Source organism: Anabrus simplex, chromosome 2, assembly GCF_040414725.1.
Source record: "Anabrus simplex isolate iqAnaSimp1 chromosome 2, ASM4041472v1, whole genome shotgun sequence".
Classification (NCBI taxonomy): domain Eukaryota; kingdom Metazoa; phylum Arthropoda; class Insecta; order Orthoptera; family Tettigoniidae; genus Anabrus; species Anabrus simplex.
The window spans coordinates 1119634233-1119706321 of record NC_090266.1 but is presented as its reverse complement, the minus strand read 5'-3'; the positions used below and the strand labels follow the sequence as shown (position 1 = coordinate 1119706321).

The 72089-nt window shown below is 41.3% G+C and overlaps 1 protein-coding gene and 1 long non-coding RNA gene across 2 annotated transcripts; both read right to left on the bottom strand.

Moving 5' to 3' along the window:
- Positions 1-4382: 4382 nt before the first annotated feature.
- Positions 4383-19756, bottom strand: LOC136863330 (uncharacterized). Its single transcript, XR_010859201.2, has 2 exons — positions 18792-19756; positions 4383-4644 (listed from the first exon to the last, which is right to left on the bottom strand). It is a non-coding gene; the product is annotated as an uncharacterized lncRNA (long non-coding RNA).
- An 8540-nt stretch (positions 19757-28296) lies between these two features.
- LOC136864735 (adhesive plaque matrix protein-like) lies at positions 28297-60031 on the bottom strand. Its single transcript, XM_068226400.1, has 3 exons — positions 59973-60031; positions 38936-41940; positions 28297-28414 (listed from the first exon to the last, which is right to left on the bottom strand). The coding sequence occupies exon 2, from the start codon at positions 41926-41928 to the stop codon at positions 38953-38955; it is 2976 nt and encodes a 991-aa protein (XP_068082501.1). The 5' UTR covers positions 41929-41940; positions 59973-60031; the 3' UTR covers positions 28297-28414; positions 38936-38952.
- Between the last annotated feature and the right edge of the window lie 12058 nt (positions 60032-72089).

The window sequence follows — 72089 nt, the reverse complement described above, 5'->3', positions numbered from 1 at the left end:
GTCCGTTGTCCATCGTCCGTCACTCGAGCCCCGAGGAGGGCTGCCTTGTAGGTCTTAACCCATCCTGCTGAAGTGGGAGATCGCTGGTTCAAGACGTTCCATGATGCTCCTGGAATAATCCATAGCGTTGGGGTTTGACCACTGAAATGACACTGTTTACACTTTCTTTTACAAAACTTCCTCCACTCGCGTTACAGGCAAATTTTTCCCTTTTATTGGTATGATTGCGATCTTTTGCGGAATGAAAGTTGCATATTTATTAATTTGATGCCGGACGCAGCTATACTACCTCAGTCCGACAAAGAAAGTACAGAAATCACGGTTCCGTCACTGCAATAGTTTATTAAACTGAATTAACGTGACATTGGGTTCCTATATTTATTTCAAAACCCTGTCTCGTACGTCTGTTTCTCTGTACTTCTACAATTACGCCGTCATTCAGCACGATAACTTGGTACTTGTTTTCTGTTTATATCATATTACACGGAATTTCGTGCTACCTTTTTTTATATGTCTACCTTCACAAAATTCAAATTATTCCTCACACACCACGGACTCTCTTTACCACGGGAGATGAATTGAAGAATTGTTTTCTCCGTCCGAGATTCGGCACATCACGGCGTCACAGTTTCGCGATGCGAACATACGACGTAATTCACGTAATTTTGTGGCGCGTTGCGAACAATCTGTAATTCATACAGCACTATCGCTCCGTTAAGTTCTCTACCGACAATTCGTATGAGAAATTATACATATTTGCACTCCCGTTTATATCAACATTTCTATACAAAGAAAAGGCAAGCCCGACCACAAATCGGCCGTGTGGTCACCTCGTAGACTCCTCAAAGACTGGCCTCCACCCTCATATGTGCAGGCAAATATAAAGGCTCTCTAGGGTGGGGAATGCTTCGGAGACATCTTCCTCCTACACATTTTAGTTTTCCAGATCCACAAGGCTTACGAATCCCAGCGGTGCGGCAATTTGTGTGGCCAACTACTCCGAAATACACGCTGTTATGCGGAACTCGGGATGATCGGTGGATTTGTCGTAATTAATTCCAATACAATCGGGGTGGGGGTAGTATTCGCTAAGAGTATTTGGCGACCCTGTAGGCGTGGGGACGCCGAGGAAATTACGTAACCATTTGAAGATGCATATTCGTAGGTGAGATTATTCTACCTTGATTTTTAATTTTTCCATTCATCCAATAATCCTCTTATTACTCTGCCGTATGTTTTCTGGTTAGTTTAGCCTTTATTGAGCAGAAAATACCCCTGAAATCGCCCCATCGCTTTGGCATCGCCGGACGTTGGCTTTTGTTTTCAATATGGAGTCAGCAAAATTGTATTCTTCTTCCCCTTTTTCCATGATACGCGCGCAGTTCGGGAGTTTTTCTAAGCCACCCCCTGGGAGATCTAGGCGCCTCTCTGTCGCGAAGTGTTATGCAATATGACGCTACTGCCAGCATCCAAACAAAGGAATCTACAAGCCTACTAATTCCTTAAATATATGATTCTGAATAATTATTCATGTGACTATACGGTCACAATACATACATACATACATACATATATACACACTACTTCATTATAGAATGCTATGCCTTTCAGCGTTAAGTCTGCAAACCTGTGTAAACTTACTAAATGCCACCATAATCCTCTACTTGTAATGATATTAATAATAATGTTATTTTGCTTACCGGGCAAGCTGGCCGTTAGATGTGAGCTTGTGAGTTAGTGAGTTCGAACCCCATTGTCGGCAGCCCTCAAGATGCTTTCCCATGGTTTCCCATTTTCACACCAGGCACTCTTACGACTTTCGGAGACACCGAGGTGCCAGAATTTAGTCCCGCAGGAGTTCTTTTACGTATCAGAGAATCTACCGACCCGAGGCTGACGCATTTGAGCACCTTGAAATACAACCGGACTGAGCCAGGATCGAACCTGCCAAGCTACATTTGTAACTAGGTTTGTAGCCTCGTTTATTTCCATACCTGTTATCTTTAAATCATTAGAAACTGAGCCTAACCATCGTTGCCTTGTCTCTCTCTACTTCTCTTACCCTCCATAACAGAGTCTATTACTATCCTAGGTAAACCATCTTCCTTCCTCCACTTGCTTCACATGACTCCACCACTGAAACCGGTTAATGCGAACAACTTCATCAATCGAGTTTATTTCTAACTTAGCCTTTGTCTCCTCATTCCGACTATCGATCTGCCATTGTTCCCACCTGTTTGTACCAGCGATCAATTTCGCTAATTTCATGTCAGTTACTTATAACGTATGGATAGGATATCCTGAGTCCATCCAGCTTTCACTCCCGTAAAGCAAATTTGGTATGTAAACGGACCAATGAAAAGATAGTTTCGTGACTACCTTTCCTAAAGAATACTGTTGATCACAACTGCGAACTCAGTGAATTAGCTTTCCTGTACCTTGATTCATTTTCACTTACTATACTATCATCCTGGGAGAATACACATCAGAGGCGGCTCGTACTGAATTATATTGGTGGTTAGCATGTAACTGTTAGGTCGATCTGCGTATCATTAAATATTAAATTAGGGTTCTCTCCTTTCGTTAGGACTTGGAATGTAGAATTTCTAGGCATTCTATGGACTTAGTGTAAAATCCCTCTCGGGTACTATCTAAAATGAAAGGACGCACGAGTGTGCATCTTCGTTTCCCTTATTCACTTTGTTTTTTGGCGACTTGGTTTCCTTATTCTAATTGTCTCTACCTTGTTTTCAGACATGCACTTTCCTTCCTAGTAACCAAGTAGCATGGCTTATCTTTTGTGTCACCGGACCTTATGCTCTATTAAGTTTTATTGACAAGACTTGTACTGGGGGTGCTTGAGTGGGTTCAGCCTCCCTTTCATTTTGTTCTTGGCCTTTCCATTAACGTGCATTTTCCCTTTCTTGGCCACGTAGTATGAGCATCGGCTGCTGTGTTCTGCATCTGTCAATCCGTTATTTCGCGTAGCTCTCCTATGAAATAAGGGTAGCAAGTGTAAAAAAAAAATTCAGCTTTAAAGGTAGCATGAGGTGTTCTGGCGTAAATTCATTAATCTAATGTGAATTTGAGGTCCATTAAGGCATTGCAAACGGTAAATTGTAAATTGCTGTTGAGGATTCGAGGACCATATGATATGTAACTTCGAATTCTGAGGGCTCAATTCCCCTCTTGGTAACTTTGTCCTGGAAGATCCTGCTTCTTCCTTTTCGAACAAAGTAATGTTCTATATTCCCTCTGCTGGGGGACTTCATTTTTCAAGGCTAGTTCCTCTCTAATCCCATTTATGCCAAAGACTTGTATTTTTATAAGACCTATTGTTCTGGTTTCGACTGTAAGTCTTGTACGAAAATGGGAGTACTTTCTCCCCTGTTGTGAATTAGCTAAGTTCCTAAGCTTGTCTATTATTTATTCGGTTGTTAAATCTCTATTTTTTTGTTGTTGTCTGAAGATATGCAAGGGAAAGAAGAGAAAAGAAAAGAAATGGAAGAAAAAATAGTTTCTGATAATTGGCTATATTTTTCGAAATTCAGTCTTTGGTTCATGCTTTATCCAGCCACTTATCCCCCATGCTTCTATCCCTCTCTGATCCACTGAAAGCTTCGTCACAATAATAATAATAACAATAATAATAATAATAATGATAATAATAATAATAATAATAATAATAATAATAATAATAATAATAATAATAATAATAATAATAATAATAATAATAATAATAATAATTTGCCGAAGTAGTATTATAGTGTAGTTTTTGTCATCTAGATGCTGCCTGATGACACGTAACACGATAAAAATGCTATAAAGCTTGGAGCTTCACGTTCATCAGAAGAAACCATCATCATCATCATCATCTGTTTACCCTCCAGGGTCGGTTTTTCCCTCGGACTTAGCGAGGGATCCCACCTCTACCGCCTCAAGGGCAGTGTCCTGGAGCTTCAGACTCTTGGTCGGGGTCTACAACTGGGGAGTATGACCAGTACCTCGCGCAGGCGGCCTCACCTGCTATGCTGAACAGGGGCCTTGTCGAGGGATGGGAAGATTGGAAGGGATAGGCAAGGAAGAGGGAAGGAAGCGGCCGTGGCCTTAAGTTAGGTACCATCCCAGCATTCGCCTGGAGGAGAAGTGGGGAAACCACGGAAAACCACTTCTAGGATGGCTGAGGTGGGAATCGAACCCACCTCTACTCAGTTGACCTCCCGAGGCTGAGTGGACCCCGTTCCAGCCCTCGTACCACTTTTCAAATTTCGTGGCAGAGCCGGAAATCGAACCCGGGCCTCCGGGGGTGGCAGATAATCACGCTAACCATTACACCACAGAGGCGGACAGAAACCATGATAATGCAAATAATAATGATTAGGTATTAATTAATAATATTTATTAAATTCAAGTTTATGTTCAAGATATAACGATTTAAATATACATAGTACAACAACCCTTCAGCAACATGGTTAAAATTAGGCTACTAAAAATGTAAGAAAATTGAACTCTCTTCTTCTTTGTCTAAAATGTTCATCGTTCTTGTTGTTCCCAAAATCTTCAGCGGGAACTCAATTTCTTGCCACTGTAATGTGATGTAACGAACAGGTAATTCGTCGTGCCGCATTGCACCGGACAGCCGGTCTGAAACCAAACAATCATGTCACAAGAAATACACAGAGGAACGTATAAATAGTTATTTATTACCATGTCTGATTATGCTGGATTGATATAAGTCAAGTCGTTGATATCTCTTGCCAGTACCTTGAACAGAATACAGATACAAATGGTTATCAGTTTACGTAAAATAAAAGTATACTTTGAAAGGTTTTAAGGTTTGTCTGTTTGGTTTTCAATAACCGGAATCTTTGTCAGATGTGAATTTTGTTTTCAAAATTCTTTACTTTACAAAACTTGTTTGAAAACAATGCTAGCAGTTATAATGTAATTATCGTTTTCTTTTTGGCCGTATGTGTCTTTAACACAAACATAAATATCACTGAATCTGCGAACTCGTGAAAAATCTACGTGATAAAACAGGTTCTGGTAAATAAAATCCTGCCCTTTGAAACGTCTGACTTTGTCATTTATTAATGGTCAAAGTGAAGGATACTTTTATTGAGAACTGTTTCCTTATCATTTGGAAAGGCACGGTTGGATCAGAAGTTGTTACGTTAATGCGGGGTATAAGCACAGTTTTATCGGAGTGAATGAATTTAGCAGTGATGATGTTCTCGCCTAAGTCAGTTACCACTATTCCCACACCATTAATTAATCCCTGATTTGTGTTAAGATTTTTAAATAACATAATAATAGCATTTTCTTTAAAAGCAATTTATGAGATGATAAACTGAACGGATTTAAGGAGTTCATGATTTCCATGGGGTACTATTGAACGTTGTTTATTTCTTTATGTTGGACAGAATCAGAACTCTCCAGGTAACAAATTGGAAATTACATATTCATTAATTGTTGTATAATTATCATTTTTGGACAGGAAATCTCCGTTGACTAGAGCTGCGAAACATTATATTCATTGATTTCTGTATCAATGAATATGGTGGTAATAATACTATCGTATTTACAATAACTATGTTTCGGAATTTTGATCGTTTCATTGTAGTAATGTTACCCAATTTAATAACCGTTCAGTGAAAACGGGATCATGGTTTGTCCTCATATTTTGAGTCAAATTATGAATTCTAACATGAGAACATAAGGGTGATTCTTTAACTGTATTTTCAACGATGGCTGTTCTACTGGCATGTCTTTTTTGCTAGGGGCTTTACGTCGCACCGACACAGATAGGTCTTATGGCGACGATGGGATGGGAAAGGCCTAGGAGTTGGAAGGAAGCGGCCGTGGCCTTAATTAAGGTACAGCCCTAGCATTTACCTGGTGTGAAAATGGGAAACCACGGAAAACCATTTTCAGGGCTGCCGATAGTGGGATTCGAACCTACTATCTCCCGGATGCAAGCTCACAGCCGCGCGCCTCTACGCGCACGGCCATCTCGCCCGGTACTGGCATGTCTAACAACGGGTAACACCTGACGGAAATCTCCAACAAACAGAATTATTTTGCCTCCATAAGTGAGATTATTATTCATGATGTCCTTTAAAAGTCGATTGACAACGCTTAGGGCGTTTTTGGAGCCAATGAAATCTCGTCCCAAATGATGAGGTCTGAGTCACGAAGAAGTTGTGCACCCTTGCTGTGGGGGCGAATCGATGAGACCGATGTATTCAAGATGGGTACAGGTAGTTTGAAAATCGAATCTGATGTGCACCCCCCTGGTAGGAGATTGGCGGCAATACCTGTCCATGCAACTGATAAAAGAAACTAGTTTTCATCTCGTAAAATATGGCACAATGTTTGGTAGAGAAATGTTTTATCTGAGACCCCCGGTCTGTCAAGTCTGTCAATGAAGTAACAATTGGGAATTTTATGTCTTACTGAATGAAACTTTGTCTCAGCTATTACCTTCTGTTCTACGTTTAGCTTTTCATAAGCTGTCTTACCGTTCCTACGTTCTTCTCCTACGTTGTAAACTTTTGTTGTATGTTGTGCGATGATCACAAGATTTGCCATGATATTTAAGTAGTTCTCCAATTCTTGCAGTGTGAGGTTGTAGGCTTCAGGTAGGGTGTGCTGTCTCTGAAAATCTTCTGAAAGTTCGTCCTGAAATGTTTTCCACAACTCAGGTATATTGGCAGGAGAACAGAATATGCAGATGATAGCGAAAAGCAATCTCAATTGCGTTATCATTTTTAGTCTGGCAGCCTCCTGCAGGCATTCTTGCCATTCGGCATCGTTAGTGATAAGCGACATGTTTCTGCAGCTTGTTAAATGAGTTGCACAGTATTCCATCAATTGTGCGTAGATCGTCAAACGACTGTGGTCTTTTTACGTGCAGAAGTAGTACTCGGAGGTACATCTCGGCCAGACTGACAGTATAGATCCGTCCAAAGTATTTGTGTGTTTTTTGAAGAATGTTCTATTGTCCTTTAGACCACACATAATATAGTGGGATATCGCTGTAAAGGTACTTGCGGGCGGTAATATTCTGATTGCACAATTCAAAAAATGCCATGAGTTTGGAGTCCCTATGAATGTTACCATTAGCTTCGTATCCGGCCTTAATGTACACCATTTGTTCTTCCGGTAAGTGGACAGGGAGTCGCTCGACTGTATGTGATCGTTGGAAAGGTTGGCGTTCGTGAAATAGCCATATAGCCTCTGGTGGGCTCACATAGTGACAGTTCAAATAAATGTTCAGTTTGTCAACGGTGAGTTGTTTTTGACCTTCAGAAACTGTACGCTGCGCAGTCATGTCTTTTATGCACGTATTTGTACAAATATTTAACAGATTTGATTGAAGAACAATGATTGAGATTGATATGACAACGGGATTTTCTACTAAGAAATATACAGCATGGTACAGTCCACCGAACTGTCATTGTAACACCGTTATCGCGTAGTAGAGTAGCCATTAACATTTATTTTAGTTCCCTCTTGAAAAACGTTTGGATAATTTTAATACATTTTTGTTCTTGCATGCATGGACTGTTTGGAGTGTTAGTACCGCAAGACCATGTACCATGCATTCCTGAATAAGTTCAAGAAGTTGAGGGACTGTTTCTTTATCTGGAATTTCTGCACAAATTGAAATGCACCAGTTCTTTTAAAACAGATGACAAAATCAACATTGCCTGGTGGTGTTCCGTCAACAGTGACAAAAGCAGCAGCCACCTCATTGACTGTAGGTGCACTAGAGCTTCGAGGATGAAACGCATTGCTAATAGTGAATTGTCATTTAAAATCAGATATAGTGTCAGCTACATCTTTTATGTGTTAAAACAACTATGTATAAGGATTATGTATATCAAGAATTACTTGCAATGTAACCATTATTTCTTTACAACAGATTCTATTGGCTTCATCCTCTATACGATATTGAAATGCAGTATCAAAATCTATAGTGAAGAGGCCAGCTTACGTTGGTGCAATCCCTGCAGGAGAATGAAGACTTCCTACACCTGCCCATGTAATTTAAAAAATAATGGAGCTATGCCAGGAATTTCAACTGAATTAATCTGAACTGAAGCAAATGCCAGAGCATTGTTAAATTGTGTAATATTTTCTAGGTAGTTCTTAGTATAGTCATCATTCTGCTCTATGAGGTTTTGAAGCTCTGCACGACGTTTAATGGGCTCTAAATTAACCTTTCCCTTGTGGCAACACATGGTAGCTGAATTGTCACTGAACTCCCTTGCAAACAACCTTGCAAACGAATATATGCACTTTTTTATCAATATCACCAACACTGTGTGTTGGCACTTTGTCTTTTGGGTAAAGATGAGCAGAACAATATGTTTTCGGAAGTTTATACAGTTGCCCTCTTTCACTGTTGTTTTGATGGCGGTGAAGTTAGTAACTTGTTGAAACAAAGTTGTTATCTTGCACTAACTATTGTCGTTGAGCTTTGAATCTGTCTTTTCTGTGATTGCGCTGAGCTTCTTTACCTTTCTGAAGTCGAAATTGACTTTATTCGTCACTTATGGAATTTCTTCTGCTCCAATCTGTGACACGTTCCAATGGTGTGGAACGCCCACTGGTTGGAAGTCCGGTTAAACAGATTGTCAACAGATGGTACCTTCTACATTCTTTATGAAAATAAGGCTTTCAAAATAATGAATTTTACGAACAAATTATTTTTAAACTATTTGTTTATTATTCATCATTAGCGGGGAACGTAATCTTCAAAATGATGGCTGAATCATTAATTTTTAAAATGTATTAAGGAATATATGGCGTAGTGACAAAAAACCTTTGGGAAATAATACGCAGTTCAAGAAATGAGGGGAACATGTTTTTGAACGTATGCCATGCTCCACAAAACAATACCTCACACCCAGGTACATTACCAACTAAACCTTAATTATTTACCGTTGAAGTATACAAAAGAACATCGATGGATTCGCGTTCATTTTCAGAACACAAACGGAAATGTCCAAATAGGGGCGAAAACAAAGTGATAACAGTCCTTCAGAGTGGATTTTTATCACAGTCGGAGAGCTTCAGCATGGTGTATGTCCTCCACGAGCGTTTATCACAGCTTGGCACCTACGTGGCATGCTCCGTATAAGTCGACGCAGGTGACGTTGCGGCATCAGGTCCCATTCTTTAATGAGAGCCTGCTCGAGGTCTTGGAGAGTCTGTGATGGAACAGGACGCCCACGATCAATTCTGTCAAGCCTATCCCACATATGCTCGATGGGATTATTTTTTTTTTTTGCTAGGGGCTTTACGTCGCACCGACACAGATAGGTCTAATGGCGACGATGGGATAGGAAAGGCCTAGGAGTTGGAAGGAAGCGGCCGTGGCCTTAATTAAGGTACAGCCCCAGCATTTGCCTGGTGTGAAAATGGGAAACCACGGAAAACCATTTTCAGGGCTGCCGATAGTGGGATTCGAACCTACTATCTCCCGGATGCAAGCTCACAGCCGCGCGCCTCTACTCGCCCGGTGCTCGATGGGATTAAGGTCGGGACTCACTGCTGGCCATTCCATCTCTTGAATGTCCAGTTTTCGCAAGATAGCTCTGATGATGCGCGCTACGTGAGCCCTGGCATTGTCGTGCATGAGTACGAATTCAGGGCCAACACCGTATGCAACAACCAACACTTTATGTAGCAGTATCTGCTCGACGTGTCCCGCAGCGGTAAGATTGCCACGGACGACGCCAAGGTCCGTACGGCCATCAATACTGATGCCACCTGACAGGTCTTCATCCTCCGACCTACTGTCCTATGCGTCATCCAGCTTTCAGATTCAGGTTACTCATGCAAACACGTCTTCGCATCAAGTGTTGATGTTACAACGGCTTTCCCCCACAGTGACAACTCCATTAAATGAATGTTCCTAATCAGATGAAAACATACCTACCGAGCTCCACAGCTGCAGCCGCTTAAGTGCGGGCAGTATCCAGTTTTCGGGAGATAGTGGGTTCAAGCCCCACTGTCGGCAGCCCTGAAGATGGTTTTCCGTGGTTTCCCATTTTCATACCAGGCAAATGCTGGGGTCGTACCTTAATTAAGGCCATGACCACTTTCCTTCCTACTCCTAGCCCCTTCCTGTCCCCTCGTCGCCAGAAGACACATCCGAGTCGGTGCGATGCAAAGCAACTTGTAAAAAAAAACCGTATCTATACACACAATTATCAATGATCAGCATTTAGAGCTGTCGCCCAGGTGGCAGATTCCCTATCAATTGTTTTCCTAGTCTTTTCTTAAATTACTTCAAAAAACTTGGACATTTCACGGTATTCAAGGTTTTCTTATTCAACATCTGTTTAGTTAAATTAATGCTTCAGTCAGCTCGCTTACTCACTGTCCCCGTACACCGGTGATCTCGTGATTCGATGATCGAAGCCTTATGCAATGATGCGACGTACGAACTGAGAGAAAACTGAGAGGTTCTTCCCAATATAAAACAGATCAGCTTGAGTGGTCATGAGCATGACTCATAGCCATAGGGTAGGCTAAAGAGCTGAGTTGAATTACGTCGAATGCCAACTACATTATAATAAATTAAGATTCATTAAAGATATAATAGTATACCTACATACTAAAAACCAAAGTCTTCTCCGTACAGGCCACGAAGGCCTTTGGAGGGTTGGAAGGTAAAAGTTTCCAAAGTACTCATTTTTGGTGTAAGCTGAGTGAACCCCGGGGCCATATGCACCTCCGGAAGTGGAAATCCTATTTCTTAAATTTTGCGACTTCCTGACGGGGATTCGAACCCACGTCCTTCCGGGTAAACAGAGCATGCCTTTACCGCCTCGGCCAGGGAGCCCCTTACCTACTTGCAGGCTACTTCGGAATTATGTTTTGACTGCCATTTTAACACTGCAAAAAAATCCAGTCCGCCTCTGTGGTGTAATGGTTAGTGTGATTAGCTGCCACTCCCGGAGGCCCGAGTTTAATTCCCGGCTCTGCCACGAAATATGAAAACTAGCACGAGGGCTGGAACGGGGTCCACTCAGCCTCGGGAGGTCAAATGAGTAGAGAAGGGTTCGATTCCCTCCTCAACCATCCTCGAAGTGGTTTTCCGTGGTTTCCCACTTCTCCTCCAGACAAATGTCGGGATGGTACCTAACTTAAGGCCACAGCCGCTTCCTTCCCTCTTCCTTGTCCGTCCCGACCAATCTTCCCATCCTCCCGCAAGGCCCCTGTTCACCATTTGTATCCCCCGACCAATGTCTCACGCTCCAGGACACTGCCTTTGAGGCGGTAGAGTTGGGATACCTCGCTGAGTCCGAGGGAAGAACCAACCCTGGAGGGTAACCAGATTAAGAAGAAGAAGAAGAAATAACTCCAACTATTATTTAAACCTCCCTGTAACAAAAGGACAGTGAATGCAAGTGCGCATTATTTTCAAAGGAGCTGGGAGCGAGACTCCGTTATAGCGTACGATTCCTTCAGTGAGCCATGAACCCATGACCCTGTATATGTCTTCCGCAGCGTAAATTCGGCTCCCCGCCAATGTCCTGTGTTCCGACAACGAACCGTGTGTGTGATATGTCTCACTGATCCGTGAGTGTACCAATCAGCAGCACTGTCTGCTGCAAGCCAGATGAAATCGTGTGCCGTGAGCTCGCCGTTACTGCGATTCGACAATCGGACAATCGAATGAATCGGTACACTGCAGTCAACACTACACACTTCAGCATTTCTTCCCCACCGTCCGATCAGTTGATCTCGCCTTCACAACCAAAGTTGACGGAAGACGGAAAGTAGACAAACGTGAGAGCCTCCGGTGAATTGTTTTGAGTTCAATGATTGCCATCAACGAAGAACTGCTCTTTGAAGTCGTAAAAAAGCATCCTGCTCTGTACAGACAGAATGAAGGAATGCCAGGTGGTAATTTTTCCAGGTATATTTTATATAAAAAATATTTCTACCGTTGTATGCTATTGTGTCCGCCTCTGTGGTGTAGTGGTTAGCGTGATTAGCTGCCACCCCCGGAGGCCCGGGTTCGATTCCCGGCTCTGCCACGAAATTTGAAAAGTGGTACGAGGGCTGGAACGGGGTCCACTCAGCCTCGGGAGGTCAACTGAGTAGAGGTGGGTTCGATTCCCACCTCAGCCATCCTGGAAGTGGTTTTCCGTGGTTTCCCACTTCTCCTCCAGGCGAATGCCGGGATGGTACCTAACTTAAGGCCACGGCCGCTTCCTTCCCTCCTCCTTGCCTATCCCTTCCAATCTTCCCATCCCTCCACAAGGCCCCTGTTCAGCATAGCAGGTGAGGTCGCCTGGGCGAGGTACTGGTCATACTCCCCAGTTGTATCCCCCGACCAAGAGTCTGAAGCTCCAGGACACTGCCCTTGAGGCGGTAGAGGTGGGATCCCTCGCTAAGTCCGAGGGAAAAACCGAACCTGGAGGGTAAACAGATGATGATGATGATGATGTATGCTATTGTACTAAATACTACTAAGGCAGAGTGTTTTCTTTACAACTGGCTTTATATCGCACCGACACAGATAAGTCTTACGGCGACGATGGGAGAGGAAAGGGCTAGGAGTGGGAAGGAAGCGCCCGTGGCCTTAATTAAGGTACAGCCCCTGCATTTGCCTGGTATGGAAATGGGAAATCACGCAAAACCATCTTCAGTGCTGTCGAAAGTGGTGTTCGAACCCACGATCTCCCGGATGCAAGCCATACATAAGTACTAAACTTCTAGGATGTATCGTGCATGTTGACTTCGTAGCCGAACCGGTTTAGGGGATGGAGTACAAGGCGTATGAGTATCTGTAGCGCAGTGCTTCGAATGCAGATTATGGTAATTTTTTTCAACGAAAGTGGTGCTCCATTTTAGCTGGTATACAATAATATTCAATATTTTTTCCTTCTTCTTCTTCTTCTTCTTAATCTGTTTACCCTCCAGGGTCGGTTTTTCCCTCGGACTCAGCGAGGGATCCCACCTCTACCGCCTCTAGGGCAGTGTCCTGGAGCTTCAGACTTTGAGTCGGGGGATACAACTGGGGAGAATTGCCAGTACCTCGCCCAGGCGGCCTCACTTGCTATGCTGAACAGGGGCCTTGTGGAGGGATGGGAAGATTGGATGGGACAGGCAAGGAAGCGGGAAGGAAGCGGCCGTGGCCGTAAGTTAGGTACCATCCCGGCATTTGCCTGGAGGAGAAGAGGGAAACCACGGAAAACCACTTCCAGGATGGCTGAGGTGGGAATCGAACCCACCTCTACTCAGTTGAACTCCCGAGGCTGAGTGGACCCCGTTCCAGCCCTCGTGGCAGAGCCGGGAATCGAACCCGGACCTCCGGGGGTGGCAGCTAATCACGCTAACCACTACACCACAGAGGCGGACAATATCTGTTCCTATAGGTTTTATATGGTGCGCTCTTACATGGCGTCTTTCCCTTACGGATGGGTGGGGGAAGGACTGGGAAGGAAATCAGCTTTGGTCTTTTACTAAGGTACCGTCCCGGCATTTGCTTGGTGGTGAAAATGGGAAACCAAGGAAAACCATTTTCAGGACGGCCAGCATGGGATTCAAATTCACAATCTCCCCAGCCCAACACACATAAATAATAATCAACACCAACGAGGTCACATCACAGCACTTATTGACTTCCTCACGATGTATTCCTATGAAAAGTACGTTGAGTTGACCGCTAATTTATGGAGAAAGTACGGTCGAATTAATATATATGCCACGTGCTCCGCGATGGTAAGAAGTTAAATGAACACTGTAAAACATTATTGAAGACTTGACACGGATATCACATTTCGATCACGAAAGGCCATACTTAAGTAATAAACCTTTAGCAAGCGTCTTGTACGTTGTATCTGTGGTTGAGTCGGATAGGGGCCGGTGACACAAGTTGTCAGAATACCGATATTGCAGTGGTTCGATTCCGACCTTATGTGTGTTTTTCGTATTTTTGACCGACAGGTAGTGCCCCAGTTTAACGGACACACAATGTTTATACACACTTGACGAGGTCACATCACAGCACGTATTTATTCACGCACGATGTATTCCAGTGACGAGTACGTTGATATGTTGCTCATTTATGGGGAAACAAAGCAGAACGCAGTGCAGTCGCAACGTCTCCATCACAAGCGTTTTTCTGATAGAAGACTACCGACTACCAATACGTTTCGAAACCTTGTGATTGAAGGTTGCGGTCGACTGAAACGCTCGGAAGGGTAACTTCTGTTAGAGATGCTCCTATAACGTCTGCTCCAAATGAAGAGGCTGTTTTGGACGAGTACTCGGACACTGCCATTCATCAGTCATGCGTATACTGCATAACAATACATTTCACCCATACCATTTGCAGTTACACCAGCAGCTGCACGGACGTGATTTCGATGCGCCATGGGGGTTCGGTTTTTCACATAAATAATTCACAAATTAAATTAATGAAACTTTTATGACTCATTTTAGGACATTATTAAAGCGAAATGCCGCCTCTGTGGTGTAGTGGTTAGCGTAATTAGCTGCCACCCCCGGAGGTCCGGGTTCGATTCCCGGCTCTGCCACGAAAATTTGAAAAGTGGTACGAGGGCAGGAACGGGGTCCACTCAGCCTCGGGAGGTCAACTGAGTAGAGGTGGGTTCGATTCCCACCTCACCCATCCTCGAAGTGGTTTTCCGTGGTTTCCCACTTCTCCTCCAGGCGACTGCCGGGATGGTACCTAACTTAAGGCCACGGCCGTTTCCTTCCCTCATCCTTGTCTATCCCTTCCAATCTTCCCCTTCCTCCACAAGGCCCCTGTTCAGCATAGCAGGTGAGGCCGCCTGGGCGAGGTACTGGTCATTCTCCCCAGTTATATCCCCTGACAAAGAGTCTAAAGCTCCAGGACACTGCCCTCGAGGCGGTAGAGGTGGGATCCCTCGCTGAGTCCGAGGGAAAAAGCCGAACCTGGAGGGTAAACAGATGATGATGATGATTAAAGCGAAATTCAAGCGATGAGAGAAACCATATTTCGAGAAATAACGCAAGAATGCCCTTTCGTTTCGCGAAATCGTGCATAAATTAATTCGAAAGGTCATGTCTAATAATAGTAGGCCTCCTGATATGAAAGATAAGAAAAGACGCTGTTGTTTTGAATTCCAGTTCGTATTTCAGATAATAATGATTCCGAAGAAGCAATGTGATCAATCACATTTTTGGTAAGGAGATAGGAAATTCCACCACACTTCGAGCAGTCCGAAAAGTGAACAAACATTTTGACGAAATGTGACAGGAAGAGCAGCTATGTCAGAGAGAGTTTCTGAGTATCACTGCGTTCAGTGGGTATTTGGACACAGCTTCAGCTCGACTAAAAATAGTTTTGAGGGAATGAATAATAAATATTTGTTCAAAATTATTTCACCAAAGATTCCAAATTCTGCTTCGGACAAAAAGATTCATAAAGCAGGAGGAGCTTTACAAATTAGTGTGAGGAAGATTTATCCTTTGAACTCTCAGACCAGGTAGTAGGTTTCAGAAGCGGTCTGAGAAAATAAATCGCCTTGATAACCTCTGTAGATAGCTGCAAGTACCCCAGATGGCGTTTTCACCTGTCTGCCTGTTTATTCCGTCGAACGATTATTTTTGAAATTGGAACTTATAAAGAACTATCTACGAAATCCAAGACAGGCACAGTGAAGCATCGAAAGAGAAACGGATAGATCCACTGATGTCAGTGAAATCACGTCATATGACCTACTTTCATTACACTATAATGTGAGAAGAATCAAATTTTAAACATAATTTATAAAATCAAAACATAGAAGCGTGTATTTGTCTACAGTAAGTTTTTATTTAATCTCTGCAAAGTATTTCACTATGAAAACAAAATCTAATAATTTATTTGTTTTGTAATCTTACACGCCGAGCTCGATAGCTGCAGTCGCTTAAGTGCGGCCAGTATCCAGTATTCGGGAGATAGTATGTTCGAACCCCACTGTCGGCAGCCCTGAAGATGGTTTTCCGTGGTTTCCCATTTTCACACCAGGCTGTACCTTAATTAAGGCCACGGCCGCTTTCTTCCCACTCCTAGCCCTTCCCTGTCCCATCGTCGCCATAAGACCTATCTGTGTCGGTGCGATGTAAAGCAACTAGAAAAAAAATGTAATCTTACAGTAAGTATTTTGCATATATTAAAGGGATATATACTGCATTAAAGTTATGATTGTATCTGCTGTAGTGTCCGACTCGTTGGCTGAATGGTCAGCGTACTGGCCTTCGGTACAGAGGGTCCCGGGTTCGATTCCCGGCCGGGTCGGGGATTTTAACCTTAATTGGTTAATTCCAGTGGATCGGGGGCTGGGTGTTTGTGCTGTCCCCAACATCCCTGCAACTCACACACCACACACAATACTATCCTCCACTACAATAACACGCAGTTACCTACACATGGCAGATGCCGCCCACCCTCATCGGAGGGTCTGCCTTACAAGGGCTGCACTCGGCTAGAAATAGCCACACGATAAAAAAAATCTGCTGTAGTTAAATGTATCTATCCCATGACATTGCTTTGGGGAATGCTTGGCATTCTTGTCCATTTCCGGTACCTCTCGTGTCAGGCAGCACCTTATTATAGCCTTCAGTCCACGATTAAAATTATCGAGCGAGTTCGCTGCACGGAACGGATCACGTAGCTCTCCTCTTACATCCAGGAAATGTTGGATTCGAACTCCGCCATCCGCAGCCTAGACGATTATTTTCAGTGGCTTCTAATTTTTACACCAAGCGAATGCTAAGTTTGTACGTTAATTTCGTATCCTATCTCAGTCAGTGCGACGTTAGAACATCACCACAAAATGAACTAGCCTGGAATGGAATCCAGGACATCTTCTTACGAGGAAGACAATAAACTTACGCCATGAGGTTGCATCAACTGACAAGAAATGCACATAAGTGACTGTTAAAATGGATACGAATACGTTCTAGTTGTTCTCTCGCAGGTACTTGAATGAATGTTGAAAACACGTTATCCACAGTAAGTAATTCCATTTGCAACGTCAGTTCATAAGAGACGTTTCAAGACTGATTTCCCAAGTCAAGTCAAGATTTGTCCAATGGGCCCAGAAGAAAAAAATCATTCTCCTAATACAGAAGGTCGTTCGGGATCTCTGGTGACGAGTTTGAAGGCCGCTGGCGGCGCTGTTATCAACTTGAGCACGTCGAAACGGGGAGTGATGATTCATGTCAGTACTGAGAACGTGTGTGTAGAAATGAAATGTCGTATGGCTTTTAGTGCCGAGATATCCCAGGACGGGTTCGGCTCGCCAGGTGCAGGTCTTTCTATTTGACCCCCGTAGGCGACCTGCGCGTCGTGATGAGGATGAAATAATGATGAAGACAACACATACACCCAGCCCCCGTGCCATTGGAATTAACCAATTAAGAGTAAAATCCCCGACCCGGCCGGAAATCGAACCCGGGACCCTCTGAACCGAAGGCCAGTACGCTGACCGTTCCGCCATCGAGTCGGACGTGTGTACAGAGTTTCGTGACATTAGCTGCAAGGATGCCGAAGCGGATTGACCCTTACTTGGAGGATTACATTAACAGCCCTTCCCGATGCTAAATATAATTATTCTGCAATCCAAGCAATGTGCAAGAAGCGTGATTTCTTGAATATCATAGAATGGGATCAGTACTGTATTGAATAAAAAAGTCAAAGGCCGACTGGGCGTAATTCCAGAGGGGTAAAAACAGACAAATCCACGACCAGCCACCAGTCGTACACTAGAAGTGAGGAAAGTGAAGGCCCCTGTCTCAGGTTTGTAACCCACTCAGCGAAGGACTATCGCAATGAGAAAAGCGGCATAAGCGCCGCGTTCACAAGCTGTTGCTCGTCACATTTCGAAACGTCGCACTAACGCAATAGAGCTGAATGAGGGCGATCCGGCAGGGGACAGATGGAAAAATATGGTGACATTAGACGAAGCATGTGTGTACCTTAGTGACTGTAACCAACCACGCTCGATTTACTACCACTCTAGAGACAAAACAAATTATCAAACATGGTATAATGAATGCCAGGAAAGTTTTCTAAGGGGTTTCATGTTGGCCGCTGGATACTGCTACAGTGGCATGTTAACCATTCGCCGTGTCACTGATAATGTGAAGGTGTACTCCACATACTATGAGCAAGAGGTTTTAACACCCATTTAAACACAGATATCGCAGCAAAAAATCAGGTATGGTGTACATCAAGATAAAGCATCCAGCCAACACCTCTCGTTCGACTCGTCTGTTCTTTTGAGAGAATGGAAATGGAAACTGGTGAAGGCACGTGATGGGTCATCCGTGGACTTCTGTGCATTTGGACCCCTAAAATGGGCCTTAGGAAATAGACATCCACGCACTATCAATGGCCTCTGGAAAGCCTGTTAGGAGGAATGGGATAAGATAGACATGCTAGCTTTGCGAAAAGTCTGCTGCAATGGAAATTACATTGTCGGGCTATAGCTAGAAAATCTTGCTTTCCAATTGAGCATGATCCTTAATTACCCTTCAAACATCGTCCCCAGAGATCCCGAACGACCTTCTGTAAGCTTCGTTTTTTTCAGAATCTAACCCAAATGAAGTGTAACAAGAAAATGTGTAGTTTATGTGACGGTCAGTAGACGTGATCGTAGCCACAGAACCTACAGTTTAATGTGAAACTAGACCCACAGGGACATGGCCATTCATTTAAAAAAAACCATAAGAATTCGAACTCACTCCGCCTTTGTGAAATATTTACAGTTATTGTCAGTTTTACTCACCATTAGGAATTCAAAATACATCCTTCCATAGATCTCTGTATTCAAGGCTGTTTTCATGTTTCAAATAATGCCTGTGCATAGGTCTGTGAAGGATTCTCTTTAGGGATCGCTGGGAACATCTCGGGAATCTGTGTCTCTTTCCTGGAGACAGAGGTAAAGAGTCCGAGGAGTGCAGACACAGACATAACACAAGCATCACAGCACACAATACGATACACGCTTTGAAGCACCGATCCATGTCCACAACCAGCATTACCAAGCAAGTTTCATCTAATTATGTATTCTTTCAGAAAAACTGAATGAGTTCGAAAGACAAATATCTGAACCAAATACTGTTCTGCACGACGTAAGTTACTGAAATACTGAATAACACATATTTGTTGATCCGATCAAAAAATGAACTGCTGAATAATAAAATGTCATCGGAACTACAAGTAACAAATATATATGTTTCTAGTCTAAATACTGAACCACGGAATAACAAATACAGTATCACTGAATTAAGAAATAGTAACCATCTGCTTATTGGACCAAAAACTTAACTACCGAGTAAGAAATGTCTGTTTGTCTAGACCAAACAGTGAACTACCCAATAACAAATGTCCGTTTATCTAGATCAAACACTGAACTTCCGGATAACAGATACGTTTATGTGGACCAACACTGAAGTATGGAATAATAAGTCTCTGTTATTTAGTCTAAATTCTGCGTTTCGGAATAGCAAATAATTCATATCTACTCCAAACAATTTATATCATATACAAATATTTTTAAACTGCGGAATATTAAATATATATTTTTCTGCTCCAAACCCTTCGAAGTAGAATATCAGCTATATATGTATCAGCTCCAATCACTACGAATGGCACATTCCGAACGAGCCCTCCGGTATTTTTAGTCCGTACACACTGAATCACGGAATCGAAATAGTCCAAACATTTTTTAAGCACCGGAACTTAAATAAACGTCTGTGTTACTGACTCTCAAGTAGCTATTTATCTAATCCTACTGCCCCCTTCTCTTCTCCTCGCCTACCATCTTCATATTCTTTACGTAAGCGGTGACAATGCCATACCTTATCCCAAACCTTGCACATTCATTAATATGCTGATCCATGATACATGCTTTGAAGACGGTATTACGTCAGACTAAAGTCACATAACAAGCATCGTTCAGCATAAGTTCACCTATTGGCGTCAATCGTTCCATACGCAATGGGAACTCTACATAGTCTGAATGACAGGATTATTACAGAATTAGTTCTAATGTAATAAGCGATGTAACCATAGAAGTTGATTCAGTAGTTAAACATCTCCTTACGTCTGTCTCATTTAGGACGTGAAATACACATATATTTCATCCCTTTAATTGCTATTTTGAAATAACAACTTACTCAACACCTTACACTTCGGAGTAATTCCAGAACAATCAGCTACTAAAGTGGCAAACTAATTCAATAACCAACACCACACTTATGACTGCTATGAAATAAGGAAATAAGGATCTTGAATTACAGAATTATTAATTAAGTCATAGGAGGCGGGTACTGGCGAATACTAGTGTGGATCAAGGTTTGATACATTACAATTTGGTGGTTACATTACTCTTGTAAAAGACAATGTGTACGTAACAAACATAAGGAAATGTTCGAGGAATCTGTGGAGTGTTTGAAGAAGAAAAAACTTTCCTTGAATGAAATCAAAGTAAAAGAAATTTATTCATTTATTTATTTATTTATTTATTTATTTATTTATTTATTTATTTATTTATTTATTTCCTTAATTGTAGGGTTGCCACTAGGACAAAATATACTTCATTTTTCAATACACTGCTTAACAGGATATAATAAATACAATGTAATAAATCATATGAGCATTGAATATGAAATGTAATTTACATACAGTGCAAAAAGGAGTTAAGAACCAATTTAGGATTTGTTCCTCGGGCTCCCACCATTTTCTTGCTAGTTGCTTTACGTTGCACCGACACAGATAGGTCTTATAGTGACGATGGGATAGGAAAGGCCTAGGAGTTGGAAGGAGGCGGCCGTGGCCTTAATTAAGTTACAGCCCCAGCATTTGCCTGGTGTGAAAATGAGGAAACCACGGAGACCATCTTCAGGGCTGCCGAGAGATGGGATTCGAACCCACTATCTCCCGGATGCGAGCTCACAGCCGCGTGACCATGACCGCACGGCCAACTCGCCCGGTGTTCCCACCATCAAGCCTGTGACTGATATATTTTGCAGTCCATATTTTTCTTTATAACACGAGACCGTAGAGTCATAAATACTCTTCTTCTCTAAATCCACTTCTTCCGGTTGACCAGAATGCGATTCCAATCGCACAATTGGGTCAATGTTCATCAATGAAGGTCAACAGTAATATTTCGGTGAAACTGCTGGAAATTTATTTGTGTCGTCAATATGCATCATAAACATAAATTGGCAAAAATGTCTTACGGGTAATCCCAAATAGATAAATTAAGGATTTTTCTCTTTAAATCAAGAAAAAGCTCTGATTTTAATGTTAAAGTTTGTATAACCTCAGAAACGTTTTTTGAACTGTAATAATTTAAAGTTAACAGGTTTTGCAAATGGAAGTCAGATTTGGCAGGTTTTTCATCTGCCTCGACGGCCATCTTGATCACGTTCTGATTTTCAAAATCTGACGAATTTGACTTACAAAACTCGCCAGAAAATTTTGTGAGGACCGACTTTCTTCTTTTTTGAACTCATTTTAAGTGTTATAAAATGCAAGAGACTGCAATATTACAATATTTTTGGAACGAGTAACTAGGGAGTGCTAGCCAAATGAAATAAGTTAAAATAAATAATCACAAAATATTTAACATCAAGTAGTGTTTGTCCACGTTGAAATCAACCCTTCTTACAGTATAATTATATGCACACATTAAACAATTTAGCCCCTGCTTCAGCTGAACTCTGAAGAAATTAGAAAGTTGTAGGAAACAATAAAGTAAAAGTCTAGTAAAATAACTAACAAATGAACTCTTTTCATGGTACAGTTATCATGATGACTTAAATTTAACTAAAAAATCGTACTTTCAGAATAGAATAGAGAAATGCCAATCAATGTTTTTCGGAACTCAAAACTTTTACGATCATGACGAACAAAAATGTTAACTGAAAACCTTAGTAAAGAATTCGAAAAAAAGAAAGCAACCAGAAGTAGTTAAAAACTGAGAAAGTAATGAATTCAAGAACTTTCATTACAGTCATAGTCGAATGTTCATTTTGAAAACGTACTGACAATGTTAAGCGTCTATCAAATCAAACTCCTCTCCATCCTAGTTATCTTCATTGCCATGTGGCCAGTTCTGTTCCTTGAAAAATTCCAAAAATACCTTGAATTATTCGGCTTCTCCCAGTTGTTTATGCAGTGTTTTTTGGATAATAATTCGAGGTCATTCAGTTTTGGCTTTTCGGGATGATGCCCTTGGAGGATTGAATTAGAGAGAAGTTTCTTCTAAGCAGACTTCCCTATTTTGTTCAAGATCTTCGGCTGTCCGGATTGGAAATTATAAAGAATTCTACTTGAACGAGGCAAAGAGTCTTATTGTTCTTCGCTATCGTAAGTCTCTTAGCTTTCCGATATCCACTGGAAATGCCACTGTCCGATTTTCTCCAATGTACTGTCTTACCAGTGTTTACAGTCTTACAGTTCCTGTCTTAGAATTATAACATTTTAGCTTGTTCTTTAATTATATTAATGCAGGTATCAGGATGCTTCACGTGGTGTTAAGGCTGTTTTGAAACGATCAAATTTAGCGGGTTTTGCATATACATCCTAACGAGCGCGCATGCTGCTGACGGTATATAATTTAGTAGGTTTTGCAAATTCATGTTTTCAGCTGGTTTTGCATCTGCGACCATCTCAGTTTTAGCAGGTTTTGTAAGCTGTCCTAACATTCTTTGGCCCATTTCAAGCTATTTTATAAGGGGTTGTAAATGGAAAATTCCACATTCATGTAGAGGGCGCTGTGAGCTTTACTTTGGTAACTCCAGTAACTCCAATTCAAAAAAATATATATATATCGTTTAGCAGGATTTGCTAGAGGGCGACTCATTTAGATAGTACATTTAACTGGTGCACTGTCACTGGAAAGAATGCCACTTCCCTCAGTTTCCATTATTCATTCTGTACTTGACGTTAAATAAAATATTTCTAATCACTCAGTAAAGGAGAAAGTGCATTCGTACAGCACAAGAAAGGCACACCTCGTGTTAGATTAAACTACCACAAACGTGTAACAAGCGTCCCGTAGAGTACGAATAGTTTTTAAGGATAGTATAAGACTTGCTAAGAGAGCGAACAGTATGTACTATATATACTAGGTGGCCCGCGTGCGCTGTACTTTCTGTATACTAACGCCCCCATGCAATAGTGATGCACGGGATGCCTACTAACTGATTTTCACAGGGGTACTACTGCCACCAGGCCGTTTACGTCAGAATATGAAGAGATAAGAACTGGACGGTCGCTCGCAGCATGTCCTTCAGCGCTCCCAGTCTAATGCAACCCGTTGCATTAATAAGCCTCGTTTTCGACCGCATAGTATTAAGCTGGTGTGTGATACAGCAGAACTACAGTACATTTGCTGTCTGCATATCGGCAATGGCTACTGTGAGCAAAGACGAATTTACATATATAATTTTCATCTATGGAGAATCTGGTCGGAATGCAGCCGAAGCTCGCAGAAGGTATGCACAGGAGTTTCCAAATAGAAGTCCGTCTTCTATATACTGTACGTACTACGCCGAAGAGCTGCAATTAAGATTGTTCAAGGCACACACCAGCAGGTCTGTGACAATGCCGACGTTGTGCAGAATGTACTGCAATACATGGAACCCAATCCTTCACATGGTAGCTGAACTTAACCTAACTGTGATAATAACATTAATTATAATAATACAAACCATCATTGTCACAAAGTACAAATGTTTAATGTTACTTAGGGAAAGAATAATTGCGAATGACCTAAGAGTATCCCGAACGTCAATACAAAGGATCCTAAAAGAGAGAAAATGGTACCCATATAAGTCTCATCCACACCAGCAACTCTATGGAGACGGTTTTGATCGCGGAGAAACATATTGCCCAAGAATGGCCGCGGCATTACAGCAAGATTCACATTTTATCCGGAATATCCTGTGGAGGGATGAATGTTACTTACCGAATGATTCCATCGTTAATACTCATAATCTCCATTATTGGGCTCCAGAACCCCCCCCCCCACTGTGTTTGAGCACAGTATATGCAACTCCAGTGGGAGTGGGGGGGGGGGTGTTAATGTGTGGTGTGGTATTCTGGGAAACAACGGCACTGGGCCTGTTTCCATAGCCTCTAGGGTCACCGGTAGACGTTATCTGAAATTTTTAGAGACCGACATGTCTCTAGAAATCCTTCTAGAAGATATTTAACTGCAGCTAATACTGCAACATTGGTTCCAGCTTGATGGTGCACCACCTCACTACTAACGAGCAGTTAGGGAACATCCTGATGCTCGATATCCTGAATGGTAGATAGGTCGTGTTGGACCCTGGCAGAGCCACTACGATCTCCTGATCTCACCATTCTGGACTTTTTTCTCTGGGGAAAATCAAATCGAAAGTGTACGAAACTGAGCCAGAAAATGCTGAGCTGGGCTGATTGGCTCAGACGGTTGAGGCGCTGGCCTTCTGACTCCAACTTGGCAGGTTCGATCCTGGCTTAATCTGGTGGTATTTGAAGGTGCTCAAATACGTCAGCCTCGTGTCGGTAGATTTACTGGCACGTAGAAGAACTTCTTTGGGAAAATATTCCGGCACCTCGGCGTCTCCGAGAACCTAAAAAGTATTTAGCGGTACGTAAAGCCAATAACATTATTATTATTATTATTATTATTATTATTATTATTATTATTATTATTATTATTATCAAAATGCTGAACAATTACAACAACGAATTCGTGAGGCCTGTGCTGCAGTGACACCTGAAATGTTGAGACGTGTCCATGCAGACACTACGAGAAATGTTCAGCACTGCCTTCACCATCAGGGATATGTTTTTGAGCATATCAATTATGAAATGAAATGGCGTATGGCTTTTAGTGCCGGGAGTATCCGAAGACAAGTTCGACTCGCCAGATGCAGGTCTTTTGATTTGATGCCCGTAAGCGACCTGCGCGTTGTGATGATGATGATGATGATGATGATGATGATGAAATGAAGATGAAGACGACACATACACCCAGCCCCCGTGCGAACGAAATTAACCGATTATGGTTAACATTCCTTACCCTGCCGGGAATCGAACCCGGGTCCCCTGTGGCCAAAGGCCAGCACGCTAACCATTTAGCCATGGAACCGGACTATCTATTATGATTAGATGAAAAAGTAAATTTGCTGGTAGACCCAAGTGTGACATTTTTAACTTTCTGAGCTTTGAGGCTATAATGATATGTATTAGGTTTTGTCTCATACAAACGACTCTTGTATGTCCACACGTGTATACATTAATAAGTTATTAAATATTATTTTCTGCATCTTTGACGTATTTACAAATGCACCCAGTTATAGAACGTGTGCAGTAAAATGACTGCTATTTGTTTCTCAACGTCCGAGATACAGCTCGTTGTAGTGCTCCTTCAAAAACAAGTGATTAGGCATCCCATGCATCACTATTGCAAGCGGGACGTTTGTAAGTAAAAAGTACGGCGCTCGCAGGCCGCCTGGTTTATATCAAAATGAGGAAAATTTGGTGGACTACCACATAGAAATGTGAAAATGTATTTTCCTTCTCATTGTATAATCATCAATATCATTTCTCCTTCCCTGCATGGGCTGTTGATCCCCCCCTCTGATTTACACTTGTCTTTCGTCCACCCCTCTTTCACCCCACATATAAATCCGCTGTCGGTTCTAGCTGAGCGAACGCGGGACCTAGGTGGTCCAGTACGCTAGGCACCCTTCTACGTGTAAAAAGGTTTCATTGTACAACTACGACTACTAAATGTTTTCATGCATCACCTGATGGGGGAGGCAGGCCACCTAGACGGTGACGCCGTCTCTCAGGCCAGGAGATAGGCGGTGAAGGTGAGGGTTGGCGGCCGTGGCCTATACTAGGAACTATCGCGGCATTCGACAATGGAAAACCAGGGGAAATCATTCTCAGGACAGCCGACGGTGGGACCCAGCCCCTCCCCGTCTCCCGAATACAGAGACGTAGAGCCTTGCGTTTATCAGCCTTTTATTTATAGACGTGTGCTTTGAAACATGGCTTCATCAATAACAGCGCCTTTGAATGATTGGCTGGTTGGTTGGTTGGTTGGTTGGTTGGTTGGTTGGTTGGTTGGTTGGTTGGTTGGTTTCATAAATATGAGATGCCTTCTCGTTAATGTTAATTAACTTTCCTGGCTGTAACAATGTCACTTTTCATTTTTGAACAGCGGACATGAATAACCTGGGTTTTTCATTGTTGGCACCAATGATGTTTATAGTTATTACTAAATTATTTCTCATTTTATCGTCTAGAAATATCGGGATTCACATTATTCTTTCCTGTTTCTCTCTAGAGTCTCAGTTCATGAAATACAAGAATGTTTCAATGAACTGGAAACTGAGGCTGTCGTTTTGGGTACGACTCTTTCTATTCAGCCCCTGAAGAATTACTTGGGGTCAGATCAAGAGAGTGGGGACGAATCTGCACAAAATATTGCATTACTCATCGGGCAATAATTTAGACACGAACGATAAATTCTTAAAAGTTCGACCTCTTTGGAAGATGAGAATGAGCGGTGGCTAAAATTCTATTTCAATTACTTAAATATCTGTGTTGATGAGGCTGTGGGAAACAAGCCACTAAACAACATACGATAGGCGAACTAATTAGCTATAGCGCACAAGCAATCGTCGTGGATAGGTTCCTTGGACCGATCCATGTCAAGGAGCCGGTAGAGGTGTGGGCGGATCTGTACTTCTGGACGTGGTAACCTTAATACCGAATTACGTTTCTCATGTCTGATGATTTTACCGTTTCTGCTTTCCCTGATTTTATTTAATAAATCATATGTGAAGTCATTCAAGCGTTTAATTTCACGTAGTTAGATCTTATTTGTTCCCGTAACCATGTCAGCAAGTGACGAAGAACCATTACAATCCCTGAGAATGCAAGAGTTAACTCCTAGATGTCACCGATTAAGTCAGGTATACTATCAGTGCTGAGTGTTTACGATGTAAGGGTTCAGTATTTAAAATTTTAGGGTTACTTTGCATTACAACGAAAGTTGAATATGAATATTTTAATCAATTTCTCGTTCAGGTTTGATAGAATACTGTCCTTCTCAGTCCTCGTTCACATCGATATGCAGACTACAGCCCAGAGACATTGCAAGAGTGCTGGGAAGACATCAGAAGAGGAGTCCTTCATGGCGAAAGGCCTCAGAACACTACACAATATCCTTCAGGACAATAGCAAACAAACGTAAAGGGAAATATGTAAAAATCACCTGGGAAGCCACCAATTTTCTCCATCGATGAAGAAAATACTTCTCTAAAACATATTGAACTAATGACTGAAATGGGTTCCCATTAACAGCGAATGTTCTATGCCGCAAAATATTACCTCGATCGCGTTGGTCGCTCTGTGAATAGATTTAAAATTGTCCCGGAAAAGAATGGACGAAACCATTCTTGCAGAGACACGCTGTGTTGTCTGAAGGATTTGTGACTAGCATCCAGGAAAGTCGAGCAGCTATCGAACAAAACATTATTACAGAACACATTAATAATTATCAATTATCAATATTTAGATTATAATCTAAGTGTTGTTCTGCAAGATGTTACACCTGACAGTATCTGCAATTTCGATGAAACTAAAATTTCAGGTTATCCTGGACAAAAGAAAGTGTTGGTTCAATGAAGGTTGAAGTGTCCCAAGAGAACTTTCAATTTCCCAAAAAGCAGGGTTTCTGACATGTTTTGTGATAATGCGGATGGTGAAATGCTACACCCTATGTGGTCTACAAGGCTGAACAAAACTGGACAACGTGGATGGAGGGAGGACCCAATGGTTGCCGCTAGGTGTCCATCATGTGATGCCTTTTATTTCTTGCCATACAGTTGGCCATTCCATACTGTAACTTTGCAACTAGTCACATTATTCATTGAAATATATAGAAAAGTAAGCAATGGTGCAAACTTACCTGTTCATATGGGTTACATTGCATCAGTATTTAGATCACAATAAAACTTGTAATAGAATTGCTACTAACCAACACCACCTTTTTAGGAGTTGTATAGATTTTCCGGCGTAGTAATGTCTCTGAAACAGTATTTTTCTTACTAACTATAAAAAGTAATGCAAAATATACCCATTTTATGGTATTTAAGTTTCTATACACCAGTCTGTGTGTAAATTGAACGACCCTTATTTAACACTAGACGTTAAGTTCATCGGATCATCTCCAGACGACTACAGAGTACGGTATGAAGTGAAGGAATACGTTAATATAAAAATATTTAATTGTATAAAAATAGTTTGTACATTAGAGTATATAGATTCTAGGAAACGCTTTGCACTTAGATGACGACGCCAGTTCTTTTAGCTGATCCTCGTGAAAACCTGAAACAAGAAATTAGAACATACCATCACACACTAATGTAGTATCCAGTATGTAGTATTAGAGAAGAGGACAGGACGATAAGAGGAGAAAGAACACCTCAGTGAATATGGGCGCACAGTTGAACGCAGTTGGACGTCTGCCACTTATATGCTTTATGCCAGTGTATTTGTGCTGCTGGTGCCGTCGTTCTAGATAGTCCCACACGACTAAAACACACATACCACACAGTATCTGGTTACACTCGTATCCGTTTCAGGAGGTGCTCAAAATGTCATCCTTGCACCCGGACGCAAAGTGTAATCTTGCTCAAAGCTGTAGATCAGAGATTGTCCTTAATAAAGTGTGTTTCACTTAGCTGATGGTAACTAGGGAGATGTTACCGTACAAACATGTGGCCATGTGTACAGGCAATTACACCAATGACGGAGCGTCAACATACCTCCGCAGTTATCTCGTGAACGGTTCAATTGCGACCCCATGCTTACTGAGATGTTTTTATTGACATATACTTACTACCGTTGGCTTATGCCAACGTCTGATATATACTAATGGTATATTACAAATTATCACCATGAAGCCCATGTACCCTCCAAACCTCAACCGATCTGCTCAGTCGGGGACTGGCCTCGAGATAGAGCTTATCACTTTACTGAACCCGAATTTTCCGCTCTTTGGAGCATCGTTGACCGTTTTTTGCTTGGGCACGAATAAAACTTTTGGCATTGGACTTGCAATTTGAGAAATGCGTCAACCTTCCTGATGAAATGAAATAGCGTATGGCTTTTAGTGCCGGGATGTGTCCGAGGACTTCGGCTCGCCAGGTGCATCTTTTTATTTGGCTCCCGTAGGCGACCTGCACGTCGTGATGAGGATGAAATGATGTTGAAGACGGCACGTACACCCAGTGACAGCGGAATTAACCAAGCCGGGAATCGAACCCGGGATTAAGAGAAATCTTATCCGAAACCACCATTCCACACAGATCTTTTGAGAAAACTGACAGTCTGAAAGATGTCGAAGGTTCGATTGTGAACCCTTGCTTTCTCAAAAGTTTGCCGACCGATACTGTTCTCATGTTGCGGTGCTTTTGTACTTGAAATCGTCTCCCTGCTCTAACTTTAATTTCACACACTTTGCGGGAAATTATTTTCCGTCGGTACAAAAATATTACACTGCAAACTCTTTCACAAAGTATTTTACTACGCGCTTTCACTACACTCAGTTTTGCCACGTTGATGTTCAGTAAGACTAAAAAGATCAAGCAACAGTGTCCGCTACCTGAGATTTGCGGCGGACACCACCTAACTTCTAAAATATAACCGAAATACGACATTAAGTTAAACCATTAATATTGCCAAAATATGACAAAACTATTAAAATGGCCTAAATATGAATTTATATGCTGTGTAAAATCGACTTATATATAGTCAAAAACATAAATTTCCTGTTTAATTTCAGTTTAGAACGAAAGTGAAGTGAAAGAAATAACATGACGTTTCCTAAATGACACTTTCGACATAACAGATTTGAGGTTCAGAAGTTACGATAGCTTGCTGGTGTTATGAGAAGGCTATAATAATTCTGTTCCAGCCTGCCACAAACTATTCAACACAAATTAATTATTCGATGAAAAGCAATCAATTAAAAATGAATGAACTGTCTCATGAACATTTCACAAAGGAACTATACGATTCAGGTAATTCTCAATAGAACATAACTAAATCACAATGAATTTCTCTACGGATCTTCTTAGACCATTTCAGGCAGAACATCATCAATGTTAGATGAACAAGGCAAATTTTGATACGTTTGATACATGCTGGGAATAACGTTCTTGGAACACAGTTTTCCCAAATCCCTGTACTACTTTTCAGACACTGGAATCAGATGTTCATGATTTTTTGTTGGTGGAGTTGTTATTGATGAACTTGGTCATCTCCATCGGCATAGTGAAGAATTTTTTTGTACTTGCTTTACGTCGCACGGACACAGATAGGTCGTATGGCGACGATGGGACAGGAAAGGCCTAGGAGTAGTGAGGAAGCGGCCGTAGCATTAATTAACGTACAGCCCCAGCATTTGCCTAATGTGAAAATGGGAAACCTCGGAAAACCCATTTTCAGGGCTGCCGACAGTTCTGTTCGAACCCAATATCTCCCGGAACCAAGCTCACAGCCGCGCGCCCCTAACAGCTCGGCCAAATCGCCGGTTAGTGGAGAATGAATGGAGCTGCTGTAGTCCAGGTGCAATGCGATCTCGTGAGATCCTATTTGCAACAAACGTGACTTCATATTTGCTACCTTTTGTGGTGTGTTGTCATCGGTAAAATTAAGACACCATTTTTCTAGTCTTCAAAATCATAATTCTGTAGTGCAACAACGTAATAGGGAAGAAGTTTATTTCTTGCCAAGGATAAAATTGTCCATTGTGACGGTGCCCAAAATAATTTCTTTTCTTTTTATTAGTAGTCATTGAAAAGTGCACCGAGTCAACATACAGTACATGCATGTGTGGTCTTGTAAAAGGTTAGTTTTATATTGTTCACACTTCGTGACCCTTGCACAATGTGTAAATCATCACCAACGTCTGCTTCATGCGATAGCTATCACAGCAGGACGGTCACTGGTCTCCATGCGAGCGAGCTTCCTTCACTCACATTACGGATGTAGCAATAGACAGTTAAATTTCACCTTCATACACAATATAATTATACAGCGATTCTTCGTGTATGGTATTGTGATAGCACACATGTCACAGCGTGTGATTATTATTATTATTATTATTATTATTATTATTATTATTATTACTATTATTATTATTATTATTATTATTATTATTATTATTATTTTGCTATGGGCTTTACGTCACACCGACACAGATAGGTCTTATGGCGACCATGGGATAGGAAAGGCCTAGCAGTTGGAAGGAAGCGGCCGTGGCCTTAATTAAGGTACAGCCCCAGCATTTGCCTGGTGTGAAAATGGGAAACCACGGAAAACCATTTTCAAGACTGCCGATAGTGGGATTCGAACCTACTATCTCCCGGATGCAAGCTCACAGCCGCCTCTACGCGCACGGCCAACTCGCTCGGTATTATTATTATTATTATTATTATTTATTATTATTATTATTATTGTTATTATTATTATTATTATTCAAGTTCGGTAATCGGCCAACTAGGGACCACGATAAGCCTCACTTTGCATTCTGGCATTTGTTCACTTTTCGCTTAATCCACATCATCTTCATTAGCTCACTGTGTTTAGCACGATGTTCTTCTGTCCATTTGGCACCAGTTGCCCGGTTTTCGTCCCGGAAAGTCCCAAAAGTCTTGATGGCTGCTCTGAAAAGATTTCGGTCTTGTGCATCTTCTGCTTGTATGCCCAGTTCTTTAAGATCTTTCTTGACATTAACGTACCATGTCATTGCCGTTTTTGGTTTTGAGTCAAATATACCGAAGATACGTTTCGTCCATCGAGAGTCGATCATCCGTCCTATAAGACCGTGAAAGAGAACTGCCTTTACGCGAGTATACTTCTTGCCTGTATTTTCTAATTTAGATGTCATGTTTGTAGTTTGGGCCAAGTATGGTGTGTAGGATCTTTCTTTCTTTCCTCCCTAAATCCCGAGCAAACATTTCTCGGACAGGATAAGGCATTCAGATGCATACAGCGATACTGGTTTGATGACAGTGTTACCGAGCTCGATAGCTGCAGTCGCTAAAGTGCGGCCAGTATCCAGTATTCGGGAGATAGTAGGTTCGAACCCCACTGTCGGCAGCCCTGAAAATGGTTTTCCGTGGTTTCCCATTTTCACACCAGGCAAATGCTGGAGCTGTACCTTAATTAAGGCCACGGCTGCTTCCTTCCCACTCCTAGCCCTTTCCTGTCCCATCGTCGCCATAAGACCTATCTGTGTCGGTGCGACGTAAAGCAATTAGCAAAAAAAAAAAGATGACAGTGTTGTAGCGACGAATTTTTGTGTTCAGAGAAAAGCACTTTTAGTTGTATATGTTGCGGTATTACTATTATTATTATTATTATTATTATTATTATTATTATTAATTATTATTTATTTTTTACTATTTGCTTTACATCGCAGCGACACAGAAAGGTCTTATGGCGACGATGGGACAGGAAAGGGCTAGGAGTGCGAAGGAAGCGGCCGTGGCTTTAATAAAGGTACATCCCCAGCATTTGCCTGGTGTGAAAATGGGAAAGCACGGAAAACCATCTTCAGGGCTGCCGACAGTGGGGTTCGAACCCTGTATCTCCCGAATACAAGCTCACACCTGCGTGCCCCTAACCGCAAGGCCAACTCGCTCGGTGATTATTATTATTATTATTATTATTATTATTATTATTATTATTATTATTATTATTATTATTATTATTATTATTATACCGAGGGATATCTCTGCTGTCAGTAGCATACAAAGTGCTGTCAAGGATTTTACTGGACAATGTAGAAAGCCAATGTGATCGAACGATTGGTGAATATCAAGGAGGATTTCGGCGGGGACGGTCTTGTACCGAGCAGATCTTCAACCTAAAAACCATTCTCCAACTAAAACAAGTAAGGAGTATGAACATCGCTGTGGTTTTCGTCGACTTTAAAAAAGCTTATGATTCTATCGACCGCCGGACACTCTTCTCCGTACTGCAAGAACGAGGTGTTGATTACAACACACGCACCCTCATCCAACAGACTCTTACGGATACAACATCTAAGGTGAAGTTCAGGGGAGAACTATCTCGGACTTTCAAGATAAAAACTGGAGTACGGCAGGGTGATGGCCTCTCACCCATTCTGTTTAATCTAGTGCTTGATAAAGTCATCAAGAACTGGGAATGTACACTGAGGAATCTAGAAATCAAACCAGTTGCCATTGGAGCCGGGACTCGAAAGATTGAGATCAGGTGCCTAGCATTCGCAGATGACATTGCAATCCTAACCAACAACTCTAAGGATGCTGTCATTGCTATTGAAGCCCTGCACGAGATAGCGGTGAAGGCTGGATTACACATATCGTATGACAAAACTAAGTACTTTGAGACTCGGCATCCCGATAACCCCCCTTTGACGACCATACATGGAACGATTGGGAAAGTCAATCGCTTCCGCTATCTTGGTGAATGGGTCCACCCCAATGGTAGAGACGGTACATCCATCCTAGAAAGATGTAACAAACTCAATGCAGCGTACCAACTATCCCACAACCATTATAATAAGAGGTGCATTTCGAAAAATGCTAAGATCTGTCATTACAAAACTGTTGTCAGACCACAGTTTTTGTATGCCTCAGAGACCCTCCTGATGAACAAAAAAGGCACCTTGGATGATCTAGAGAAAGTCGAAAGACGTATCCTCAGGAAAATTCATGGACCGAGATTGCTCCCAGATGTAACCTACAGACTTAAATCGAACTCTGAGCTGTATCGACAGTTAGAATCAGCCAATACCAGCATGCGACGTAGGAGGCTTAAGTTCTATGGACACCTACAACGAATGGACAGCAACAGGCTTACCAAGAAGATCTTTTCTTTGGTTAAAAGCTACAAGACTGGAAGCTTGTGGCTTAATGAAGTACAGAAGGACTTGGATTCGGCTGGGATTTCAGATATTGATATAGAAGATCGTTCCAAATTTTGTGCTATGGTACAGTCTTGGACCCCACCACCTAGAGTTCCTAGAAGTCGGAAGCCCCTTTCACAGGAGAGAAAGGAGAAATTATCAGCAGGGCTCAAGAGATATTGGGAACAAAGAAGAGCATCGAGGAAGAACTAGTCACCAGCGCTCCTTAGTGGGCTTAAATCAATAATAATACCTGGGGTACAGTATCCATCTTTGAGTATTCCCTGAGCTGTTATCTACTATGTCCATCTCTGTTTAAGACTCTGAACTTGGTGATAGTGTAATAGATTTTTCTTCAATGTTTAGATGGCTCTGCCATCGATATACAAGGGGCCTCTATAGGGCAAAGCCCTAATTTATCCTGAAAGAAAATTTGTATCTCTATGTTTGTAAACTTAATGGCACGCTGTTGTTATTTTTTTGCCGGGCTGAGTGGCTCAGACGGTTGAGGCGCTGGCCTTCTGACCCCAACTTGGCAGGTTCGATCCTGGCTCAGTCCGGTGGTATTTAATGGTGCTCAAATACGTCAGCCTCGTGTCGGTAGATTTACTGGCACGTAAAAGAACTCCTGCGGGACTGAATTCCGGCACCTCGGCCTCTCCGAAAACCGTAAAAGAGTAGTTAGTGGGACGTAAAGCAAATAACATTATTATTAATTATTTTTAGTTCCGAAGTTTCTCTACCACCTCTCTTAAATCTATCAGCCTATCTTAAGTTAATGTTTCTGACCAATCTGGGTCTCTCTTGATTAATGGAAGCCGTCCAATCCGATCCTTGGATTGTAAACATCCAGATCTTTCGGGTTCTCTATGTATATAAACTGAGGCACTTACACCCTCAATGTCTTTCATTGTTGTTGTGATTTTGTGCGTGTCATGACGGAGAAGAGAGAGGGTTCTCCTTGGGGATGGCTGGAGGTGGAGGTTTCGGCTTGAAGGAAGTTCCAACTAATAAGGTATGCAGAATAAACTTAACTATGTGCACTTAACTGCGAATGAAGTGTACGGAAGAGTTCCGCAGCTTTCATTTAATTGTAACGATTAGGGCTTTCTTTTCTCATCGTAATGTAGGTTGGTCTCCGGAATTAAATAATTATTTCCCTTATGGGAAATTGGTTGAAAGTAAAAGAGGGCGAGTGGTTGCCCTCGTAATTCTCCCATGCTAATTGAATCGGATGACTCTAAAACCGAACTCTTTTTTTTTCGGCGTTAAATGTGTCTCCTACTTAGTTACCCCGTAGTATGGGATTAGCCCGTGCTTCATCAGGCCATCAGCCCACTTAGGGTTCGAATCTTTTCATTTTGGAGTGCTTGATGTCCGCCTCTTTCCTAATTAGTTATTGGCGTATTGTAAATATTTCCTCTTCTAAATTTGTTTTACTGTGGCAAAGTAGTATAGACCTTTGGTCTCTGTATATTTCCTTGAAGGGTAACCTTAGTAAATAAGCTACACTACCACTCATTAATTTCAATACACCCTGGTATTTCAGATTTACAACACAAATCAAACGTTATTTTTCACAAAAGATAATTATAATAGCTTGCACATATATAATACAATCACAATTATTATATTTTACTTTCATCAAAGTATCCTCCTTTGGATTTGATGACTGCCTCACAAACTCGAGGCATGCGGTCACACAGTTTTTGTAGGTATCGTGAATCTGTATGATTCCACACATCCTTAAAAATATTTCACAGATGTTCCTTGCTGGATATATTAACTTCCCTGATACGTCTGTCCACTTCATCCCAGACCATTTCAATGGGATTGCAATCGGGGATTGCAAGACGGCCATGCCATATATTTCAATACTTTCTGTTTTTCCTTTGATGCAATGTAGTTCGTACAGTATGTCTACCGATGTTTTGGGTCATTATCCTGTTGTAAGGTGAACCCTTTCCATATTAAGGGCAATCCACTTGGTATTGCATGATACTGAAGTATGCGACGGCACTGCTTCTGATCCATACATCCATCTATTTTCACAATCTCGCCGAATCCATCTCCGACAAAACATCCCCAAACCATACTAGAACCTCCACCGTGTTTAACTGTAGCTAGAACACACTGCTGGGCTATCATTTCCCCTACAAATCGGCGAACAAATATTCTCCTTCTGGTTCCAACAATCTCGAACATCGATTTATCGGTGAATAACACCTTCGTCCACTCTTCCCATGTCCAACTACGACGTTTTCTAGCCCATTCAAGTCTCTTCTGTTTATATATGGGCCTTAGAAGGGGTTTCCTTGCTGCGACACATCATTTCAAGCCGGCTTCAATTAGTCTCCTTTTTACTGTTGCAACAGATATTGTTGTCTTGTTCATTTCTACCAATTCTGCACGAATTTGGGGCGCTGTTTTGAATCTCTTTCTCTTACTGGTAATTTTGATATATTTATCATCACTTTTAGTTCTTTTACGAGGTCGACCTGGTCATGGTATGTCCTTATTGCTACCTGTTGTCTTCTGGCGGTTAAGGATGTATTGCACTCGCCCTATAGACACACTACACTGTTTTGCAATTTGGCGAACAGATAAACCTGCTTGGCTTGCAGCACGTTTTTCTACGGATATCTCCACTCGTGGAGTCATACTAGCGATGTGCACACTTCAACTGTCACGAAGTCCGACTCGTTGGCTGAATGGTCAGCGTACTGGCCTTCGGTTCAGAGGGTCCCGGGTTCGATTCCCGGCCGGGTCGGGGATTTTAACCTTCATCGGTTAATTCCAATGGCCCGGGGCTGGGTGTTTGTGCTGTCCCCAACATCCCTGCAACTCACACACCACACATAACACTATATTCCACGACATTAACACGCAGTTACCTACACATGGCAGATGCCGCCCACCCTCATCGGAGGGTCTGCCTTACAAGGGCTGCACTAGGCTAGAAATAGCCACACGAAATTATTATTAACTGTCGCGAAGGAACTGACATGCAGGAACCACATGGTATGTATCGTACCAATGCTTGCCGTTCGCTGCAGATATCACATCACTGCAGGGAACAACACAAGGTGCACCAAATGCGGCATCCGTCGGCAAATAGGTAAACAAACATATCCGATAGGTACATAACGTTTATGTACACTACATTGTTTGTTAGATATTATTGTATCTCCATGATCACAAGCAAAAATCATGACATGTGTACAACTGTTGTACTATTCCTTTGCTTCCTCTACCATATCCACGGTATTAGACCATATCTACAGAGAACTAGATGTCAGTTATTTGGTGTATTGAAATTAATGAGTGGTAGTGTAGGTCTGTGTACTTTAACGTAATAGGTGAATTTTTATCACTAATGTAAATTGAAAGACTGTATCTATAGGCCATTATGGAGCGCATCTCATACAAGAATTGTAAAATGGGTTGTGACCCATGTTCGGAAGTGTAATAATGGAGACGTGTTCACTTTCTCAAGTTTTGGTGACGATTCTTGTTGTTTAAAGGGGCCTAACATCCAGGTGATCGGCCCTCTCAAATTTTAAGGCTAGCCTCTACTTGAATTGGGAATGAATCAACTCGATATTAACATTGTCATAATTGTAGTTGTTAGGAGTTAATAGGCTCATGTTGTACCGGTGTTAGGGCTTCTTAGCTCTTACATTGTTTTCTCGAGCTGAGGAGCTCCAGTATTCTTTCTAAGTTGTAAGGGTTTATCGAGCAACCTTGCTATTCTGAGCATTGTAAACTTACTGTGATTAAATCAAAGCCTATTAGAGAAGAAAGAAATAAATTTCTTGAATTTTGTTTCTTTAACTTATTCTTTAAATATTGCTTGTCTGCTCATTCGACCCAGGCACTTCCTATTCCTATGTGGGCCACGGAAACGCGGTAACAATTATTATTATTATTATTATTATTATTATTATTATTATTATTATTATTATTATTATTATTATTATTATTATTGTATAATCTAGTCGAAAATATAATTCAATTAAGCTCATTGATAACAACGATCAATGCGAACGTTTACTCGGGTGTAATTTTTCTGTAAATAAGTTATTTCTTTCTTTCGTCCTTTTCAACAGGCAGTCACTGTAAGGTTTCTGATCAGTTTAATAAATAACAACGAACAACTAGAGTTCTATGTTAAATATGTTACCTTGCTGTATTGTATTCAGACCAGACATATTCGATCGCCTTCAGCAACTGTTCATTATCAATTCGTAATCATGAGTTGTTAATTCTGTTCATAACTACTCTCATAATCATGAAACAAGTGACATAATAACCTAACATGAATTAATTAAATACCACAACAGAAATCATTTTAAGTAATGACTGTTAGCTGTCTGTATGATATGAAGCTTGAATCTCACTTGGAACAAAATATATACTTTCTTCAGTTTCTCGCAATTTAGTTTCCTGCGTTGAACAAACTACATTTTGAGGGAAAATGCAAAATAATGGCATTATTTTCAAAACTACTCAATATTCAAGGGGCGTATCTCGCCAATAAATAGCTGCAGGTCATGTTCGTATAGCTGTTACTTCTAATAATAATAATAATGTTATTTGCTTTACGTCCCACTAACTACTTCTTAAGGTCTTCGGAGACGCCGAGCTGCCGGAATTTAGTCCCGCAGGAGTTCTTTTACGTGCCAGTAAATCTACCGACACGGGGCTGTCGTATTTGAGCACCTTCAAATACCACCGGACTGAGCCAGGATCGAACCTGCCAAGTTGGGGTTAGAAGGCCAGCGCCTTAACCGTCTGCGCCACTCAGCCCGGCACTGTTACTTCTAGCAGAGAGTTAAGTATCCTTACGAAATATCTACTGACTATGCCGAAATTCGATGCCGCAACCTACTTTCGGAAAATGTAACATTAGTCATAGTAGAAGTGTTAGTAGAGGAAGATCTTACCATCCAAATGGAATTCTTCAGTACGGTCCGTAGTAAAGTGGGTATAGATTTAATGGACGTGAGGGTGGTCTGTAGGTTTCAGTTGACACTGGTGATTCGTTGTATTCTGCTGAGTAAGTCGGATGCGAGATATGTACTGTTATGATCTCCTGGCCTTCGTTATATGCTAGTGATTGGGACTCTTGTTCGTTATTATACGCCGGGGTGTATGAAGCGTAGGTTTGGATGGGGTCCGCCATAGCACTATATTCTACTGTATTCTGTATGCTGTATTCTGGCAAAAGTGAAAAATAAATTGGTTCATATGTTGGGAATCTGGTGTATTCCGGTGAATATGACGAGAAAATTGGCTTCGATGTCTCTAATTTGCTGTATTCCGATGAATATGCCGAATAAATTGGCTTCGATGTCCCTAATTTGCTGTATTCCGGTGAATATGACGAATAAATTGGCTTCGATGTCTCTAATTTGCTGTATTCCGGTGAATATGACGAATAAATTGGCTTCAATGTGTCTAATTTGCTGTATTCCGGTGAATACGACCAATAAATTGGCTTCGATGTCTCTAATTTGCTGTGTTCTGGTGAATATGACGAATAAATTGGCTTCAATGTGTCTAATTTGCTGTATTCCGGTGAATATGCCGAGTAAATTGGCTTCGATGTCTCTAATTTGCTGTATTCCGGTGAATATGACGAATACATTGGCTTCAATGTGTCTAATTTGCTGTATTCCGGTGAATACGACCAATCAATTGGCTTCGATGTCTCTAATTTGCTGTGTTGGGGTGAATATGATGAATAAATTGGCTTCAATGTCTGTAATTTGCTGTATTGCGGTGAATATAACGAATAAATTGGCTTCAATGTGTCTAATTTGCTGTATTCCGGTGAATATGCCGAATAAATTGGCTTCGATGTCTCTAATTTGCTGTATTCCGGAGAATATGACGAATAAATTGGCTTCGATGTCTCTAATTTGCTGTATTCCGGAGAATATGACGAATAAATTGGCTTCGACGTCTCTAATTTGCTGTATTCCGGTGAATACAACCAATCAATTGGCTTCGATGTGTCTAATTTGCTGTGTTCCGGTGAATATGACGAATAAATTGGCTTCGATGTCTGTAATTTGCTGTATTCCGGTGAATAGAACAAATACGTTGGTTTATATGTTGATGATATGCTATATTCTGGTAAATATGACGAATAAATTGGCTTCGATGTCTGTAATTTGCTGTATTCCGGTGAATATGAAGAATAAATTGGCTTCGATGTCTGTAATTTGATATATTCCGGTGAATATGACGAATAAATTGGCTTCCATGTCTCTAATTTGCTGTATTCCGGTGAATACAACGAGTAAATTGGTTTAGATGTCTCTAATTTGCTGTATTCCGGTGAATACGACCAATAAATTGGTTTAGATGTCTCTAATTTGCTGTATTCCGGAGAATACGACGAGTAAATTGGTTTAGATGTCTCTAATTTGCTGTATTCCGGAGAATACGACCAATAAATTGGTTTAGATGTCTCTAATTTGCTGTATTCCGTTGAATATGACGAGTAAATTGGCTTCGATGTCTCTAATTTGCTGTATTCCGGTGAATACGACGAGTATATAGGCTTCGATGTCTCTAATTTGCTGTGTTCCGGAGAATACGACCAATAAATTGGTTTAGATGTCTGTAATTTGCTGTATTCCGGTGAATACGACGAGTAAATTGGCTTCGATGTCTGTAATTTGCTGTATTCTGGTGAATACGACCAATAAATTGGTTTCGATATCTGTAATTTGCTGTGTTCCGGTGAATACGACCAATAATTTGGCTTCGATGTCTGTAATTTGCTGTGTTCCGGTGAATACGACCAATAAATTGGTTTCGATGTCTGTAATTTGCTGTGCTCCGGTGAATACGACCAATAATTTGGCTTCGATGTCTGTAATTTGCTGTGTTCCGGTGAATATGACCAATATGGTTTCGATGTCTGTAATTTGCTGTGTTCCGGTGAATACGACCAATAAATTGGTTTCGATGTCTGTAATTTGCTGTGTTCCGGTGAATATGACCAATAAATTGGTTTCGATGTCTGTAATTTGCTGTGTTCTGGTGAATACGACCAATAAATTGGTTTCGATGTCTGTAATTTGCTGTGTTCCGGTGAATATGACGAATGAATTAGCTTCGATGTCTGTAATTTGCTGTGTTCCGGTGAATAGAATGAATATGTTGGTTTGAATAGCTGTAGTTTGCTGTATTCCGGTGAATATAAGAAATAAATTGGCTTGAATGTTTGTATTTTGTTGTATACCGGTGAATGGCATGTATGTGTTGGCTTAGTCGATAGTAACGAACAATATGTCGGTGAAGGAGGTGCGTGTATCCTGTGAGCCGCCTGTTCGATAACAACGGGGTAATGTAACATATTTACTGATACAGGTGCTGATAGTTTGTTCCGCATCCACAGCGACTGATAAGGTTGAAGATGCATTGGTAGTAAGAGAGTTGACTTATGGTATATGGGTTTATGATGGTACAAGATTAAAGGCTTGTGTGCCTTATGGGCAAGTAGACCGAGCAATTTCAGTATTTTTAAGGCAGGAAGAAGAAGGAGGATAATCCCAAATTTAGCGAGATGCTTTAGACCGTAAAGAATGTGTTTGGCCACTCCTTTGCCATGTTCGTGAAGCAGGTATTTTTTGTGAGGCAATGGCTCATAATACTTTATGAATGTTTCCCGTGCTTCCCCCTGATACAAGTGACTCGGGTTAGCAGGTACGGAGCCTGTGTGATATTCGTCTGTAAGAAGGGACTCAGATCCGCTTGTTATGTTCTGTTCAGAGGAAGCAGATGTTCCGCAGCCAGGTTCTTTTTCTGTAATGTAGATAAGTACAGGAATGCCCGGTGGCCGTGATGGTTCGGAAGCCTTCCTCACCCCGTTGTGCTGATCTTCCTCATCTCTGGACACGAAGCTGTCGGTTCTCTTCTCCATCTCCGCATGGACCTGAAAGGAACAGAGTCATATCAAAGATCGGTAAAAATAAAGTGGATACGATTAAGGAACCACTCCCACCCCGAAGATATCTAGAAATTCAGAGCTCGACATTGGGGCTGAGCAGCAAGCGTAAGAATTTTCTTATCCCAAAGCGTGGACTTACAAGTTTCTCGAATATCCAAATTATCTTTTACCATCAAACTTCGAGAAGGTATTTAGACGAATTTTCGAGATAAGCATTTATCATTTTATTGCTTTTACGTCCCACTAACTACTTTTTCGGTTTTGAGAACCACCGACGTATCGCAATTTTCTCCGCAATTGTTCTTTTACGTGCCGCTATATCTGCTGACATCTGGCATCTGGTCTCAGCCTGGTCATCAATAAAAGGATCCCGCTATTTGGGTCTGGTACAAACACAGTACAGTAAATAATGGTATTAGTTTTACGTTTATATTTCGGAGATGGCAAGATGTAGGAAGTTTGTCTCACACGGGCTCTTTTAAGTGCCAGTAAATCTATCGACATGTGACTGGCGTATTTAAGCACCTTCAAATACCGCAGGATTTCGCCATGGTGAAACCCGCCAAGTAGAGTTCACAAGGGAGCCCATTTCCAGTAAAATACGATCTGGGAGTTGAAGCTGTAAGGATCAACACAAGTCAGGATCAATACGAATACAGTAACCTATTATCGGTACGTGGTAAACCATGTGCCCAGTAGCAGAAGTTGTCCGGATCAATACACGCTAGGATTAATAAGAACACAGTATCCTACTGACAGTATGTGGTAGAACACGTGCCTAGAAAAAAGTACACTTAAATAAATACAATTACTACCAATATACACTGTTGTGCAAAACTGAAGGACGAAAGTAACTTCGCATGTTCGCATGTAACAAAACTCGATGAAACTTGAACCATACATAGGAAGAAATGCTACAGTTTGGTACGATTGGCAACTGAAAGGAATATGCGATGAGACGAACAAAAATGACACAGTTATACAGAGACAATCAATTTCACGTAGTCACTGCGACTCACGATGGTCCCCTGGGCATCACAAAAGAAGGGATATGGTCTTTAAAAGGGTGTGTGATCATCGCGGAAAGCGATGCAGGCTCTGCAACGTGTTCCCATGCTGGCCACAAGTTTGGTAAGGAGTTCTTGTGGTAGGGCGTTCCATTCCTCCACCGGCGCAGTTGACAACTGCTAGATGGTCGTTGGTGCATGCGGACGTGCTGCAATACGTCTGTCCAACATATCCCACACGTGCTCGATGGGATTTAAGTTGGGGGAACGGGCAGGCCAGTACATTCGCCGTATATCCTCTCGTTCCAAGAGCTCCTCCAGCTGCGCTGTTCGAAGCGGTGATGAATTGCCATCCATAAAAGTGAAATCAGGGCCGAATGCACCCCTGAAAAGACGCACATGGGGAAGGAGTAGACCGTCACAATAGCGTTGACCGGTGAATGTACCCCGTTCAAAGAGATGGTACGCCCATGCCATATTATGCCTCCCCACACCACAACACTTGGACCACCGAAATGATCATGTTTGACAATGTTCCTGGGTGCATTACGCGTTCCCAACTCCCTCAAGATGAGGGCACGTCTACAATCACTATTCAGACAGAATCTACTCTCACCTGAGAAGAGCACGTGACCCCACTCCTCATCGGTGCAGACCTTGACACCATCGCAATTGTTACCGCCGATGTGCGGGTGTCAATGGAACACGACGTAATGGTGCCACTATGGAGCGTGAGAGTTGCTGCAATTGCGCCCACTGTTTGACGCGAGTCTCTTCTTGCATATTGCACTACGCAGCGGTCATCTGTTGGTCTAACTGACCGCGTTTGACCCCTCATCTCCTTAATGCAGCAGTGCCTGTGGTTCGGAATGCTCTCCATTCACGCGAAACAATGCTGTGAGCAATACCAAACTCCTGGGCTACACACGTCAAACATCGTCCTACTTCCAGTTCACCTGTTGTCTCCGGGCTATGTTGTAATGAATAACACCACCACAGTGTACTGTAACAGCTCGCTAATTGGTTCACACTGTCTTGTCCCGTTCCTTCAACTGCCTGGTTTTGACGCTGTAGTCGCGCTGACCTCACGCCAGGATTCTATGCACGCACGGGCAACATGTTACCTCACTTTAATTCATTTCCACCGAATAGTTGATATGTTCTGTTGTTTTATTCATATCATATTTACGTTTTGCACAGCAGTGTATTAAGAACATAGTGTCTGTACGTACGTTCGTTATTCCTTTGCACTTTTGGGAGGTTTGATATTATATATGATCACTATCATTTCTAAGGTTTCACCTGCCTGTCTGTTATTCGGTTAGGATTTATTAAATGCAAAAAGTGCCAATCATTTCTCACAAAACTAGGCAGTATTAAATTAGAGACATCTGAAATTTCCCTGTACAGTACTTAGTTTTATCTCAGTACCTGAAATAGGAGCTGAGAATGATATTATTAACCTGGAGAATACAAAAAGTTCAGCGAGTCCCTCTTCAGCCACCGGTACGACACTTAGGTTTTTGTTTGTTACTTCTTGTATTCTGCTCGCCGTGTAGAATGCATAGACGTTGGAATTATCACCCTTCACATGTGTGCAGTACTAAGTGCGGGATTTTTCTTTTCTGATCCTCGCTTGACTGATATCTTTGAATTTAATTTACTAACACCCTCACCTGCGCTAACTCTCGGGCCATACGTATTATTTTGAGACTTCGGTTTTAGTGGTGCACCTTTGGAGGCGCCGACGCGGTATATGCCCATTCTTAACGACTTTCTGAGGACTACTTGTTTCTTTGCTCTTTCTGAACTTATTCAACTTCCCTCAACACAAGCCAGCATGATCCAACATACCGAACGAATTTCGACACCGTATCATTTTCCACGGGCAAAGACTAGTGTTATTTGCTTTAAATCCCACCACCTATTTTTACGGTTTTCAAAGACGCCGAGGTGCCTGAATTTAGTCCAAGTGTTCCTTTACGTGCCAGTAAATCTACCGACACGAGGCTGGCGTATTTGAGCACCTTCAAATACCACCGAACTGAGCCACGATCGAACCTGCCAAGTTGGGGTCAGAAGGCCACCACCTCAACTGTCTGAACCACTCAGACCGGCAAAGGCTAGTGTTAACTAAGTAGTATATCCATATTTACTAAATGTATGTCAGACTCGTTGGCTGAATGGTCAGCGTACTGACCTTCGGTTCAGAGGGTCCCGGGTTCAATTCTCGGCCGGGTCGGGGATTTTAACCTTCATTGGTTAATTCCAGTGGCCCGGGGGATGGGTGTTTGTGCTGTCCCCAACATCCCTGCAACTCACACACCACACATAACACTATCCTCCACCACAATAACACGCGGTTACCTACACATGGCAGATGCCGCCCACCCTCATCGGAGGGTCTGCCTTACAAGGGCTACACTCGGCTAGAAATAGCCACACGAAATTATTAAACTGAATGTATTGTTACGAATGTCGCTCTAACTTAATTGTTGGATGGCCCAGTTAGAACACACACAACCATGAATGACCACACCCCTTTAATTACTGTCCTCCTCACAGCAATGTTATCCTGACTGACAACACACTTCAACTCCAGTCACCCCGCGTAGCAGCTGGATGCAGGCAGACCACAGCACACGACGACCGTTCATTGGCTGGACTCCAGAGAAAGTCCGCCACTCACACAGTCAACACAGATGATTGACGTGGCCGCTCCAGATAGTGAACTACCTAACACTGACCAACAAACAACAACAGGTCAACAGTGCTAAGCAGCATCTCACAACAACATAACTGCACCAAACTACTCACACCAAATATTCCAGACACAGGCTCCTAATCGGTCTACAGACCACGGTAGTACATACACAGTACTCCAAGGCAGTACTCCACTCAGTAGCCTACATGACGATACTCTGACTCCGGTGGGACACCGACGAAGGCGAACACTGCCGCCGTGCCAGTTCAACTACTCAGTAGTCCATCCGCGGCAAGCCTCCTTTTCATATCCTGGTGATAGACTACTAGAATCTTCCAGACACGGCTAGAAGAGGAATCCCGTGCCTGAAGGCCACGAGGAAATCAGACGAAAGCACAATAGAAGGAGAGGCCGGCTGGGAGGTCTCCGGTCTGACTCACTAATCCATTACAAGAAATACCGAAGGGGCTTACGGCAGACTAGCACGTAAAGGATTTTTGTTATTCCATTGATAACATTCGCTTTTCGCTCAACATTCTTCTTACAACACATTCCGACTGAAGGTCAAGGGTATCCGACGTCTATATATATAAAATAACTTGTCCTGACTGACTGACTGACTGACTGACTGACTGACTGACTGACTGACTGACTGACTGACTGACTGACTGACTATCTGATTCATCATTGCCGAGCCAAAACTACTGGACATAAAGAAATGAAATATTGGGTATATAATCATATTGCGATGTAGGTGCTCGTTAAGAGAGGATTATTGGATATTCCTTCGCTAAGGGGGTGAAAAGGGGGGTGAAATTTTAAAATGAGTGTATCTATATCTCAAAAATTTAAAAGTTTACGGATGTAAAAATTGGTATTTAGGATCTTCTTTAAAATTAAGGAAACACGTATTTTCTGTTTTCAGAAAATCCCAATAGGAGGGGTGAAAAAGGGTGAAAAGGGGGTTGAATGCCTTTAACCAGGATACCGATACTTATATCTCACAAACTGAAGATATTACAGATCTGAAAATTGGTACTTTTGATCCCTTTTAAAAATAAAGAAACACGTAATTTTTTGTTTTTGGAAAATCCAATTATTGGGAGGGTGAAAAGGGGGGGTGAATTTTTAAAATGAGTGCATCTATATCTCAAAACTTTTAAAGTTTACAGATGTAGAAATTGGTATTTAGAATCTTCGTTAAAATAAAAGAAACACGTATTTTTTGTTTACGGAAAATCCCAATAGGTGGGGGTGAAAAGGGGTGAATAAGGAGTAGAATGCCTTTAATGAGGCTACTTATATCTCAGAAACTGAAGATATTATAGTTCTGAAAATTGGTGTTTGGGATCTCCTTCAAAAATAAAGAAACATGTATTTTATGTTTTTGGAAAATCCAATTCATGGGGGGGGGGTGAAAAGGTGAAATTTTTAAAATGAGTGTGTCTATATCTCAAAACCTTTAAAGTTTATAGATGTAAAAATTGGTATTTAAAATCTCCTTTAAAAATAAAGAAACAAGTATTTTTTGTTTTCGGAAAATCCCAATGGGAAGGGTGGAAAAGCCTTTAATGAGGCTACTTATATTTCAGAACCTGAAGATATTACAGACCTGAAAATTGGTATTTGGGATCTACTTTAAAAATAAAGAAAAAGGTATTTTATTGTTTTTGGAAAATCCAAATCATGGGGGGTGAAAAGGGGGGTGAATTTTTAAAATGAGTGTGTCTACATCTCAAAACTTTAAAAGTTTACAGATGTAAAAGTTGGTAATTAGAATCTCCTTTAAAACTAAAAGAACACGTATTTTTTTTCTGTAAATACCAATAGGAGAGTTGTAAAATAGTGAATAATGGGTTGAATGCCTTTAATGAGGATACATATATCTCAGAAACTGACGATATTACAGAACTGAAAATTTGTATTTGGGATCTCCTTTAACAATAAAGAAACACGTATTTTTTGTTTTTGGAAAATCCAATTAATGGCGGTTAAACATGAGTGACAAATTAGAGTGAATTTCTTGAAAGACTATATCTACAGAATATCTGAGAAACGTAAAATGTTACAGACGTAAAAAGTGAGTACTTGGAATCTGCTGTAAATGTAAAGAATCATAGGTGATTTGTTTTTGGAAACTCCACTTAAGGGGAACTAAAAAGGGGTGAAATTTTAAAATGAGAATTTCTACAGTATATCTAAAAAAACTTAACATGTTACAAAAGTAAAAAATGTTTTTTAATCTCTATTAAAAATAAAGAAACGAGTAGTTTTAATTTTCGGAAATACAACTTGGGTGGACGGGGGTAAAAATGACTGATAATGGTGTTGAATTCTTTTAATTAGGCTACTGATATCACAGAAATGAAGATGTTACAGACGTGAAATTTGATATGTGGTATCTCCTTTACAAGTAACGAAACACGTATTCTCGGAAAATCCAATGAAAGGGGGGGGGGTGAAAGAATTGAAAATAATTGACTTAATTGTGTGAGAATACATACATCCAATAAATCTAAAGTTGTTGCAGACTCGAAAATTGGTATTTGGATCTCATTTAAAAACAAAGAAGAACGCGTTTCTGGGGGGGGGGGGACCATCTTGGGGGGCGGAAGTGAAAAGGAGTTGAATTCCTTTCATGAGGACACATACATCAAAAACTGAAGAAGTTAGAGCCGTGATAATTTTTATTTAGAAGATCCTTTACTATTAAAGAAACAAGTATTTTTTGCCGGAAAATTCGCTTAGGGGAGGAGAGGAGTGTGAAAGGAAGTGAAGAAAAGTGATTTTTTTTATGGGGATACTTATATATCAAAACTGAAGGTAATAGACGTGAACATTGGTGTTTGTAATCTCCTTTAAACATAAAGAAACGCGTCTTCTTTTAATTTTTTGGGCGGGGGGGGGGGATTAAAGAAAACGGCGGTGGGGTATAAAGTGAGGTGAGACCAGTTGATTTTACTGTTTATAATGTACTTATAAGTAGCCTCCGTTTCTCAGGCGGCAGCGCGCCGGCCTCTCACAGCTAGGTTTCGTGGTTCAAATCCCGGTCACTCCATGTGACATTCGTTCTGGACAAAACGGAGGCGGGACAGGATTTTCTCCGGATAATCCGTTGTTTCCTGTCATCATTCATTCCAGCAACAATGTCCAATATTTCATTTCATTTGTCATTCATCGATCATTCCCCCAGAGGAGTGCTACGGCAGCCGGCACAATTCCTATTGTCGCCGCTAGATGGAGCTTTATTCATTCCGTTCCTGACCCTGTCGAATGACTGGAAACAGGCTGTAGACTTTCGATGAACTTATTCTGATCATAAACCGATCATTTTTAATCTTTCCTGGGTTCGTTTTCAACAGCCATCTTTTCCTTCGGAGAACGTTCTTAGATTACAGTAGACTCTCCTGGCATATAAATAAAAATTTAAACACATTTGAAATAAACGATTGGAATGAGATTGACCGTCTAATTGTTCACCTCTATAATAAGGTCAATAATGCACGGAGGTATGTCATTCGTATCGCCAGAAATCCCGCACAATTGCCTACGCGCGACAATGGTGCTGGTCACATTGTCAACAATGACAATGGCAGCAGATGTAATTTACCACCAAGTAGAGGATTTTAATCTTGCTGTGGGGTCCAGAACATCTATAATAATAATAATAATAATAATAATAATAATAATAATAATAATTGTACCGGGCGGTACACCTCCACGACGCAAATTATAATATTGCGCCAGTTGAAACTCCTCGACAGGAGAACGCCTGAACTTTAACAAACTATATTAATCCGATGGTTTCTCGAAAGATGTCACCACAGTAAATTTGGTAATTTTGAAGTGTCTGAACGGTGTCTATGTCGACTTGTGTTTGTTTCCTTCGGATCAAGAAATTTGAACCTTCTCTAACAGATGTCTCTACCAAAACTAAGATCGCACTCTGGTGTAAAGGAATGTACCTTCCTGAAGAAATTTTGTATTCATAAGTTTTGTCTTAACTAAATTTTGTTCTGTCAATTGTAGGTTGCCAATATAATCCTTTCTTTCCGCCTGTTTTGAATGTAGCCAATCAGGAATTTGTGTAATTAATTTTCCACCAATAAGGTCTTTCTTCTTCGTCTGCTGTATTAGTTTTTGCTTCTATCCAATAAAATTTTGTGGGCGGGTTGTAATCATTCATGAAACGTCTCGAATTTTCCGCGAGGGTATATAAACTGCTGATTTTCTGGTCTCCTCGCCACTTCAGTAACATCTTTCCTAGTGTGATTATGTAGCAGGGGGCGGGAAGCGCCTCCTTCTTCGGGCAGCAGTTCATCCATAAGGTAATGGCTTTTTAATGACTTCATTTCTCGCTAGCTCAGTAGTTTAACCCTCGGGGCAGGTTCGAAACTTTTCTCATGTAACCTATATTTAAAATGTAATAGACACTTGGTAAAACTTCGTCTCTTTAACTATAAATTGGGATAGAGAGTGCTAAATCCCTCTCGAGCTCCCACTCCTATTGTTTTGAGGTGACTTTGTTTTCACAACCGTTTCTTCCTTTCTTAATGTAATAAAGTCTTCTTATACAAGTCACCTCTTTAGTATGGGATTAGCCCTTGTGTATGCAGCCTAGTGCCAAATAGGTTTTAAAAGTGTATTAGGAGTGCAAGTTACGCCTCCAGTCAAGTTGGTATTTTGGGCTATGTAATTAACCTGCTTCTTTACTGAATAGGCCCAGTAGGTTGGGTATTTATTACCCCTGTTCTTGGTATGCCTTGAGGGCAGTTTGAAGAATAGTTTGATGTGGCCTTTGATGGGCTTGAATCTTGAGAGCGGGTTTGCTCTTTCTTAAATTTGGTTTCTGTGTGCCTCGAGGAGGCTTAATATGGTAATCAGGAGCCAGTGCTCCTTGGCATGATTGGGGTTTTCTGCCCCTTTGTTTGAACTTGGTATATAGGTAAAGTTGGGCTTATAGCTCAAGGTTCGTGAGTGTCGGGCTCGAAGCCCAAATTTTGTAATGAACTAAAATTGTACTTTCTTAATTTGTTGATCTGCTACTTGGTACCTGTTATATTCTGTTATTTATTTATCTTGAAAAGAAAATATAACCTTTGTTAAAGTTTTAAATTAACTTTAATTTCGTAAGTTGAGACCTATTCCACCCAGCACCTTCTTTCACCTCTGCGGTTCCACAGATACCTCGGAATAATAATAATAATAATAATAATAATAATAATAATAATAATAATAATCATAATAATAATAATCCGGCCGCGGGTTCAGTACCGCCAAGGTACCTAAGACGACACCACGCCGGATCTCCTTCAGGATTTGATCCATACTAAAAATGCTTATAGGAAAAATGGCAAAGATTTAGGGACCCAACTGACCGCGTGGAATACTTGGACCTAGCCCGGGAAGTACGAAATCGATTGCTGGAAAGAAAGCTTGAAAACTGTGAGGAACTTTTCCGTAATCTCTCATAAAACGAGAAATATCGCGAATTTCATTCAATTATAAATTTCAGTATAATACCGTAGCGAAGCACGGGTATCTTTCTAGTCTATATACACTGACTGACAGAGCAAATGCAACACCAAGAAGGAGTGGTCAGAACTTTATGCCAATTGCAGGGTAGACTGACGTCACTGAGGTATGCTCATGATGTGAAATGCGCCGCTGTGCTGCGCACGTAGCGAACGATAAATGGGACACGGCGTTGGCGAATGGCCCACTTCGTACCGTGATTTCTCAGCCGACAGTGATTGTAGAACGTGTTGTCGTGTGCCACAGGACACGTGTATAGCTAAGAATGCCAGGCCGCCGTCAACGGAGGCATTTCCAGCAGACAGACGACTTTACGAGGGGTATGGTGATCGGGCTGAGAAGGGCAGGTTGGTCGCTTCGTCAAATCGCAGCCGATACCCTTAGGGATGTGTCCACGGTGCAGCGCCTGTGGCGAAGATGGTTGGCGCAGCGACATGTGGCACGTGCGAGGGGTCTAGGCGCAGCCCGAGTGAAGTCAGCACGCGAGGATCGGCGCATCCGCCGCCAAGCGGTGGCAGCCCCGCACGCCACGTCAACCGCCATTCTTCAGCATGTGCAAGACACCCTGGCTGTTCCAATATCGACCAGAACAATTTCCCGTCGATTGGTTGAAGGAGGCCTGCACTCCCGGCGTCCGCTCAGAAGACTACCATTGACTCCACAGCATAGACGTGCACGACTGGCATGGTGCCGGGCTAGAGCGACTTGGATGAGGAAATGGCGTAACGTCGTGTTCTCCGATGAGTCACGCTTCTGTTCTGTCAGTGATAGTCACCGCAGACGAGTGTGGCGTCGGCGTGGAGAAAGGTCAAATCCGGCAGTAACTGTGGAGCGCCCTACCGCTAGACAACGCGGCATCATGGTTTGGGGCGCTATTGCGTATGATTCCACGTCACCTCTAGTGCGTATTCAAGGCACGTTAAATGACCACCGCTACGTGCAGCATGTGCTGCGGCCGGTGGCAATCCCGTACCTTCAGGGGCTGCCCAATGCTCTGTTTCAGCAGGATAATGCCCGCCCACACACTGCTCGCATCTCCCAACAGGCTCTACGAGGTGTACAGATGCTTCCGTGGCCAGCGTACTCTCCGGATCTCTCACCAATCGAACACGTGTGGGATCTCATTGGACGCCGTTTGCAAACTCTGCCCCAGCCTCGTACGGACGACCAACTGTGGCAAATGGTTGACAGAGAATGGAGAACCATCCCTCAGGACACCATCCGCACTCTTATTGACTCTGTACCTCGACGTGTTTCTGCGTGCATCACCGCTCGCGGTGGTCCTACATCCTACTGAGTCGATGCCGTGCGCATTGTGTAACCTGCATATCGGTTTGAAATAAACATCAAATATTCGTCCGTGCCGTCTCTGTTTTTTCCCCAACTTTCATCCCTTTCGAACCACTCCTTCTTGGTGTTGCATTTGCTCTGTCAGTCAGTGTATATAAAGTAACTTGTCCTGACTGACTGACTGACTGGCTGACTGACTGACTGACTGACTGACTGATTCATCATCGCCGAGCCAAAACTGCTGGACACAATGAAATTAAATTTAGGGGATACATTCATATTAATATGTAGGTGCTCGCTAAGAGAGGATTTTTGGATATTCCGTCGCTAAGGGGATGAAAAGGGGGGTTAATTTTTCAAATGAATAAGTCTATATCTCAAAAACCTAAAAGTTTATAGACGTAAAAATAAGTATTTGGAATCTCCTTTAAAAATGAAGAAACACGTATTTTTTTTATTTTCGGAAAATCTCATAAAGGGGAGTGAAAAAATGGGGAAAACTGGTTGAACACCTTTTATGAGGAGACTTATATCTCAAAAACTGAAGATGTTACAGACATGAAAGTTGAAATTTGGAATCTCCTTTGAAAATGAAGAAACACGTATTTTTGCGTTTGCTGATAATCCGATGAATAGGGGGTGAACAGGAGTGACAAACGGGGTGAATTTAAAAAGACTATATCTGCAAATTATCAAACTGATACTTAGAATTTTCTGTAAAAATCAAGAAATATAAATATTTTTTCGGAAATCCAGTTAAGGGGAACTGAAAAAGGGGGTGAATTTTTAAAATTATCGCATCTACAGTATATGTCAAAAACTTAACAAGTTGCAGACGTGAATATTGGTATTTGGAATCTCTTTTAAGAATAAAGAAGCACACGTATTCTTTGGTTTTCTGGAAATACCCTTAACGGGGGGGGGGGAGAATCGAAAAATTAGTTGAATTATTTGTATGAGAATGTATATATAGGCCTACACCAAAAATCTAAAGGTGTTACAAACGTGAAAACTGGAATTTGGAATCTCCTTTAAAAATAAAACAAACACGCATTTGGTTCGGGAATCAACTTGGGGGTGGGGGGATGAAAACGGAGATGAATTCTTTTTACGAGGATACATATATCTCAAAAACTGAAGATGTTGCAGTCGTGATAATTGGTATTTGGAAGTTTTTAAGGACACGGTTACTGTTTGTTTTTGGAAAATTCACTTGAGTGGGGAGTGTGAAAGGAAGTAAAAAAGTTGAATTCTTTTTCTGGAGAAACTTATATCTCAAAAATGAAGGTTACAGACATGGAAATTGGTATTTGGAATCTACTTAAAAAATAAAGAAACACGCATATTTTGGGTGGGGTGAAACCAACTTAACAGGCGGGGGTGGAGTGAAAAATGAGTTGAATCCTTTTCATGAGGATACTTCTATCTCGAGAACTGAAGATGTTACAGACATGAAAATTTGTATTTAGAATTTTCTTTCAAGGTAAAGAAACACGCAATCTTTTGTCTTTGGAAAATCCACTTAAAGGGGGGGGGGCGAATTAATTGAAAACTGAGTTGAATTCTTTATATGAGGATACTTATATCTCAAAAACTAAATATGTTACAGACGTGAAAATTAGTATTAGGAATCTCCTTTAAAAATAAAGAAACACGCATTTTGAGGGGTGAGAAATCAACTTGGGGCGGGGGCGGTGGAAAAGGAGTTTAATTCCTTTTTATGAGGTTACATATATCTCAAAACTGAAGATGTTACGTTCGTGATAATTGGCATTTGGAAGATTCTTTATAAATAAAGAAACAATTTTTTTTTTTGTTTTCGGAAAAGTCACTTAAGCGAGAGGGTGAAAGGAAGTGAAAATTTTAATTATTTTTATGAAGAAACTTATATCTCAAAACTGAAGGCTATACATGGGAATATTTGTATTTGGAATCACCTTAAAAAATAAAGAAACACGCATATTGGAAGGTGGGGGGGGGGGGAGATCAACCTTACGGGCTTGGGTGAAAAAAGGTGTTGAATTCTTTTTATGAGGATACTTACACCTCAAAAACTGAACATGTTAGAGGCTTGAACATTTGTATTTGGAATCTTCTTTCAAAGTAAAGAAATACGTGTTCTTTTGGGGAAGGGGAATCAATTAACGGGTACGAAGGGCGGTGAAGATTGAGCTGAATTACTTTTATGAGTATACTTATATATAAAAAACTGAATATGTTACAGACGTGGAAATTAGTATTTGGAATCTCCTTTAAAAATGAATAAACACGCATTTGCTTTTTCGGAAAATCGACGTAAGGGATGTGGCGTTGAAAATAAGTATGTAAGTAAGGAGTTGAAACATGTTTATAAGGATACTTTATCTTAAAATATGAAGCTGTTACAGACGTGAAAAATGGTATTTTGAATTTACTCTCAAAATAAAGAAACGCGTATTTTTTGATTTCGGAAAGTCCACTTAAGGCGGGAGAGGGGTGGAAAGAAGTGAAGATGAAGAAGTTGAATTATTCTTATGAGTATACATTTATCTCAAAAACTGAAGTTGTTACAGACGTATAGACATGAAAACTGGTATTTGGAATCTCCTTTAAAAATAATATAACACGTATTTTTTGGTTTTCGGAAAATACAGTTCCGGGGCTGAGAAGAATTGGAAAAGCGGGTGAATTTTTAAAATGAGTACCGGTATATCTACATTATATGTCAAAAACTTCACATCATAGAGACAAGAAACTTGGTATTTGGAAAGTCCTTTAAAATACAGGACCGCGCGAGTTGGCCGTGCGGTTGGCGGTTAGAAGCGCACAGCTGTGAGGTCACATCTGGGAGATAGTTGGTTCGAACCCCATTGTCGGCAGACCTGGAGTTTTTTTCCGTAGTTTCTCATTTTCGCACCAGGTAAATGCTGGGGCTGTACTTTAATTAAGGCCACGACCACTTACCTCCCGTACCTAGGCCTTTCCGGTCCCATCGTCGCCATAAGGACTATCTCTGTCGGTGCGACGTAAAGCAAATAGCAAAAAACTACAGGAGCCTGTACTCTTTTGTTTTCGTAGAAGGCACTTAACAGGGGCTGAAAACAGGTGAAAAATATTAGAAATTTTTTTATGAGGATACTTATATCTTAAAAACTGAAGATGTTACAGACGAGAAAATTGGTATTTGATATGTCCTTTAAAAATAAAGAAACATGCATTTTTGTTTTCGGAAAATACACTTTGATTAGGTGGGGGAAGGACTGATCAAGGGGTTGAATTCCTTTTATGGGGATACTTATGTATATCTCTGAAACTGAAGATGTTACAGATGTGGGAATGGGTATTTGGAATCTCCTAGAAAAATAAAGACACATGCATTTACTTTTTCGACTTGAGAGAAGACTGTTTCTCACATGTACAGTTCTATGTCGCATGGCCGTCTTAGCCCCAAAAGGTAATACCACAAACATGGTTTACAAAGAATTTCTGGGGTAAATGAAATTCAATTTTTGGGTGAGTTTTTATACTTTAAGAATTTTCAGATAATGTCTGAGTACAATGCCGAGGAACGATTACTTTGATCAAATTACGAAATCCACGCGAGCGAAGCCGCGGGTAATTGCTAGTAGAATATAAAAGCATCTGGGTTACAGAAATTAAGCGATATGCATGAATACCACACTTATGTTTTATATACTAGAATAATGAATCCAAGAGAGTGAGGAATAGAAGAAAAAGAAGAAACTGTAAAGTTTCTCAGCGAGTACAAACACTTCATTTCCCAAATCCACAAATATTTTTGTCAGCTTTTTCACGTTGCAAGAAAGGAAGGTTTTTGGGAATGTAGCAGCTGTGACGGTCAGATCTACTCAGCCTACAGTACGCGAGAACAGTTGATGTGCTACCTGCATTCCCTGTTTCAAACTGACCATAAGTCACGTCATAATCTGCAGGACTTCGGGCAGGGCGTACATTATACGCCAAGCCCCTCAGGGTTGTTGCACCATGGTCTTTTCCCTTTGTGGAAATAACAAAGCTTGGAAGCACATTTACGGATAATGAAAGGGACACTCGCGAGGAATGTCTAAAGTAAAGTTGTACACACCTCAAAATGCTGACTAGTCAGAAGTAATTTGGTTATGAGAAGGAGATAGTCTACAGTTTACAGTACACTGTGATCTACAGATAACTAGTCACAGATACTTTAGCTCTGAGAAGAGGGTAGTCTACTGTTTGTAGCACACTGTGATCTACAGCCGACTAGTCACAGTTTAGCTCTGAGAAGAGGGTAGTCTACAGTTTGTAGTACACTGTGATCTACAGCCGACTAGTCACAGTTTAGCTCTGAGAAGAGGGTAGTCTACAATTTGTAGTACACTGTGATCTACAGTTAACTAGTCACATATAGTTTAATTATGAACAGCAAGTAGTCTACAGTTTGTAGAACACTGTGATCTACAGCCGATTAGTCACAGTTTCGCTCTGAGAAGAGGGTAGTTTACAGTTTGTAGTACACTGTGATCTACAGCTGACTAGTCACAGTTTAGCTCTGAGAAGAGGGTAGTCTACAGTTTGTAGTACACTGTGACCTACAGCCGACTAGTCACAGTTTAGCTCTGAGAAGAGGGTAGTCTACAGTTTGTAGTACACTGTGATCTACAGCTGACTAGTCACAGATAGTTTAGTTATGAGCAGCAGGTAGTCTACAGGTTGTAGCCACTGTGGTCTACAGCTGACTAGTCACAGTTTAGTTATGAGCAGCAGGTAGTCTACAGGTTGTAGCATACTATGGTCTACAGTTAACTAGTCACAGATAGTTTAGTTATGAGCAACAGGTAGTCTACAGGTTGTAGCACACTGTGATCTACAGCTGACTAGTCACTGATAGTTTAGTTATCAGCAGCAGGTAGTCTACAGGTTGTAGCACACTGTGATCTACAGTTGACTAGTCACAGTTTAGTTATGAGCAACAGGTAGTCTACTGTTTGTAGCACACCGCGATCTACAGCTGACTAGTCACAGTTTTGTTATGAGCAGCAGGTAGTCTACAGTTTGTAGCACACTGTGGTCTACAGTTGACTAGTCACAGATAGTTTAGTTCTGAGTAACAGATAGTCTACAGTTTGTAGTACACTGTGATCTACAGATAATAGTCACAGATAGTTTAGCTCTGAGTAACAGATAGTCTATAGTTTGCAGTACACTGTGATCTACAGATAACTAGTCGCAGATAGTTTAGTTCTGAGTAACAGATAGTCTATAGTTTGCAGTACACTGTGATCTACAGATAACTAGTCACAGATAGTTTAGCTCTGAGTAACAGATAGTCTATAGTTTGCAGTACACTGTGATCTACAGATAACTAGTCGCAGATAGTTTAGTTCTGAGTAACAGATAGTCTATAGTTTGTAGCACACTGCGATCTACAGCTGACTAGTTACAGTTTAGTTATGAGCAGCAGGTAGTCTACAGGTTGTAGCCACTTTGGTCTACAGCTGACTAGTCACAGATAGCTTAGTTCTGAGTAACAGATAGTCTACAGTTTGTAGTACACTGTGATCTACAGATAACTAGTCACAGATAGTTTAACTCTGAGTAACAGATAGTCTACAGTTTGTAGTACACTGTGATCTACAGATAACTAGTCACAGATAGTTTAACTCTGAGTAACAGATAGTGTACAGGTTGTAGCACACTGTGATCTACAGCTGACTAGTCACTGATAGTTTAGTTATCAGCAGCAGGTAGTCTACAGGTTGTAGCACACTGTGATCTACAGTTGACTAGTCACAGTTTAGTTATGAGCAACAGGTAGTCTACTGTTTGTAGCACACCGCGATCTACAGCTGACTAGTCACAGTTTTGTTATGAGCAGCAGGTAGTCTACAGTTTGTAGTACACTGTGATCTACAGATAACTAGTCACAGATAGTTTAACTCTGAGTAACAGATAGTGTACAGTTTGTAGTACACTGTGATCTACAGTTGAGTAGTCACGGATAGTTTTAGGAGTAATAAAGTGAATGGTCTGGACTGTCTTTCCTAACCTTTCGTCGTTTAATGAGGGCCGTAATTGTTGTATTAATTTAAAATGCTCTGCTATGGTCAGTGAACAGAAGGTAAAGATAATGCAGTTCTATTTGCAACTACTGTACGCTGTGAGCTGTCTGTATCTTGAGAGTAAAAACTGCCCGTTCAGTAGGCAGTGAATTGAAAGAAATTACCAGAAGCAGATTTTTCTCTAGAAAGTGGAAAATACCAGGCACTCCATTGTTGGCCAGTAAGATTAGTGGAACATGTGTATGTTTATCTCGGTCTTCAACTCCGAGCAAGAGCCACTGTGTAGGATGTCCAGCGCTAGTTACCATAGACTTGCCTCAATAAAGGATAGACAAGGCCCGATTGGAGGTTACATCCTGTAACTTGATGTCCATTCGATTCTGATATTCTAATATTCACATGACGATTTAACATCTGCAGAATCATTTCACTTAGGTGTAAAACGTATATCAGTCTTTTGGGTGCCCAGCGTTCTTCTTCATGGGGTCGCCACTTAATATGGATTTTCCCCGTGCTATATTGTGTGTTCCCGAGGGATGTTTATTTATTTATTTATTTATTTATTTATTTATTTATTTATTTATTTATTTATTTGTAAGTACACAGGCTCTTCGCCCAACTAAGTGACTTCTTATCAATGAAATAAAAAGTTAACCATTAAAGAACAAAATGAAAATGTATTGTAGTATTGTATGCCGTTCCCGTGGTGTAGGGGTAGCGTGCCTGCCTCTTATCCGGAGGCCCAGGGTTCGATTCCCGGCCAGGTCAGGGATTTTTACCTGGACCTGAGGGCTGGTTCGAGGTCCACTCAGCCTACGTGATTAGAATTGAGGAGCTGTCTGACGGTGAGATAGCGGCCGCGGTCTAGAAAGCCAAGAGTAACGGCCGAGAGAATTCGTCGTGCTGACCACATGACACCTCGTAATCTGCAGGCCTTCAGGCTGAGCAGCGGTCGCTTGGTATGCCAAGGCCCTTCAAGGGCTGTAGCGCCATTGGGTTTGGTTTAGTTTGTAGTTATTGTATATGATACCACTTACAATTTAGAAGAATTGAATAAAGCATAAGGTAATCGAAAGCAAAACAGAAACAATGAAATCAAACATGAAACACAAATATGTACACTGGGTAAAATGATGAGAACCAGAAGTAAAGGCGGACTTTTTCATCATCCGATTCGTCAATTGTACCGACTTCATTTGTTGCAGTATTATAAAGCATTGTCATTTTTACGAAAGGTATTTTGACCTTTGAATATGAAATAGTTAATGCTAACGAGATCTTATTTCAGAAACATGGATTGAAATGTGGCTTAATACGTCCAAATAATCATTTTTCCTTAATATGTGTATAGATATTCAGGAGTGTCTGATTTTCAATGAAGGGAATTCAAATATATTCCTCAATAAGTGTGTCCGTGTGTTGAAAGGACGAAGAGTTCAGTACCTGTAGAAGAGTCGCCCAGCACACCAGTCCCAGCGCCCAGTAGAATGCATGACCAAGCATTTTGAAGAGTGTCAGCTGGTTTGTTTGGATAAGCTTCTATATATAGGTTAGTGACGTCAGTGGAGTTACGGCAATGAGTTGTTGTTACTCCGGACCTTATGTCACTCATCCCAGGGCAAAACAAGATAAGTTAAAAAATTAAATTCTCAGGAGAAGCATTTTTTTTTTGTTTTTTAAACAATACGAAATCACCGATTCACCAAATGTTGTCAAACCATTCAGTGTTACATGAAACAGCTTTTTGAATAATGGTTTTGGTTTGATTTTGTTTAATTCAAAAATGAATTAAGTATCCGCTTTTGATCGTGAGTGAAACTAACTTGACCCCTACTGACCAGCATTATTTCCTTATGTGGACCAATAAAAACCAAAGCGTGTATGCCGCATTTGTGTATTGTTAGCTAGTGGGATTTAATAATTCTCTTTAACAGAAGCAGCCGCGTAAATTCACCGCCAACAATTCATTTACATGATAATAATATCCACTGAAGTCAAATAAATATTAAAGTTTATTTAAAGTTATTTGCTTTACGTCCCACTAACTACTCTTTTACGGTTTTCGGAGACGCCGAGGTGCCGAAATTTAGTCCCGCAGGAGTTCTTTTACGTGCCAGTAAATATACCGACACGAGGCTGACGTATTTGAGCACCTTCAAATACCACCGGACTGAGCCAGGATCGAACCTCCCAGTTGGGGTCAGAAGGCCAGAAAGTGTATTTATTCCAAGTGTTCAATACATAAAAAAGATAATGAATTAAATAAAATTACGTGGACATGTTTCGCCCTTTAATTATGGGCATCTTCAGCCTTAATCTCAAACTGAAAATTGATTAATCAGGTACCTGATTGTAATTAACTTACATATGAATGTGAAGGAAGTGTTGGAAATGTGCGAAATGGTTGACAGAATTATAACATGTAATAATATCCACGTCCACAATAACAACAGATAATGTATTACGCATAAGACAAACTGACTTGTCTGGTTGAAGCCACTTTGATTAACGATATTCAGAATATTAACAAGATAACTCGACTTATCTCGTTCTTTTGTATTATTGAATTCTCTGGAAGTAAAGTTTGGCTATTTCTTCAATATTATGATGAAATGACTCAGCTTGTTAGTGTCAAAGGATAGAGAGCATTGACCTTAGTAAGTTACTGCAAAGCTGTATATAAATGAAAAAAAAAAATTGACTTATCTGGTTTTTCCCCGGGATGAGTGATTTAGTGCTCGTCTGCGTGTAGTATGATGATTGAATGATGGTGATGATAATGAGGCAGGGAGAGAGCAAAACACACTGATGGTACATAGTCTACTCCTGTCGAATAATAGTACGGGCGTTGCTCAAGACTTACCACCACCTCTTGTACACTGCCGACGAAAGTGGATCAGGTAGGTCATGGTAATAAATGAAATGGTGTATGGTTTTCAGTGCCGGGAGTGTCCGAGGACAAGTTCGGCTCGCCAGGTGCAGGTCTTTTGATTTGAATCCCGTAGGCGACCTGCGCATCGTGATGAGGATGAAACGCTGGTAAACACGATACATACACCCAGTCCAAATGCCAGCAGAATTAACCAATGATGTTTCTTTTAAATTATTAACAAATACATCGCAAATGGGAAATATCCTGGTGGCAATGGTCACTTACAGTAGTGCAATAATAAAGTAGAGTTAACATAATCACCAAGCCGCCGTAGCTCAAGCGGCAGCGCATCGGCCTCTCACCGCTGGATTCCGTCGTTCAAATCCCGGTCAGTCCATGTGAGATTTGTGCTGTACAAAGAGGGGGCAGGACGGGTTTTTCTCCGGGTACTCCGGTTTTCGCTGTCATATTTCATTCCAGAAACACTGTCCAGTATCATTTCATTTTATCTGTCAGTCATTAATCATTGCCCCCAGAGAAGTGCGACATGCTTCGGCAGCCGGCACAATTCCTATTATCGCCGCAACATGGGGGCTTCATTCATTCCATCCCTGACCCGGTCACTGACTGGAAAACAAGCTGTAGGTTTTCTTCTTCTTCTCTAATATAATCACCCAACAACAACAACGAACAACAAACAACAACAAGAGTGCAACAAGCATTTCCATGGAAACCAGTTGCATAGTATTATTTGAAGTAATTCCACATACTGTATATGAGTTGACTATGTTTGTAAGTATAGGAGATATTATAAGTAGAATTTTGTAAACAATATAAATTTATTAAGGATGATCTGTTCGTTTAATAGAAAAAATGTTAGCATAAATTGTATATTAGTGTATTCTAGAATTGTTAATTTAAAATTTAGTGCTTGACAATAATGTATTTTAGTGTACCATTTGCCACCGAGGTAGACACCTCATTTGCAAATAAAGAGATTTTATATTTTTTTTTATAAAGAAAATATTACAAGAAATACTACTAGTTTAACATTCTAAATCCAGCGTCATCATACTCAACTTAATTATTTCCAGTACTTAACATTGTCCGATAAGTGCGGGGACCAGGGGGATCGCCACGTAGTGCGCAAGCAAAGTCCAAAAATAATACGAAGAAGATGATGATGACCGTGCGGTTAGGGCGCGCATCTGTAAGCTTGCATCCGGAATATAGTGGGTTCGAACCTCACTGTCGGCAGCCCTGAAGATGGTTTTCCGTGGTTTCCACTTTTCACAGCAAGCAAATGCTGGGGCTGTAGCTTAATTAAGGCCACACCTAGGCCTTTCCTATCCCATCGTCCCCATAAGACCTATCTGTGTCGGTGCGACGTAAAGACAATTGTGAAACTTCCTCACTTCATATTTCTGACTTCATGATATAGATAACATAGCGCTGGTATTTCACTCCCGTTTATTTCTACATCCTTGTAGGAAGAAACTGCAGGGCTGTTGTTATAGGAGTTTTCTTTCTATGGGTAGGTCTGCTAAACTGAAATGCATTCCTCCAGGGGTAGTGCCCTCTTTTGTTGGTTGGATTCGAACCTTTGATCTCGGACGCCATCACTGATCTCCCTATAAAGCTAATAAACCAGTGAACCGTGGGTACGACCGCTGGTAATGCTGCATTATTCAAAAATTTTAATTTAATAATAATAAGAATAATAATAATAATAATAATAATGGTGGATGATATCTGTATAGGCTTTGTGGTGACAAAATGAGGATGAAATTTTGTAAACCTGTCACATACATCGGGGATTCCCAAACCTTTTGTGTCTCAGACCCCTTTAGTATATCGCATTCATCTCCAAGCACCCCCTCGCCACAGAACATAATAGGCCTACTGAATTCCCTGAACGAAAACAGAATTTTGTAACGTTACCATCTTTGATTGTGTATGAAAACCTACAACCTGTTTTCCAGGGATGGAATGAATGAAGCCCCATCTTGCGGTGAGGATAGGAATTGTGCCGGCTGCCGAAGCCTGTCTCCCTCCTATGGAGCAATGATTAATGGCTGACAGATGAAATAAAATGATATTGGAGAGTGTTGCTGGAATGAACGATGACAGGGAAAACCGGAGTACCCGGAGAAAAACCTGTCGCGCCTCCGCTTTGTCCAGCACAAATGGAGTGACCGGGATTTGAACCACGGAACCCAGCGGTGAGAGGCCGACGCGCTGCCGCCTGAGCCACGGAGGCTAAAAATTGTAAGTATTTAAAGAGCTATATATTATTGTACACACACACACTTCATAGACTATTTTACTAAACTTAGGAACATATTGTTGTATAAGTTACATACAGAATATGTAACTCTTGGCCGATAAACGGTACAAGTTGGCAGTACTGTGTCTTGTGAAGACCTCGTAACACAACTCCACGTCTATGATCAACTTTTGGGTCCTGGATATTCTCTATGCCCTACAATTTCTAGATAGGAAATACTGCGTTTACTGCTTCCCGTCACAACATACCTGTGCGAGTGTACCTTTTCTGCTCTCACACAAATGAAAACGAAGTACAGAAACGGAACTAATGCTGAGGCTGATCTTCGGTTCGCGTGATACGCTTGTAAAACAGCACCATCCGTGCCATTGAGTCTACGACTGTACCAAGTGAATTTTCTCAAGTACGCTTCCAGACCCAGACTGTTGTAATTATTTATTTATTTATTTAGTTATTTATTTATTTATTTATTTATTTATTTATTTATTTATTTATTTATTTATTTATTTTTGCTAGGGGCTTTACGTCGCACCGACACAGATACGTCTTAGGGCGACGATGGGAGAGGAAAGGCCTAGGAGTTGGAAGGAAGCGACCGTGGCCTTAATTAAGGTACAGCCCCAGCATTTGCCTGGTGTGAAAATGGGAAACCACGGAAAACCATCTTCAGGGCTGCCGATAGTGTGTTGTAATTATTAGCCAAGTGTCACAATGTTTTATAATTTCTATGCCTGTATAAAGTATCTTTATGTAGTTGGAGTTACATTTACATTTAAAGAAAAAGAAAAGTAAATATGTCCGCCTCTATCGTGTAGTGGTTAGTGTGATTAGCTGCCACCCCTGGAGGCCCGCGTTCGATTCCCGGCTCTGCCACAAAATTTGTAAAGTGGTACGAGGGCTGGAACGGGCTCCACCCAGCCTCGGTAGGTCATCTGAGTAGAGGTGGGTTCGATTCCCACCTCAGCCATCCTGGAAAGTGTTAAAGAAAGAGTACTTAACGAGGAAAGGTAAATGAAATCGCAGAAAGTTCAGAACATACACCTACAATATCCTTAAGACGACTTGGACAAGAAGCTGGGGATTCGAAGAGTTCAGCATGACGGGCTACGAAAATGTTAAAGTTGAAACCATACAAGGTAACTGTAGTACACGAACTGCGTGATCCTGATGAGCGGGTGCGTTTTTGTAATTGGATGTTGCGAAACGTTCTTGATGAAATAATTGATCCACGCATAGTTTCGACGCAGAATAACATATATTGGAGTACAGGAAAAACCCATCGCATATACGAAATTCCTCTACATGAGGAACGGATCGGAGTAGGTCCGCAGTGAAAGGATACAGAATTATAGGACCTATCTTTTTCAGGGCACAATTAATGCACAAACATACAGGGATAATATACTGAACCGTACTGTTCATGGGCCAAGAGTATTGATTTTAGTATTGGATATTGGGATTATATAAGACCACCCACGAAGTCATTGTCTTAGAGTATATTTTATAAAAGAGTCCAGAAGAAGCGTTCTTATGTGAAGTGAGCTAGAGCGTCATTATGAGAAATCTCCAGAACCTCATTAAAGGGAGTTATGTCCCAAGCCAAGCCTCTTAATGAAGATTGGGGACGCTTCCTAGATCCCGGCAAAACCTACATTAGGAGGGAAGAAAGAATTAAATTAATATCTTTGGTTACGGAAGAGTTGCATTGGATTTGAGACAAGAATTGCAACCTGCATAATTTCTGCTTAATTTTGATAGGCATTAGGGCTGCAATCATAAATGCATTCGTTAAATAGAGCACTGGAAGTACTTTGTGCGGGAAAACTTCGAGTCGCGGGCGCGCGTATCTTGCACGCGATCAAGCGGCGTGGTGACGCTAAACTGGATTATAAAAATAAGGCTGCCTGGCATATCAAGCTCATTCTTTGACCAGAAGGCGGCGAGAACGAGTCATCATACTGCGTGTTGGTACGGAGAACAACGCTTTGTCTTCGAGCTGCACATACTACTAGTACTACTGTAACTGCGAGGAAGTAAGTAATCAACTTGAATATTCAGCTGAACTCTTGATTTTACTTGTGAGGATATGCTATGGGGAGATGAGGTATTGCCTGTAAGAGACTGATGAACTAGTAGCTTCATATTTCCGTGAGGTCAAGGTATAACTGACGAACGGCTAGAATTAATATTGGCTCAGGGTAATTCAAGAACTACCTGTTGTCCGAGTGAAGGGATGAAATAACAGTGACTTAGAGTCGTGAAGAAACTATTGTGTACCAGGTTTAACATTCTGAACAAGACTTGGTCAATGTAACGTGTGAGACACAATAGTAGTGGAAACAGGCATCGAGTTTGGACAGTCTGTAATGAATGAATTTGTTTCCAGTTACCCCAGCATCAAGTCAGAACGAGTTTTGGACATCATCATTGCGAGGAAGCCACAACCAGGAGCTGAAGCCAACACGACAACGGGCATCGATCTAGGAACGTTGGGAGCACCTGATCAGCGCGACGTCGAAGGGGACATCTTTCAACTATCTAAGGAGCTGTACGAAGGAGTCACGCAAGAAAGAATGTCTCCAAGTGGTCAACAGTATCTGATGCAAGCGCCGCAGTCTGCCATGATGTGGTAAATTCAGTGGTCCACAGGGAGGGCCGCTCCGTCATGTCATCAATAACATAAGGTCAGAGCTTTCCAATTCTGTTTCAAGCATGTCATTTAAATTTAGATAGGAATCGGGGGGCCGTCAGTCAACAGATTAATTAGAATAGGAATATTTCTTGGTAATATAGAGCTAGGCCTCAAGCTCGAACCCCGTACATTAGGGTAGATGATTGTTTGTAGATTCCTTGTTGGTGTGTTTGTTTTTCCTTTTATAGTATTATATTAGCGTACATGTTATCTTTAGGGGTCAGGTCGAACTCAGTTTGGTCATAGTAGATTATTCTAACAGGCAGGCACTTTTTATTGTGTCGCTTTCAGGCATTTGTCTCTGCAGACGTAGACGTGTATAGTTGTGACCAGGATGGAGCCCATAATCCACCTAGCTTCACTTATAGAGCGAGCGAGTCCGAATATGTGAGAGATATGAGCATTATGCCGATAGCCAACTGTATGTATTGATATGAGGAAGCCCAGCACAGTTAGAGAGTGTATTTGATGTATTGGAGAAGCCTATTATGGCCATGTGACTATCGATTAGTGATTTGTGTTTTTGTAGCACCAAGGTTGAGCCCATGAGAGGCGGAAGTAAGATTTGTGATAGTGCGGGAGATATTGAGATAAGGGCGGATAGCCCAGGTATATTTAAAAGAGGGCTTTTAGCAGCAGATTACGTAAGGTGTTTTTGAAAGGCGAGATTTTTTTTTTAGCCTGCAGCCCAGCTGAGCTCATAAATTATGTGGACTGTCGCGTGTGAAGTGGTCGGAGAGTGAGGGTGCTGTGCCTGACGTCACAGTCTTAAGAATTGGTCATGTTGCCGTCTGCAGCTCGTCGAGTGTGGTTAGAGGAAGGAACGACCGTGATGTTTTGAAAGCAAGGAGATGATTTGTTTTAATGTTCTATTTGCTCTACGTTAATTTTTACACTGGCCCGTTTGATATTGACACCCTTGGATATGTTGGTTGTGTTCTTTTTATATTGTTTGTTGATGAATATTATACGCCTTACTCTTCATGGGACTAGGGTTCGTGACCGAGTCAGGACACTGTACATTAGGTGTTGATTTTTGTTTGCACCGGGGTTCGATGGTACGAGGCATAGTAAATTTTATGGGAATTACTGTTAGATGTGTATTTCAGCAGATATCCGTTTTTCTAGATGTCGTTACTTATACGATTGTAACATGCTTGTTACAGCACAGCTGTTTTCGTGAAGGCAGTGAACTGGTTGTCATCGGCTCAACATTATCTTGACCCAAGCATTTTAAAAGCTCTTATTTTTGTAAATTAATTCAATTTTATGTAATAAATCCCTGTTTGTTAAACTTTGAATGCAGCGATGTTTTCTGTTAGATATTTTCTTATTTTAATTTAGCGAATTCTTACCTGATTAGTCACATTTCCTAGTATTGTATCTTTTGTTGCCCACTTATCCCCATGTTATCCCTGAGAAGAGCGCTCTTATCCGGCTGAGCGAAGAAATGTGTTCAGGTAAGGCTATGTGCACCAGCTCACATTTGTGAGAGTTCTTTCACTTCTGTACTCTGGGTTCGAGACCGGCTTTCGCCTGGCCGGAACTTCAGAGTCCTGAAGGGCACAATACACAAACCATTTTTTGACGAACTGACTGACACTGATTGTCGAAATTGATATTTTCAGCAAGACTCTGTTACGGCGTATACAGCTAATGACACATTAAACTTAATTGTTTGCAGACCGTTTAGTTAGTACGGACTTATGGCCGCCACGGTCCCCAAGATTTATGTTTGTGACTTTCATTTATGGGGGAGCTTAAAAAATAAAGTGTATGCAAGAAACCCTCGCACGCTGGACGAACTGAAAGAACATATCCGGAGAGAAATAGCCTCAATTACTGAAAACAATCTTATGCGTGTGAATCGGAGTTTCCTAAGTCGATGCCAGAAATACGTGGATGAAGGAGGAAAACATTTCCAACATCTTATATCATAAGGTACGAGCTTACTTTGTTCATTCTTAATTACTAATTTTCTTAATTTCAATTGTTATGTCATGCTCGGATAAAGTGATCGAAGTGCTGTCCTTGTTGCTATGTCGCGGAGCGGAGAGTGGTGAGTGCACCTGCCGGCCAACCGATGAGAGAAACTCGCTGTATATCAAAACATATGTTTGGGGCACACAGTTCCTCGGTGTACGGCTAATGAAACTGTATTTCTTTGTAGCCAGTTTGGTTTTTAATTCTTCTTTCTTAATCTGCTTACCCTCCAGGGTCGGCTTTTCCCTCAGACTCAGCGAGGGATCCCACCTCTACCGCCTCAAGGACAGTGTCCTGGAGCTTCAGAATCTGTGTCGAGAGGATACAACTGGGGAGGATGACCAGTACCTCGCCCAGGTGGCCTCACCTGCTATGCTGAACAGGGGCCTTGATGGAAGATGGGATGATTGGAAGGGATAGATAAGGAAGAGGGAAGGAAGCGGCCGCGGCTTTAAGTTAGGTACCATCCCGGCATTTGCCTGGAGGAGAAGTGGGAAACCACGGAAAACCACTTCCAGGATGGCTGAGGGGGGAATCGAACCCACCTCTACTCAGTTGACCTCCCGAGGCTGAGGAAACCCCGTTCCGGCCCTCGTACCACTTTTCAAATTTCGTGGCAGAACCGGGAATCGAACCCGGGTCTCCGGGGGTGGCAGCTAATCACACTAACCACTACACCACAGAGGCGGACTCGGTTTTCCATACTTCTTAAAAATGTACCTTTGTACTATGTTTTCAGAGTGTTTGAAATCGATTGCCTTGAAAACGGTGAACAGATATGACCAGAATCACATAGGTCTGAGACTGACATCCTTGATGATTTCGACGATGCTCTAGACGGCAATGAAAATACCAACGTTGTTGAAGAAAATAATGTGACAGAATATATATCTTCCCTTCATGCTTCAGATGAACTTATTTTCACATTGGCAGAAGAATTAATGAGATCCTGCGTGTGATGAGGACTGGATATCCCATCAACACGCAGAGGAATCCGCCTTTCTATGGCGTAAACATTGGCATTTATGATTTCCAGTCAGCCAACACTAGTCAGCCTCAGGTCTGTAACATGTAACGCCAGTCCAAAGAGTCTAAAATCACTATTATTTGGAGTGAACAAAATATATTCGTATTCATAAAACATACGCTGGTGTTGTGTCCAAATTTGGAAAGTGAACCTTATAAACCAAAAGGTAAGATTCTTTTTTAAGGCGACACTCCGGAGATAAAAATCGATATTTTGGTCATTTTGGTGAAGTTTCTTTAATGACCGAAACTGAAAGGATTGCGTTTCTTTTTTCTTGTCACAAATATATTCCGCTGAATTCAAACAATTTGTCAGTGTGATGATGCTTTGTTTGCCAATTGTAATATTAATTTAAATCCCATTATACTTCCATAATATTCTTCCAAATGTCACAAAATTCGTATGGTATATGTATCACAGCTATATTAAGAAACCTGCGTATAGAATTTTTGATTGCAGAATTTTTCAAGTAGTAGGGATTCTTAAGTCCAAAATTTAGAACGTAAAAATTACACAAACTTTAGTACGATATATCTCCTTATATAAATTATGTGCAGAAAAATCCATTCGTAGTGCCTTTAAAAGAAGTATCATCTAGCTAATTACGAATTTACATTAACATGTTATTTAAATTTCATAAAAAATGGAATTAAATATTTCAAAGAAATATTTTGGAAAAACTATTCATTGTATATTAAAGAAATGTTCGTGGTATCTCTACTTTTATGTAGGTGACATTCCCACAAAGTTTCGTGAAAATCCATGCATTAGGTAGAAATGTCTTTATCTCCGGAGTGTCACCTTAAATGTATCCGACTCGTTGGAATGGTCAGCGTACTGGCCTTCGGTTCAGAGGGTCCCGGGTTCGATTTCCAGCCTGGTCGGGGATTTGAACCTTCATTGGTTAATTCCAATAGCCCGGGGACTGGGTGTTTGTGCTGTCCTCAACATCCCTGCAACTCACACATCACACATAACAATATACTTCACCACAATAACACGCAGTTACCTACACATGGCAGATGCCGCCCACCCTCATCGGACGGTCTGCCGTACAAGGGCTGCACTCGGCTAGAAATAGCCACACGAAATTATTATTACCTTAAATGTGACCATTTAATTTTATTTCATTCCCAGTGATTGCAGTGCTGTTGTAATTTGCAAATTTATATTCACGTATTGAAAGTAATCCGTTTCATTGATTTCATGAGATTTTAAAATAAATCGTAAGTGTGAATATGTAAAGTACGTGGGGTACTCAGTGCGATTAGTGTCACTGAAATATAGGTATACGTTTCCAGGGTCAAGAAAGTTTAACAGTCTCCCGTTGGAATCTCAGAAGAGAAGAAAATTCTCCCCAAAACGTAAAGAAATTATGCTTGTTTTCTTGACGTGTCTAAGGGAACAATTTACTGCAAGTCTGAATGAAGAAAGAGAGAAAGCTTTATTTATTTATTTATTTATTTATTTATTAATTTATTTATTTATTTATTTATTTTTATACAATTTGCTTATGGTGACGTTGGGATAGGAAAGTGCTAGGAATGGGAAGGATGCGACCGTGGCCTTAATTTAGGTACAACCCCAACATTTGCCTGGTGTGCAAATGGGAATCCGTGGAAAACCATCTTCAGGGCTGCCGACGGTGGGGTTCGAACCCACTATCTCCTGAAGGCAAGCTCACAGCTGCGCACCATTAAACGCACGGCCATCTCTCCCGGTAGGAGAGAAAGTTTTGCTAGTGGCTTTACGTCGCATCGACACGGGTAGGTCTTATGACGACGATGGGATAGGAAAGGCCTAGGAGTTGGAAGGAAGCGGTCATGGCCTTAAGGCACAACCTCAGCATTTACCTGGTGGAAAATGGGAAACCATGGAAAACCTCTTCAGGGCTGCATACGGTGGGGTTCGAACCCACTATATCCCAGATGCAAGCTCACAGCTGCGTGCCCTTACCCGTACGACCAACTCTCCCGGTAGAAGATAAAGTTGAGTGGAATCAAGTAAGAATGATATCTGCTCGGAAAGAGGAACGTAGGGCATTATTCGACAAAACCTCTCACATTGAGGTGGTAGTTATTAAGAATAAGAAGGAAAACACACAGTGAATTCCTATAAGTTTCAAGAAGGTTGCCTCAGAACTACCACCGCATTACCATGATTTCTACAAAAATATGTTAATTTTGGGGACAGCAAGGATGACGATGATAATGTTTTTTTTAAGGGGTCCGCCTCTATTGTTTTAGACTTTAAAGTAATAAATGTGACATTGATGCTACATCTTGTAAATCTTCATAAAGGCCAAAGTGGCGATGGCCAAGTACAAGTTTACATCAGTCACAGGAGTGATACCTCTTTCTTCTTGGCCTTTATGTGGATTTAGCCCAGTTTTACGGTCGGATCCCTTCCCTGACAGCTTGAGCTTTTAACGTTTTAACTCGTAGTCTACCATTCATGTGAATTCCGGATTAGGGAGTTTTCATTATAATGGCACGTCCCCATTTCCTACTGCTAGTCACAATCGAGTTGGAAATTTTTCATAATAAAAGCAGGCCCCCATTTTCTACTGCTAGTCTCATTCCAGTTGGGGAGTTTTCAACATAATTTCAGGTTCCCTTCCTTACAGCCGGACATAATTAAATTATACTGCCATTCAAATTATGCTGTCCGAGGTGGTTGTTGAAGTCAACTTTTTATGA

Coding starts and splice junctions, on each gene's coding strand:
- LOC136864735 (XM_068226400.1), bottom strand. CDS start 41,928: ATGGAGAAGAGAACCGACAGCTTCGTGTCCAGAGATGAGGAAGATCAG.